A 72,089-nucleotide genomic window follows, 5' to 3' on the forward strand; every position below is an offset into this window, starting at 1 on the left:
GGATATTATATATTTTAATTTAAACTCGGATCGAAATAACTAATTGATTCAAAGGAGATATGAGATCAAATACGAACACAACATATTTTCTAAATCTACTTTCACTATATCAGTTATAATTTTAATTAAATAATAACTAAAATATTAAAGTAATGACTAGAGTTGTAAGTTGTCAAACATGATAATCAAATTGTGGTAATTTTGAAGAAACAACATCATTAAGGTTTTCTATGTACCACCAGTCGAGCTACGAGTAGCATATCCTAACACTTTAAAACATGCAAAGTTTAAGTTACTATTGCAGCAATAGTGCTCTGTCAATTTTGCCCCCACTTCCCAGATATTGCCACGTGCACTCCAAAATCAATCTAATGGAGAGCATTTAGAGCATCCACGTAGGATTTCCACGTCATCACATATAACTAACTAATATTAAAAATAAATAAATAATATTAGTGTTATAAATGTATTGTATTGTGGATGCCCATTATACCCCTAACATCCTTATCCGGTTTTTTCATGAAATGTCCCCGAGGTTTGCAAAAACGCACCAAATACCCTCGTGTCTTTCGAATCACATAATATACCCCTATTTTTGCCTAAGTTTGCACCAAATACCCCTAATCCGACCTTCCGTTAGTCCTCCGTTAAGTCATGTTTATAATTCACAGAATGCCCCTATTTTTAAACTTATTGCACAATATACACCTATTTGTAAACTAAGTTGCACTAAATATCCAAACTGCTTTTTTTTTTCTTTTCTCTCCATCCCTTCCTTCTCTTTTCCTGATCCATCTTCTCCGGTGCACTCCATTGTTCTACAACCGCCAACATAAGAATCAACGTGCAAACAATCAAATTCGAAAAATCAATTACTTCCATTCACACTAATCGCCCACAAATTGGACTGAGATTGGAGAAACAAGAAGGGCGGACCCAGAGAAGAACATACGGGATTGAGCTACTTAAAACACAAAGGCTGCAAGAATTAAACCACTTTATCAAAGATATTCAGATCAACAACACTTACAACAACATTTACAGAGAATTCCTTAACTAAGTGCTTCATACTATCTTAGTAGTAAGTCAGAAACCTTAGAATTAGAATTCGATTCTGGAAATCCACCACCATAAATCCATAATCAATGTCTGCTTCTACATTGACTCCCAATTTTCTTCAAACAGTCTCCACTCAATTTTACTCACTCTCCCAATTCCGAATTCCCAACACCCTCAACTTCTCGAATTTCATTCAATTGCAAATCAAAATACCCAATTTCGTCAAAATCAGCTTCAATTCTAACCCTAAATGCAACACTTTTTGACCCTTTTGTGCTTCAAATTGCAGAAACTTTTGAAGACTCTCTCTCCTCTTCATCTTCTTCAACTCCCTTACCTTTGCAGAAACTAAGGGATTCGTCCTCCGAATCCCTTCTTTCTCTATTGCTCGTTGCACTTGAGTGGGTCAATGAATCGACGGTGCAACCGAGGATGTTGAACCCTGGGCCGAGATCGGCCTCCGCCGGCGACCAGAGAACGGAAATCGGACGCCGTCGGCTATCAGAGAGCAGGAGGAAGAACAACTTCGTTTTTTGCACCGCCGCGAAACTTCCGCACCACCGGAGAATCGACAACCTTCCCAATGCGGCCACCGGAGAACGACCACCCTCCGCGAAGCCAAGTCGACCACCATCAACATCTGATTTAAGTGATCCTCCGGATCACTGTCGGCGACCAGAGATCGGCCTCCGCCGGCGACCAGAGAGCGGAGATCGGACGTCGCCGGCGACCAGAGAGCAGGAGGATCTACCCAGAATTACTGGGTTTCGAGTAGGTTGAAGCTTGAAGAACAGGGGAGAGGAGAGAGAAATAGAAGAATATGAGATTTTTTTTTTGAGTTTCTGTCAAAGGGAAGGTAAGTAAATGGGGTCATAACACAATTAAGGGCAAAATAGTAAAACTCCACTAACGGTAAACTAACGCCGTTAACTGTTAGGTGCATCTCATGAACAATACGGATAAATAGGGGTATATTATGTTAATCGAAACACGCGAGGGTATTTGGTGCGTTTTTGTAAACCTCGGGGGTATTTCATGAAAAAACCGCATCCTTATCCTATATATGTATATGTACATATTATATTGATGGGAATAAGATAATAACCGCCTGTTTCTCTCTTCCTCTTATAAATTTCCATAAAGTTGCAAATCCATCTTACCATTCTTTGGATGCATATTCATATACGACATCATAATAGTTTTGAAACATGTAATATGAAATTATAATTGGATAATTCTAAATCATACCATGATAAAATATTAAACAAATTAAATGTATGATGAATGATGCATTTACCTATTAACTACACATGTATATGAATGCAAGACTCAGATGCAAAACACTACACATTGTGGATATTTCAAATCCATAACTTGTTGGACTTCAGGTCCATGAGCTCATTTGATCATTATAATGAAGTCTACATCAAAATAGACATAGATTTACAATCCCCTATTTAATCCATTATTTCTCGCATATGCATTATATTTCGGTTCCATCATCTACCGGTATCATCAAAATTCCTCAACATATATTGTGCATGCTATTCATTAATGATATCTGAATACTTATTCAATAGGTACCATTCATCTTTTCTCATGGGCCATCTATTGTAGTTCAGATATCTATACCACTTCAAGGGTATTTCATACACTATATAATATTATTTTCTTTCTTTTCAATAATATCATCAACTGCATTGTCTTGCCCTTCATATAAATAAATCTATAATTCATCATTATGTTGGAATTGTATATATAATCTACACTTCAGGTGCAGAGATTTAAATAAATATTGGCAAGATCATTATGGTAACATCGAGCACTATGACCATTATACACATTTATGCATCTAAACATGTAACAATTTAACATAATCAAGTCATAGATATTTATGTCCAAACATACTTAGAGGACATACAGTTGGCATTTACACTTACTCATATGGGGATCAATATATTATCTTTCAGTTTTGTCAACTTATTCTAGCTCGTCTCCCCCTAAGTTGGGAAAATATTTTCAATATATTATGGGGCATACAATCTTTAACCAACTAATAATACAATTTTCAACGTGTATTTTAATAAATGTTTCATACTTTCGTTCTCTTCTGGAGATTAACATTGATCATGGGGAGTAGATACACTGTACAGTTGTATTTTTTTCCATATTTTCTCATTTCGTGCTGACGTATGATTGCCCCAATCAAGAGATTTATGATACTTAAATCAATTACAAAACACTTGTAAACTTCTTGGTGATCTTCAAGTCACCTACTATCATTATGGTGAACTTCGGGTCACTTACTATCATTATGAACTTCAAGTCACCTATCATATCATTTTACAAGTTTTCAAAGTAATTAATATCTCTTGTATTTATTTTCTCAATCTTCATTATAAATATTTGATTGAAATACAACTCAACCTCATCATTATGTCTTGCCTTTGAATATATATACAACATATGAGGAAATGTCAGCACATAAATTTTTATTTGACAAGAATTTTCAAATTCTCATGACGGGTTTTCCTAAACCCGGATGGCCTGAATTATCACATCGTACGTATATAATATCATATTCAAATATTTCATTCGATAACTACTGGTTATCTTCCCAAAGTGATCACTGGAATTATAAAATACTATAATTTGGACATATTGTGATGTGATATAATGACACAAACTGGTGTCTCATTTGTAATGGCAAGACAATTTAACAAAACTTATGGAGAGATAGCGTATACTCTTCTTGAGTATGCATTGTAATTTTGGTACATAGCAATTTCAATAAACATGCTCACCATTGTTCATCTTCAGGATGATACTTTATATAATATCATAAACTCATACTTTTGTTCATAATTTATGAATAAAAACCTGTACCACATTAACCATCCATGTATCATTTTAATCCATATACCAATATTTTGTAAAGTTAAAAGCTATCTTCCCCTGATTTTTGCATGTATTCCATTCTTAACTATTGTGGGAGCAATTTTGCCTACCCACAAAACGTATCTCTTCATAATCTATTATCATTGATAACCAGTTATTAGAGTTTAATAACCAGTTATTTCCTTCAGGAGTGGTGATCAAGAAATCAACCATGATAAAATGGTTGTCCAAAATCAATTTCTCCAAAATTATAAACCACCCAAAATAATACAATGTCTAAATTATATAAAAACATAAATCACAATACAACCATAAGATTCACAACATAAAACACAATTAGCGTAGGTAAACTATTATTTGTCCTATATTGTCATGAAAGTATGACTAGAGAAATTTTGATCAACATTAATGATTACAACTACTTATGACCTCCAGAAGAAGGTTTATATATGTCGAATATTTAAGGATACGTTTTGTAATATTATGTACAAGAAAATATATTTATTTCAGGTATTATTGTCAAAAGTCTGGTGATATAAATACTCACTTAGTGCATACAAGTGAACGTTTGAAAATTCAACTCAAATTGTGGAGAATCAACTTCCAAGGAGCTTCATGTTGCTACATTTGAAAGTTATCAACGGTATTAGCTTCATTGAACTAGAAGATCTCAAGTGATGTATTCATCAGGGGGAGAAAATACGCGTTGCACTCTTTTTCCCTTAACCATAGTTTTGTCCCATTGGGTTTTCCTGGTAAGGTTTTTAACGAGGCAACATCCCAAGCGTATTATGATGAATGTTGTACTCTTTTTTCCTTCACTAAGTTTTTATCCCACATGGTTTTCTTAGAAAGGTTTTTAATGAAGCATCATCTCATGTACATGTTAGTGTCATTGTATTATTTTAGATAATGGACATCCAAGGGGGAGTGTTATAAATGTATTGTATTGTGGATGCCCATTATACCTCTGACATCCTTATCCTATATAATGCATGTATATGTACATATTATATTGATGGAAATAAGATAATAACCGCATGTTTCTCTCTTCCTCTCTCTCCCTTTCTCCCTAATTTTATAACAATTAGAGCCTTGTCATGATTAAATTGTAGATAATATGATAAAGATAAATTTCAACAAAAATTTATCCTACTTCTCTTATACTTTTTTATATATATACATATAACCTTTAAGTTCCTTTTTCAATTGACCCACGCTCACCAAGCACATATACGTAGTATACGACTTACATACGCTCAAAGTTTATTCATACCTCTTCTGTAGTATTCTTTAAATTCGATGGTGGAGTACTACACTTGCATACAAGAAAAAGTGAAGCACAAACTTTAATTCAATAAGGACGATTGTTGTAACATATTAAACCCATTCAGAATGCAAGGAGTGGTGATAATGGCGGGTCGGTTGAGTTTAGTCACCCCTGTTTTGTAATATATGGATGCCCGAGGCTTATATAGATGATACCAGACTAATGGAGCCAGTGTTATGTCATGGAACGAAGGATGTTAGTTTATAATTTATGCAAAATGAAGCTCGGTTAGTTTTTGTGCTCTTCCATACAATTATTGTCCAAGAGAGAGAGAGTGTATGCCTATTTGCGCGAAAATACGTGAAACATATTTTGGAAAAACATACCAAAACAACGAAAAGGTGAAACAGATCCATAACTTGGTAGTTGGTACTCCATAATAATTTGTGGGTTTCAACGAAGTGAAGATGTGAGAAATCTAAGATTACAAAGTTTTTAAGAGTCCAAAAAACATACATGGGTAACTTTTTTATTAGATGACGTATTTTTCTAGGTAGATGTTATTAGATTTTTTTTAAGCAAGCCCATTGTAGTTATTGATAATCAATGGTGATTGTAATTTCAATTATCTTAATAATAAGGATTTCATTCACTATTTATTCCCTCTCTTTTGTTATACATTGGAACTTAATCCCGAATAAGTGTCGTTCATAAATTAAGTATAAGCTTTGCCTTTGTGGTCTTCTTTATTTTCTCCATTTATTTGTTTGTTGCCTTCGTCTCAGCTTTCTTTATTGTTACTATTATATAATACATGTTTTTGGACTTTACGTCAAGTATATATTCATAGTAAAAGATAATAACAGAAAAATATACAATTATCCCCTTTAATAAATCCTCTGTCAAATGCAAAATACACTTCGTATTGACAAACCCGTGCATCGCACGGGCTTCAAACCTAGTATAGTACAAACACACAACCAAATAACATTTCTTTGCTCACGTCAGTCACGTGCTTGAATCAAGGGAGCACATGCCCTCTACCTGAAAAATATAGCATTGCTTATATTTTATAAGGTACAATGTATAGTACGATAGAAAAATTCAAGTATAGTTATTTTGTTTTTTTACAAGGTACAACATGTGGTACGAATTACAAAGTACTCCCTTCGTTCCTATTTAAGTGTTCACTTTGGACATTTACGCGGTTTTTAATAAAACTGAACTGTGTGTAAAAGATAATGATTTGGAGTGTTTTTTTTGGGAAATGAAAAAGTAAATAATTGTTTAATGTTCAAAGTACAAATAAAAAGGATGTGGGGATTGAAAAGGGAAAATGTTTGGTTGACCCTAATGGTTGGCAACCCCTAAGATACATAAAACATAAAATAATATATAAGCATAATTAATTGGAGAGAGAAAGTGTTGTATGTAAAGTTTCAATGCATTTGTAACCAATCAAAATTCAATATTGAAAGGGTTATCAACCCTTAGGGTCACTCTATCATTGTCCGTATACAACAGTAGAAGGTTGACATTGAGTTCATCGTCAGTATCATTGAAGGTTGACATTAAGAACTATTTTATAAGTTTGTTGTTAGTATCATATAAGTTTACCAGTAGTAACATATAAGTTCACCAGTAGTAACATATAAGTTCACCATTAGGATCATATAAGATTATAAGGTATGCATTCAGAATAATTTTATAGGTTTGCCATTAGTATCATATAAGTTTACCAGTAGTAACATATAAGTTCACCATTAGGATCATATAAGATTATAAGGTATGCATTCAGAATAATTTTATAGGTTTGCCATTAGTATCATATAAGTTTACCATTTGTTTCATACAAGTTAACCGTCAGTATTGTATACTCCAATCACAGATACAAGAAGCACTGGTTGCAGTGATGTAGATGTCCAGGGATTATTAGTTGGTTTCACCAGAAAAACATTTGAAGAGATTTATGATTTATACAAACAACATGCTTCTGTGATTGGGTTTTCAGTGAGAAAGCACACAACAAGATATCTTACTGGAACATTTAATATAATAGAGAAGAATTATTGTTGTTCTGCTGAAGGCAAAACAAATAGTAGTGAGAAAACAAAAAAAGAAACATCGATAGTTCAAATGGTTGATGAGGAAGATGTTGATAAGAAAAAGTGAAAACCAAGGAAAGTAGCAATCACAAGGATAGAATGTAAAGCATGTATTAGAGTGAAATTGAATGAAGAGGGAAACTTTGAAGTAATACAACATGTCCTTCATCACAACCACGAATTGACAAGGAAGTCGTGGCAATATCTTCATAAATCTCAAAGGGAAATCACAGAAGAAAAGGCATAATATATAGAAGCCATGGGGACCTCAGGCCTTAGACCTATGGAGTTGTTTAGATATATGTGTGTAGAAGCAGGAGGTGAAGATTGTGTAGGTCACACTGCCATAGACCATCTTAATTTTTGTTCAAGACTTAGAATGAAACAAATAGAAGCAGGTGATGCTCAAGCTTTAATTGATATCTTGTATCAAGAACAAGCAAATGATCCTGGTTTCTATTTCAGAGTAAAACTAAATGAAGAAGGAAGGGTTTGCAACCTATTTTGGCGAGATTCTATGATGTTAGAGGATTACAAAATTTATGGAGACATATTAGTGTTTGATACTACCTATAGAACAAACAAGTACAATTTGATTTGTGCTCCTTTTGTGGGTATCAACAACCACTGGAAAAACTGCATGTTTGGTTGTTCTTTCATTGGAAATGAGAAGATCGAATCCTTTGTATGGTTACTTGAGACCTTTAAGAAGTCAATGGGAGGTAACTGCCCAATTACAATTTTTACTGATCAAGATCAAGCTATGGCTAATGCGATCGAAAATGTATTTTGTTGTCCCTTTGTATTGGTATATTTAGGTTTGTGTTTCATGAAGAACAATTACTAAGAACCGAGTACATATGTTGGTTGCAGGTATTCCCTGATACAAGGCACAGATTGTATATATGGCATTTGGAGAAAAATGCAATTTCAAGATTTGGAGCTCTAAAAAAAGACACTAAATTTAAGCATGTATTCAACAAGTGCTTGAAAGGGTGTGTTACAGAAATTGAATTTGAGGCAAGGTGGCAGTCAATGATAGAAACATATGGGCTGCAAGAGCATTCTTGGTTCAACAGAATTTATGATCTGAAAGATAAGTGGTGTCCAGCACTGAGTAAAGATTTTTTTTCGGCTGGTATACTTTCGTCTCAACGAAGCGAGAGCACGAATCATGCAATAGGATTCAAAGCAAACAAGTCAACCACACTTACTGAGTTCTATAGAATTTTTAGGGCAACAATTCAACGATGGAGAAGTACAGAGAAACAAGATGAGTTCACATGCAGTAGGGCAGTGCCATCTTCGGCATTTCTAATATCCGGTTTACTAAAGCATGCTTTACAAGTATACACTATGTCTCTCTTCAGAGACTTTGAAGAAGAATTTGGATACTCAATGGCAGCAACATCTTCACTAATTTGGAGCAATGAAGAAACTATGATGTTCCAAGTATCTTTGGAAGAGAAGACATGGTCTGCACAACAAGTTTGTTATATGCCTGCAACCAACAAAGTTTGGTGTACTTGCAAAAATTTTGAAGCTTCTCGGTGGTTATGTTATCATTGCATCAGAGTATTGCACAATTTTTCAATTACAAGGATACCAGATGAATATATTACGACAAGATGGACAAAGTATGCAAAATCTGAAGTTTGGGACAGATTGAAAAACCAAGATCAACTACAGCTCGAGTATACACCATGGCGACAAATAATTGCAAGAAAATACTACAACTTAATCTTAAAGAGCCAAGCAAATGAAGAAACAAGGAAACTTATAGATGAGAGTTATAAGACAAACCTGAAACTTATTGAAGAGATGCTTGTTGCTGCAACTCTAAAAGAAGCTGAAGTTGCTGCTCCTTCTGAAGTTGCTGAAAGTACTGAAAGCACTACTATTGAACCTGATTCATCATCAACCTCAACAGGTGTAAGTGTTCCAAGAGTATTGGATCCTAAACGTGTTGTCACGAAAGGAAGAAAAAAGAGAATAAAAGGCGGATTGAAAAGCAAGAGTTCGAAGAAGAGCATAGCGCCTCAAGCAAATTCGGAGTTTGGATCCAAGACACCTAATGCACATCTGTTTTAGTTATACTTAAATAATATCTTTATTCAAACTTTATTATGTTTCTAAAATTTTATGTTTTAATTTTGACATCAAGAACATTCTAAAGACAGTCAAACATGTCAGTCTAATGTATAAGTGTCTTCATGACCCTTTTAAGCTGGAACATAAATATGACCCTAATGTAGCACCAATGTGACCCTTATATAGCACAATGTGATCCTTATATAGCACAATGTTACTCTTTACATTGTAGCATAAATGTAACCCTAGTGTAGCACAAATGTTACCCTTATGTAGCACAATGTTACCCATGTAAAAGATAATACATACAAGGAGTCTCAACAAATTTACAAAAAACCTCCAGGCGCTAATGCCTAGAAAAAACATTCACTTCAAAACATTAATATTAACCTGGACGTGCAAAAATGTGTCATAGTACAAGTAATAGTGGCACAACACCAATAACCCCTTCTAAAAATTTATCCACAAAGTTACAAAACCAAAATATTACGTCATAGGATGAGTTACCTCTATCAGTCATAAATGTCACCCGTTACAAGCATAATAGTGACTAAACCAAAATTATACTAATATTCATACTACACATAGAATTAGAACTGCACATTCATGTACGACATGCACCTTAAGACCTTAGTTTAGTTAGTCATATGTAAAATGTTCAAATATGACTACTCTTTTGAAGGAGTATACTTCTTCTGTTTTTTCACTACTCGTTTTTCCTTAGTTTCCTTCTGCGCATTGGCTACATTAAGTTGCTTAGTTTTTTCATCTCTCTTCCTTTTCTGCTCAGCCAAAGCTAACTTCCTCTTTCCTTCAACCATCTTCACAAAATCAGAATTTCTGTTGTTCTTGTTGAACTTGATTACTTCATCTACAACATCAGACCTCGACGCATTCATGTCAGACATAACAAGTGTGGCACAAATCTTAGCTCGAAGAAAACGCCTCCAAGAAACCTTGTAAAAATATAACAATGTTAGGTACAAAATATAGATACAAACCAGAAAAATAAACTCGAAGAAAAAGTAAGTTGAGCATTAACTGTCATCAAATCATCGTATTGAAACTGTTCACCACCATACAACTCCATTTCATAGATAACGAACACACCACTATCAATATTATCAGGCTTCTTCTTGCTCCACTGAAGATTTTGAACTTGAAACTTGTAAAAACGTATTTTTTCAGCTTTAGGATAATTTCCTTTTTTAAGAAAATCATCCATTTGATCTGCCTGTACAAATGTGTTTATAAATGTGCATATTAGAAAATATGTGAACAGGAAAAAATGAAAAAGATAAAAGACAAAAAAGGAAAGAATAAATACCACATGAAAGGACAACTTCTCAAAATACTCAAGTGTCTCAGTAGGCCAAATGATATTATCAAGGTAATGTATTTTCTCGTTCAAATGATCAATAACAAACATGAGATAGTGATCCTCAATCAAAAGAGGGACAAAAATCTGTAGACAAAAAAAAAACTATAAGCCTTGGTTCATTTTTTCTGCATTCTACATCTAAAAGAAAGTTGAATGGTAAAAAGAAAAGGTAGTAGAATTTCAGAAGATACCATTTCAGCTCCCAGAACATCACAACCAGAATTTTCGTAATAAGCCCAACGTTCGCAACACGTCTGCAAGTTCTCCACGGCTGCAGAATTATCACTTTCACTTTCCTCTTTGTCCATAACTTCTACCAAAGAAAACTAGAAGAAAAACACAAGTAAATGGTTAATTATAAACAATAATAACACACACAGGAAAAAAAATATCACAAATCATGATAATAACGTCAAGAAATGATACTTACACTTGATTTTACACTAAAAAAAAAATCTTGTAATGCCAACATTAGCCTTTTGCAACTCGTTAAGATACATGGCATAACAATCAACAATGCACCATAATATCTTCCTTGGTGAAATAAGAGAAAGCATATCTTCTCTTTCAACAATGTAATTCAAGCCAAACGTCACCAGGTTCTCACTAAGCATTAAAAACATAAGATTAGATAACAGTTCACTCATCCACAAAGAAAAAAACACATCAAAAATTGAAGTAAAGAAAACATTTTGTTCATCATGTCGTCGTCCAGCAAACAATAGTCAACAACTTCGAGTTGTAACCGTAGCATGCTTACCATAAGACGAGCATTGGTCCTCATAAAAAGACTCACATATAAAACTTTACATTCGGAAGGGCTACAATCCAAAGAACAATCGGCTCGGCAGACATGATTACTAGAAATGCCTGCATCTGCTTTTCTAGATTGACCAGCAGGCTTAAATTGATAACCTTCACTCGCCGTCTTCATTTTTAAACACTCATCAACAATACCATCAATTAACTTATGGTATGCTGGATCAGAGAGAAGTTGTTGTGTTTGAGACACAATGACAGAATCAGAAGCCAACGAAACACCCTCGCCAAATCAAATATTAGACACCAACTCATTCAACTTCCTAAAACCCTCAGCATGCACAGTAGAAAAAATTTCCATGTTCCTTTTCAAGAGGAGGAATGACTCATGAACATCCTACATATAAAAAAAAATTTAACACAAATAAAAAATGAAATAAAGTTAATAAAGCAAAACAAAAATAAAACTTATATTTAAGTTTACAACTTAAGTTCCCCATTAGTATCATATAAGTTTACCATATGTATCATGTAAGTTCAACAATGTATCGTATAAGTTTACCATATGTATCATATAAGTTAGACATGTACAGGATGGTCCAGGGATCATAAGTTGGTTTAACCAGAAAAATAAAAATTAAATACACTTAATAAAAGCTAAACAAAAATATAACTTACATCAATCGCAATATCTTTTATCTCAGAATCAGTTAGAATTCCTTCTGGAACCTCAAAACGAACGAACCTTCCTATACCAGCATCTCCATGGGCTCCAACACTCACATTGAAAGCACCACCACCATTGGGGAATGGGGATACCAGATTCCAACACACGAGCTGTAGGGTTAGGTGATGGTCCACCAGTTGCAATATCGGTTTCTCCCTCGTCAGCATTATTAGATGGTGGTCCATCATTGGCTTCATCTTCATCACATGTTTCAACTTGAGCTTCTTGATTTAGGTGCAACATATCAGACACCGGATAAGTCACCTTATCCAAGAGACCTTTACCAAACCCACCCGCTTTCAACTCAAGTGAAATTCTCTCTTTCACTTTCAAATCTGTCCAGTGTTGGATCAAAGGAAGACCGGAATTCTCTACATGACCTTGAAATTTCAAACGATGGAAATACAAAATCTGCAACAACAACAAACATCCAGAGACATGCTTTTGCGTAGTCATCTTCTTATATTCAACAACAACCTTTTTCAACCTTTTCAGCACGTAAGAACACCAGTCATATTTCCTAATTCGATTAACATCTTCAACGGCCTTAAGCAATTTCAAATTGACGGTCCTATTCGAAGTTGGAACAAGAAGACTACTCAATGCATGAATCACAAAACACCTTTTAAATTCATCACCTCCATCTGCCAATTGTTTCATCCTAGCTTCTAGTTTACACAGAGAAATTCCTTGATTATCAGGAACATCAAATCTCCTCCTCCATTCAGCCTTAAGAGCTTCATCTTCTTGTGGACACAAACGATTAACCTTCAATTCAGGTATTTCAACTCCCCCACCCATAGGCAAACAAAAGACATCATGCACATCAAACTTAGTGACCACAAATTCTTTCCCTTTAGAAATAGAAAACATACAACTGACCCCATTAAAACTGTTGACTAGCCAAGGAAGTATGCTCCTGACCATACGCTTCATTTGTAAACCCAAGAGTCCCCCAAATCCAACCTCAACAACATCTAGCTGCTGCAACTGAGTAAGACCACTAACAACCTTTTCCAGAGTGCAAGGTCTACAGCGGGTGACAATAGGCCTGACAACACTGACAAAACATAACATTAACAAAAGATGAGAACATAGGAAAACATGCCTAAAGAAACTAAGGTCACTGTGTTTTCCCTAATGTCCCATTCCAGATCGCAATTACACCACTAAATGCATGAATTGCAAACACCTTTTAAATTAGGTAACATATATCATCCAGAACGGTAACCCGTATAATAAACAAGGAGAACTTATCACAAAAAATAACAATGTTACGTAATTGAAAGTAATTCATTATAAACAAGGTCACTTATAATTTCAATAAACTAACCTAATAATATATATATATATATATATATAAGGGTAACAAAAAGACTAGAGGCATCTCATTGAGATTAATTCATTCAAAAAAACAAGGTAACTTGTGACTACAACTAAGAAAACTAATATATTAGTAAGGGTAACAAAAGACTAAAACAGAGACATACGATGATGGGGATTTAACATCAGCAGAAAGATTTGAAGCCCTCTTCCTCTTCTTTTTTTCCCGATCATCTCTAGAATCTTCATCATCTTGAGCTAAAATTGTGAAACACATATGCACCAAATTATGAGATATGTAGGAGACAATAGCTCAAGTATAATGTACCATACTTAATGCAAAAAATATCTTAGAAACCACATGCAAATCGTATAATACTAAATAGAAAGGTTTGGGACAATTAGTTTTCATGGCAACAACCTGTATAGGAGAAATAATCATACCAAAAACTTAGAAGCCCCATAAAAATCATATAATTGGACCACTTGAACTAACATAAATTATATTAGTGATCAAAGGTACAACATAAAGAAACCACAAAATTTGGTTGAGTGGCAGGGTTGAACATAAAATTAGTACCAACCATTGAATCAATGGCTGTTTTGGCTTACGGCATTCTTGTTTTTATTTGTTAGGCAGCGAGCACGAAAGACCAAGCACATTTTAATTTATATTAAAAACTTAGAGATTATCATAAAAACAAGTACGATGTAATCACAAATGGCCACCGGAATGGTCCTAACCGTTGCTCCATATAAGTACCTATGAACCATAATCTGCAAGATATTCTAACCTATACACACCTAATTTCTGATCCCTAATTGTTTAATTTAGTTAACTTGAATCAAATTGTAGTACTAGCTAGTGTCAAATCACACCAAAACTCAAAGCAAAAACCCTAGAAATCAACAATTAAGAACAAAAGTCGACAGCAATTGCATAATTAACTTGCAAAAACCTAAAAATTAACAAATCACAACAACAATGTCGACCTCCATTATATAACCCTAGAGAAACCCTAAAAATCGCAAAAATATCCGAAAAAAATCGAAAATATCGAAGTTACCTCCAGCAGATTTGTGAAGAGTTTTAGCTCGCTTGTTCTTCGATCTCGCCATGTCTAAAGAATTGAAGATTCAGCAAAGAAAAAAAAACTGAAAGAACAGAGGAGAGAGAAAAAGAGAGCAACAGAGGATAGAGAGGACAGAGGAGAGAGAAAGGGCTTTTGAAAAAATGAGTAAGGAAAGTTTGCCAGGAAAGAAAGGAAATAGCTCCACACGTGTGAGCCCATGGTCCGAATTTGGTTGGACGGATTAAGCTTCCTAATTTGGGCCGCCATACAATAAATACCGTAGATCGGCCTTATTGAAAAGTTTGTGTAATGATTTATGGAAAAGTGGGAAAAGTGTGTGAAAAAGTGGAAAAAGTGTATAAAAAATTGGAAAAAGTGTATGTTCAAAAATGGAAACTGGACACTTATAAAAAACGCTATTTATGGAAACTAGACACTTAAATAGGAACAGAGGGAGTAGTATTTTTTTTGTGCAAGGTAAAAGTACACATTCCGGCGTATTTGTAATTTGTAAATGATCCGAGTTTGGGCCAATAACTAATTTTATTTGATTTTGAAGCCCATATCCCATCAACCTTACCTTTGCAGGCCTTCATCCAATCACCCCCCCCAAATTCCAATCTCTTTCCACCAACATTCAACACCAGACAACCAAGTAACTTTGCCACTCCACTCCTTCATCAGCTTCCGAACCGAATATGTTAATCTCCACTCACCGACGGAAAACCAAAAAGAGTGATTCCTCCATTGCAGAAGGTTAGTCCAAGTATCTTATACAGAACTTTAAATTTGAATTCATTCATTCAAAGTTCAAACACAATCATTAAATTGTCCCCTTGTAATCCACTTAATTAAGTAGTGGGTCTTTGAATACGGATTGTTGTTTATATATACGAAACCGTTGTTTTTCTGTTTTTGTTTTAAATTGTGCCCTTGTAATCCATTTATTTGGGAGGAACCGGATATTGTTTTTCGCTACTCTTTCGGGCATTTTAACGAACACTTGAACTGTGCAATCAAATTTGGACTACTCTTTAAACCCATGAAATCCTGGAATTGGAATTGAAATTGGAATTGGAATGTTCCATAACCAGATAATTTTTGTGGATAAGGGTGCACAGTGCACTATTATCATTTTGCACCAAATGAACGCAAGGGCTTGTGTAAAAGATCGTGATATTAAACACAGACTCATTCTCTATCACCCACCACTACATATACCCTGCGCCACCCTTCGCTAGCCCTGAAACTACAATTCATTGGTATTTACTCCCGCGAGGCAGCCACGAACACCAAGGCACTTGCCAGTGGTTGCACGTAGATGATGTTCATCGTCAATTTTTGCGAATTGAGCTTCAACTTTTAGTTCATTGGTTTTTATTTTTCTCAATTTAGGAAAGTTTTGGGAGAATTCTAACCCTAAGGGCATGCTTGGATTGGGTGTAATGGATTATGGGGGTAATAAAAGTCAAACCACCATAATAAAAGGACAATGAAGGTGAATTGAGGTGGTTGCAAGGAGGGTGGTGTGGTGGTATTGTGATGAGAAGTTGTGGTAGTGGTGGTGTTGTGAGGAGAAGGGAGGAAGGGGGCAAGTATTACCCCCCAAATGAGGGTAATAATCACCCTAGTGGGATGGTGGGTAACTATTAACCCCATGATGAGGGTATTTGTTCCCCCTTCCCTTTTATTTTCTTCTTGCCAACACTAGCTTGTTCCCTTTGCCACCACTTCATCCCCTCATCATCACCTTTAATTACCTTAGTTTAACTTTTATTACCCCTTTAATACATTACCCTCAATCCAAGCATGCCCTAAGAGTTCAATAATTATTCACGGATGTTATTTTTTTAATTAATTGCTTAAGAATTTACTCACTTTCCAAACAACATAATCAATTTGAAATGATGGCTTAAGAATTTTTAGTTTTTGCCAAATTTATAATTTACTCCCTCCGTCCCTTAATACTTGTACCGGTTTGACCGGTGCGGAATTTAAGACATTTGAATTGACTTATTAATTTAATGGATGTTAGTTGATAGTGGGGTGTTTTTTTAATATTGTTAGTGGGAAATGTGTAAGGGGTGGGGAGTGGTGAGTGGGAGGTGTAGATTTTTAAATGACTTTTTGTAGGGAGTAGGGGTATAGGTGGGGTAATAGGTAAGTGTGAGAAATGATATAATATTGGTAAAGATTTTCATTTATAGAAGCGGTGCAAGTATTAAGGGACGACCCGAAAAGGAAAGCGGTGTGAGTATTAAGGGACGGAGGGAGTAGCATTGGAAGTCAGGAATTGAATTTCCAGATTTCTAAATTCAGGACTTGAAATTAAGTGATTAAATCCTCTACCTGATATGTTGTTATTGTCTATGTTTTTTGTTACTGTTTTGTTGCTTAATGCTATACTACTTTCAGATTAAAACATTCAATTCAAAGATTTCAAGACGAGGGAACTAAAAGTGTTGGATGGTTGTACTTGTTATGAGAGTATAAAGGATGATGATTAGTTGTAGCAGAAATCTATTTCTCGTTGGTGTTCCTTACGATTCTCGAAACCAGGTTTTGATACCTTGAATTGATCTTTATATTTTTTGCACAGTGTTTGTTTTTAAGTACTGAAGTTCTTGCATTGTGGACATTTGGTATCGACTTATTAGGTGAAGGTATCGATGATATACTTCCAGACCCAAATTTCTGCTGGAAGGGTGTTGCTTTTACGAAAACCTGCATTTTTTGTTGTCAATGGTATCCAGGCAAGAAATCTGAAAGCATTTGCCTTTTGTTGGTCGTCTAAAGTCTGCTAAAAAAGTTGTTTCAATGCTGTATTGTGATATACATTTTCCATTCTATGTTCAGTGCTCTTCTAAACCCATTGTTCGGCAGTCTTCTTCTACTAATGCCATTGAGAAGTAAGCTTTTCATTTAAATCAAAGCTATTCATTCCTTGTGTCTTGACTTCTTTGATACGTTGTTCTACTTCATTGGGTTTCAGTTGGTGTCTCTTAAAATTCTTTATATATTGTTATTGTCTGCGACTGCGACATTTATGAACTGAGGCCACCAAGATACTTATTGTTAGCTTATTATGTTTTCTAAGGAAGTAAATCATCAGTATTTCTTATTAGCACTGCCTGCTTGGCAATAATAACTGGCACTTACATTTTGATACTTTTTGTGAAGATCTGGAAAAAGTTTTAAGAAGCCACGGAAGAGAGAACACCACCTGTGGAAACGTAAAGAATCTACTGGTTCTGGTCAGAAAGCAATGAATCTAGTTCGAATTGTAAGTTTTCGTTATTATCTTGTTTGCTTGCTAAATCTAATGAACTTTTGGCTGTTATTGTCAGTTGTCAGTTTGTCACTCCTCCAAGCACGCCCTTACAAGACATTGAAATCAACATATCCAACATGATTCCAACATTATTTCTTTGCATAGTTGGTTTATTTTTTTGGCAAGCAAGTGGGAAGTTGTATTTCTTTTAACAAAAAGTTACAAACTAAACAAGCACTAAGGATAGGCAAACCATCTAGGATGGACCCCCTATGTCAAAGAGCTTGAGAAAAATAACAGAGGTTAACAAAGCCTCCTAATTACACCAATTTAACACAAAAATAATCCTGTTTACAAGAAATCTAACCAAATTTTATCCACACCTTTTGCTTTGTTCCCACACAAAAAGGAAGCCCTATTCTTCACAAAGAATTGTATATGCTGTACTGTTTTATTAATAAGTGGCACTTTCTGTTCCCAGTGAGCTTCACTCCTAGCTTTCCATATCATGTATACAGTAGCAGCCATGATTACAAAAACAACTTTCCTCCTCTGAAGCTTGCTCCAAGTCTGTAATAGCATAGCTGATAACAAGCCAGCTTTTTATTTGCTGTAAACACCTAGTACTGTAAGGGAAACCAAAAAATAGCTGCTTGTGATTCTCTATATTAGAACCACAAATACAACACTTCGCCTATTCTATTTCCATCACTTATTGTAAATGGGGAGTTTAGGGAAACTTTATCATGATTTGATATGTTTAAGGAAATGTGACTTCCAAAATTAATTGAGTGATTTCTAGTTGCGGAAAAGAGCGTACTATTTGCAGGAAGTTTGACAATTGTAGCTTTTTTTTCTTGGTAGAAAAGGGCAGATAATTTTTTTGGCACATGATAGTTTCAGAAACCAAAGATAAAAGTACGACATAAACCAAGTTACAGTTCCTTGATTAATACAACACCTATGACGTTCATCATCATAAATTTGTAAACAACAACTGCATGGCTCTGGTACAGAACGCTGCAATTCATAACCATAGACTCTTTCGAGCATTTTTTGCGAGTGTATCTGCCAGTTTGTTCCTTCGCCTACCCTCGAATTGAAGGTGAGTCCCTAAGCTATGTTTCTTTAGTTCCCTGCATTCAAATATTGTCAGTGATTGGCTGATCCTTGGTTGATCCTGTTGGTTGATCAGAAGAAGAGCTTGCTGGCAATCAGATGAGATATGAATATTCGTCCACCCTTGATCCCTAGCTAATATCAAAGCCATTCTCAATGCATACATCTTAGCAGTTAGGATAGAGTTTGCTAGTCGTTTCCGTTGGGCCCCTAGCACCCATGTTCCTGTGTAGTCTCTCGCCACCACAGCTAGACCAACAACCTAAGAGGATCCATCCCATGATGCGTCCACATTAATCTTGATTATCCCTTGGGATGGTGGTATCCTGTAATTTGTACCCTTCTGCCAGTTGTTGGCTGTCATGAGGTTGTTGTGGTTGATTTGAGAGCCACTCCCACGCACCGAACTTAGACAGTTTCAGACAATTAGTAACTATCATGTTTTCCCTTTCAAAAACCCATTGATTTCGTCTCTTCCAAATCTTCCATACAAGAAAGGTGAAGTATGTTTTTCATGGCATGTGATCTGTTATACCCAGTGTTACCAGATTCGCGGGTACCCCTTGCGAATCTCGAACTGGTTCGCGACCAAATCGTTGGTATTGTCATGCCGAATCCGAAACCCTAGTTATAGCTATTGAAGGTCAGGGAAGACGAGAGAAGAAAATATATGTTGGGGCTTTTACTTGGGAAGGAAATAACATGTTATCTGAGTATGAATGTATGAGTATTAAAATAAAATCTTGAATAATTTTGTTTTAAAAATCCTGGAAAAAAAGAGTTTCAAACCCCTCTTGCGAACCTAAAACCAGCAAACCTGCGAATCGCAAACCCGAACTCGTACCCCGTACCGAAGCGAACCACGAATCAGGTAACCCTGGTTATACCATTATTGGAAAGGTTTCCATTCATCACATGGGTTATTATTTTGGACAGTAGGTGCATATGGAACTTTGCACCAAACTTCTTTGGCTATAACACAAGAGGAGGATATGGAGAGACATTTCTGGAGTATTAGGGCAGAAAGGGCATGAAGGAGAAGGCAACATACCCCTATTTTCTAAGGTCAGATTTGATGGTATTCTCCCTCTCCAACACAACCAAATGAAAAACCTGATTTTCGGCAAAGTCTTTGTCTTTCAAACCATGTTCAGCCTTTTGTCAAACACCAAGGGGAGGGGTAGAGATCAGGGTATGCTCTTTTAAAACTGAATTTATTGTTCTGGAGGTACTTGGAGAGTTGGAGATGGCCCATGTCTTTTGTTTCGAGGAGAGGAATCGGGGTGGCCTGAATTTGTTTTTTGATAAGACGAGGGAGCTCGAAACCTAGATTGGGTATGGACCAATTGGAGTCGGAAATGCAGCTGCCTTTGGATGGTGACTAGGTTGGCATTCTCAGGTAGGGGGCCTTGAATTTTTTATCTAAGAGGTTCAAAGTCAAACCAATTATCATTCCAAAAAGTGATGTTTGCCCCTTCCCCAATTACCCATTTGCAATTCTTACCCCTCCCACTCTTCCAGATGTAGGAACCTTTTTTGGAACTATTGGCTAGAGCTCGTCTGTGGATGTATTTAAAGCACATGATTTGGGAAGCCAAGTTGATCGGAAAGGAGACTAGTTTCCAACGCATCTTAAGGGCCATTGTTCGATTTGTATGAGCTAAGTTCCTGATTCCCAACCCCCCGGCCCAAGTAGGTTTGCAAATATCATCCCACGAGACAAGGTGGAGTCCCTTGGATAAAGGAGATGAATTCTAGATTTCCAGAGGAAGTTAGCATGTTAAGAATAGATTTGTGGAGAGGCAGACACGTCATATAGTATGAAGGGATAGCAGATAGGGAGGCTTTAATGAGACAAACCTTTCCTGCTTTCGAAAGATAACCAACCTTCCACTTGCTCAACTTTGCTCTAACTTTGTCAACTATGAATTCCAATTGACCCTTGGAAGGACGTTTGTGCACTAAGGGGAAGCCAAGGTAGGTGCCTAAGTTTTGGGACCTGCAACAGTTGAGCTTGTCTTCAAGGAGAGTTATGATGTTGGGGGAAGTGTTGGGGGAAAATATAAGCTTGTTTTTTTTCAAAATTGATTGTTTGCCTTGAGACATTCCCAAAGAGATCTAGAGTATCCATCATGGACGTGAGAGTTCTCTCATTTGCCTCACCAAAGAGAATTAGGTCATCGGCAAAAAGGAGGTGAAATATGGAGAATGCACCTCTGCCGAGCTTAAACGGGTCCAAAGCCCTTTCTAACATTCTTGATGGATGAGCTTGGACAACTATTCCATACAAAGAATGAAAAGGTAGGGGAAAAGGGGGTTCCCTTGCCGGATTCTTCTAGATGGAAGGAAGGTTTAGGTGGGCTTCCCGTTAACCAAAACCGAGGAGCTAGTAGAGGAGACGCAATCCATAATAAGCTTGATTGATGACTCATCGAAATTCTTGTTTACGAGATAATTCCTAACAAAATCCCATTCAAGTTTATCGTAGGCCTTTTCGAGAGCTATTTTGAAAGCAAATCACCTTTTTTTCTTTTCCTACTCTCCATAGCATGAACAATTTCCGAGACCAGCACCATGTTTGTGCCAGTCCCCCTCCCTTGAATGAAGGCATTTTGGTTTGGGGAGATGAGGAGAGAGAATTTGGTTTTAGCCCGGTGACTATGATCTTTGTGACAACCTTGTAAAGGGTATTACACAAGGATATAGGTCTGAATTTTTTATGAGGTGGGAGATTCAACCTTTGGGATTAGTGAGTTGATGGAATTGTTAAGGCCCTGGGGGATCTTACTCGCAGAAAAAATGTTCGTTATAAAGGGAACAAAATCATCTTTCAGATTATCCCACTGGTCTTTGTAGAAAAGTGAGTGGAAACCACCGGGTCCCGGAGCTTTGAGAGAACCTATAGAGAAAAGGCGTCTTTGACTTCTACAAAGGAGGGGGGAGGGGGGGTGGCTGATCGAGATGAGAGAAGCATTTGGTGGAGGAAGAAGATCTTGGTTTCGACACACTCTTAGCCTATGAAGCAAGGGTACGACAGTTTAGTGAGGTATCTGTACCGGGTACCTCTCGGATACGGGTGCGGTACGGGTACCTCAAGGGTACGTACCCGATCGTATCCAAAAAATGGGTACGGTCAACTATTTAATTGGGCACTGTACCAAGAAACAATCTGTGGTGCTGTTTTTTCTACATAATTTAAGAATCTTAGTATTTTATTACTTTCTCCGTCCCAGATTAGTTGTTGCACTTACATTTGCACAAAGTTTTAGGTGATAAGTAGTTGTTTGGTTATCAATTGTTATTTTATAAAAAGTAGATCTGATAGGAGGTAGTGAGGTATTTTTTAATTGAATGAAAAAGAGAGTGTGGGGACAAAAAAAATTTAGTGGGAAGAGTGAGACAATATAATAATTGTGGGGTCATTCCTAATTTAGAAGTGTAACAACTAATCTGGGACGAAAAATGAAAGTGTAATACTAATGTGGGATGAAGGGAGTACTTAAATTTCTTTTTGTTTTGGATTTTTTTGTCGTATCCTTCAGGTATCTGTTTCTTAAAAATTTGATTTTGCCGTTTCCCGTCTCTATACCCGTCCCGGTATTTGTCCTCGTACCCACGTTTCTGTGCTTCATAGCTCTTAGCTTTGAGGTGGTGAACAAGGAAGAGGAAAAATCAGCTATATGAGCTGAGATATCGGTGCTTGACTCGATTAGGTTCCCTACACAATCCTGGAGTTATAGAATTCTGTTGGTTTTTCTCGTGGAAGAAAGAAGTATATCTATCCGCATCTAAGATCCAGTTAGCCCGAGACCTAACAAGCCAAAAGTATTCTTCCTGTTGAAAGATATGGCCCAATTCGGTTCTAATACTTTCCTCAAGACCAAACGAATAGCTAGCTGGAGGACGGGTTTTCACATAGGGCTTTTTTAACCCCTTCCAATCTGACCGTTAGGTGTTTTTTCTTTCGATGGATGCTACCAAAAGTGTTTTTTGCCCAGTCCGAGATAGGATGTTGGATGTAAGAATTCTATGAAAAAACGGGCCGTGGACAGCAGCCCAAGAGCTTGAAATTAGGTCATTGAAAGAGGGATCCGGGCACCACATTGGTTCGAATTTAAAGGCAGGGGTACGCGACATTGGAATGAGGTTGGAAGTTCTTAGAAGATTTGGGCAATGGTCCGAAAAGAGCCTAGGGAGGTGTTTGAGGGTAGTGTCAGGGAAAGTGGTTAACCATTGAGGGGATACAAAAGCTTTATCAATTCTTTCCATAATAGGGTTAACTCTCCTTCGGTTTGTCCAAGTGAATCGTTGGCCATGGAAACCCACATCAATTAGGTTACAGTCATTAATGCACGAGTTGAAAGGGTTCATTTTATGGCATTTTGGTGCTTTTCCCCCAAACTTTTCCGAAACATGAGCAATTTCATTAAAATCCCCAACAACCAACCAATTTCCATTCACAGTATCAGAGAAACCAGCAAGCTCATTATATAAAAACTTTCGTAATTTAACCCTAGGACTACCATAAACAGCAGAAAAGAAAAGAATTTGAGGAGGGGGAATGTACCTGCACCACCCTATTCATGATTTGTGGGTTGTGGCTAATTCTGTTGAAGGAAAAAATAGTCGAGTTGCATAAAACCATGATACCCCCGACGAAACCCTCAGTTTCAATCATGTCAAAACAATCAAAAGGCAATCCACGCGCAATCCTTTCCGCATTCTTTTGGCCAATGCGAAGCTCTGTGAGTACTACTATTGTAGCTTTCTCATTGTTGCCTGGTGATGGAAAAAAAACAAGTTTTTTTGTGAATATTGAATCTTGTTGTAAAGGGCTCCGTTTTACTCTAAATTACGATGCAGTAATTTGTATTGCAGGTTTCTGGACTTCCTCATGAGAAAGAGGCAGTTTATCGTGCATTAGACGAATGGGTTGCATGGGAGCTGGAATTTCCAATGCTTGCGGCAGCCAAGGCTCTAAAAATTTTAAAAAGTCAGAGGCAGTGGTTGCGAGTAATTCAAGTATGATACATTTCTGAACTTTTTAACTCTCTTGAATTTGTTTATGTTCCTTCCTATGGCAATCTTGTCTGCTCATTGATAAATAATCTCTATAACATATGGATCGTTTTCATTTCTTTTCTCTGTATGGTTTTAGATGTGAAAATACTAAAAGTAGTTATTCTCCAATGCTGATATAGTAAATCAGAAAAGAACAAGATAAGGGAATGTGAAAAACTGGACTATCATTTTTTGTTCTAGAATTATTGATAATATTCTCATCCCCATGAAAAACAACTGTCATCTATTTATTTAATCCTAGGGAACATTTTGCGATTCTTTCTCGTATATTCGACATCATTCAGAAGAAAATGGCAATTACAAGAAACTGACAAGTGTAATTTCATTTCTTTGCTAGTCCATCATATCCCATGTTCATATGTGAACTCAAAATATTACATTAAGGCATTGATGGTATCGAACATTGTAGTTAAAATTATCGTATAGTCTAGTAATCTCTCTAGGGGTCGTGGTATCAGTTAACATAGCAGCATAGTCATCCGACTGCCTTTTGGAATGTCAAAAACTATTGCTTTCTAAATTTTGTTAAAAACTTCATGTAATATTTGTTTCTGATGTAAATAAGATTGCAAATGCTTTCGTTTATGTAAACGCTTTTGACGTAGATGTTGTACGTCAGTAATCCCACTAGAAAGGGGCTAGTAGCATAGTCATCCTCCTGTCATTTGGAATTATCAAAACCATCGCTTTCTAAATTCAGTTGAAAAAGTCATGTTATCTTTGTTTTTGATGTACATGCTGTTCATCTACTGGGTTATGCCTTGTCAACACTCTTACTGGACCTCATCTTTGACTGGTGTAAAGTGAATACTCGTTGGGCATTAGTGTCAAGCGTTTGTGAATACAAATACAAACTTCAGAATCTGTTATTTTGCAGCACTGCTAGTCGGCTAATCTCTTTGAGAATCATATAATTTTCGTCCACACCGTTGTTATACTTCGTATATGCTTCATACTTTTGATAACTTGTTGGATCCAGTTGTTCAGATGGCAGTATGATTTTCCATTTGTGATTGATAACTATTCCAGTTACTGAGTTACCTGCTGAGAAAATTAGTTTGTTGCTTACAAGTATATGCTATGTACAGTAATTATTAAACCTACAGTTGCATGATTCAGTTGGTGTCATTTGTCTTAACATGAGTTTTAGGTTGATTATGCTATCGATAGTGCAGAAATTATATGTTTACTGGCTCTATGATGTATAGGTTGCCAAGTGGATGTTAAGCAAAGGCCAAGGTACAACTATGGCGACATATGATGCAGTCTTATTGGCATTTGACAAGAAGGAGAGAATAGATGAAGCTGGATCTTTGTGGAATATGATTTTGCATACCCACACACGCTCAATTTCAAAGCGGTTGTTTTCTCGGATGATTTCATTATACGATCATCACGATATACAAGAGAAAATAATAGAGGTAGCCTTGAAACTCATTTTTGCTACATGATACCTATGTTGTAGCATTGTTATGTTGCATTAAATCCCTGTCTGTCTTTGTCTTATCAATGTTCTGATATTCTGCTAAACGAATCTTTGATTAGATAGTTTGATAAGTTATAAACTTATAATGAGTAATCATTTACGATGGTCTTCAAGTCAAGCCGCATCTACTGGGGGTGAACTCAGATTGATTGTCAGATTTGCTTTTCCTCCTGAAAAGTCGACCTGCCATTACATATACTCCCTCCGCATTTTAAAAAGAGATACACTTTCCTTAAACGACCGTATTTTAAAAAGAGATACACTTCCCTTTTTTGACATGTTTCGGTCCCCACTTCCCATTATATTAATGTTTCTCTCTTTCTTGTGGTTCCTACACTTACTCACATCATCTTTTTACTATAATAAATAATTCATCCACTGCCCCACTTTTATCTTATTTTAATAAATTCAACTCACTCTCCTAAAAGTATGTGCCGTTTAAAGTGTATCTCTTTTTAAAATACGGAGGGAGTACTAATCAAACTTCATGCAGCTCCTTCTGCATGTGACCCTGTGTGACTTTTTGAATTGGGATACTCTTTTCACTCACGTACAACTCCCCCAACCAAACTATAAAAAAGAAGAAGTAATTATTCTACAATACCTCTTCAACATATTGGTTTCCTTATTGCTTAACTATATAGAGTATTAGACAACATAACTTGTTCCTTTTTCTGTGTTCTTGTTTATGTTGTTTTTTTTTGTATAAACATTCCTCTTCTACCCTGGGATATCCTCGAGTAATTTTGTGCTAAATGGTGATTTTTTTGTTCTATTTTACTCTAACTACTATCCTAATAGAGAGGGCAAAAGCCAACCATTTAAACAAAAATCCATATTTCAAATTGTTTTAATACTTGTATGGTTACTTATTATCAAGTGTTTCTGGTTTTATTTCGGTGCAAAATATAGGTCTTTGCAGATATGGAAGAATTAGGTGTCAAACCCGATGAAGATACAGTCAGGAGGGTAGCGCGAGCCTTTCAGAAACTGGGTCAAGAAGATAAGAAGAATTTGGTCTTAAATAGATATGGATGTAAATGGAAATACATCCATTTTAAAGGCGAAAGAGTCAGAGTTAGGAGAAACACATTGGTTGATGAAAGCTAAATTTTGCTCTAAGCTTCAAACCTGTGACTCAGTGAGCATTGTGTGTTTCTGTTACCTTCAGTGAGCTTGCCTTCTGCTTTAACTTCTTAGTCTTGTGTCGGGAGAAAGAATATTCTGCTTATAGCTAAGCTGGAGACAGAATTCGCAAAAGCAAATGAGAGGCAATATTCTGTAGTATCTGCCTGCTACTTGTAACACTCCCAAGTTTCTGCATATCTGCTGTTGGTTGAATACTCATCTTTCCATAGACTGGTGTTGTTCTAGAGTCTTGTACAAGACTAAAGTTATACAAAGCATCTTCAGAATGACTTGCGTTCAGTGGTTATGTCCGAGCTCCGGACTGAGGTTTCTGGATGTAGATTCTTGAGGCCAGAAATCAGGAATGTGATGAGGGTTCACTTTGACCCATCTTGTCTATATCTATTACGCCGGTACTTGACTACTTCAACAGAAAAAAGTTTTATACAAGTATAAATTTTGCCGTTGGCTTTTAACTTGTATATTTACTTTTACAATTTTATAAATGTTACGAAATTTTGTGAAACACTACCTTTAAGTTTGGCAGCTTTGTGAATTGCTACATTTTCAAAACTTTTTTAAATTTAACTATCTTATAGGTTTGGTTTGTTTCAATAAAACTACCCTTTGACGTTTTTCCGTTAACAACCAAATTTATAAGGTAGTAAAATATAGCAATTCACAAAACCACCAAACTTAAAGATAGTGTTTCACCAAATTTCCTAAATGTTAATATAGAGGCTGATGCAAATGATTTGTGCAACATGCAGTTCATCATAAAGCAAAATTATTGAAACTTGTTTATCAACTTGATCTCAGTGGTGATCGTTGTTTATGCCGAGCAAGTGCAACATGCTCACATAATCAGATTGACAGTATCACTGGCAATTTCAATTAAGAGTATATTTACATCTCTTGCCATCCATTAGCTTGAAGGTAATCAAGTTCTTTAGCCAGTTCAGTATTACTATAGCTTGCGATGAGAAATTGTTTAACTTTTGTCCCCATATATATGTAATCATAATTTTCTCTTGCAACTGTACGTTGTTATACCTTGAATGTTTAAGAAAATTTGTTCGACAAAAAGATGACAGTATCTATGAAATTAAGGAATTAACTTATGATATGATAAGAAATCATGACATTTTAGTAAAAATTGAGATTTGGACTTTTGATAAATACTGTAAGTAAACATTCTACCATACGTACCCTAATCTATTTCATTGTAGCTAGAAATCAGTTTAGAAAACAAGGAAAATATAACCTCCTGAAACCTAAAAAAGTGGATTATACAGAAGAGACAGCCATAGGACTCCTGACAGTATGAATGCCATCATACCAAGTGAGCCACCCGAATTGGTACTCCTGTCCGTTGGCTGCTTGGGTATTAGAAATTACATCTCTCTCCTTTTCAACTGTGATACTGAAGGTTTTCTTCTGTCCTTTATGCTTGAAAACCAATATATTTGGTGAGATGTTAACTTTGTATCCCATTGGTGGCTTGACAGAAGCAAAGTAATAACTCTTTCCTTTAGCAACATTTGTTACTGTCCTTGTGACTGTCATAGTTCCATTGAGTTTGGGAATTGCAAGGGAAGGCTGGTTTAAGTCATTTGTCTTGGGTAGTTTTTGTGGACATTTGAATGATGTATCAAAACCTGGCATTCCTAAACTGCAAAGGTAAGTCAAGTAGTCAGTGTAAGATGCATCATATACAAGACCAGGGTCTGCTGCTTTTGTGGGTCGGAAATGACCCGCTCCGTATTGAAAAGCGTCTGCTTGGTTGCCCATAGAATCAGTTATTAGAGATTCATTGTTGTTCTTCAGACCAGCTGCAAGGTGTAAACATCCAAGTTAATTGATTATGAAAATAATTTATTAGACTAGATGTGCTGCAAAATGTGGGGGGTAAGGTTATATTAACCTGTGGTAATGAGAGCAGATCGAATGGCAGCAGAACTCCAAGTAGGATGGATAGCTTTAAGGAGCGCAGCAGCAGCAGATACATGAGGACATGACATTGACGTTCCTGAGTAAATATTCCACTGCACTCTCCTGTCATCTGCAGCCAACTTAGTTGGTGCATCTGCCTCACTCCATGCTGCCAATATGTTCAAACCGGGGGCCGTAATATCAGGCTTGAGAATAGTAGGATCAAGAACACTGGGTCCCCTACTAGTGAAAGAGGCCATGAAAGGTGCTGGTGATGTGCCTACTTGTGTATTTGCTGGGTAGATCTTGGCAGCTGGATATCTGGTGGATTTGATATACTTGAGAATTTGCATTGCTCCATATTCACCCAAAGCAGTTGCAGGAAGAACATGGGGATCAGCAACAATCTCTTCTCCTTGTCCTTTAGCATTACCCAATATGTAGCCAATCCCCCCTGCCCTTAAAACCTCCAACCCTTTACCAACTCTTGTTCCATTTCCTCTTATGCAAAATACTATTTTACCATTAGCCTTTTCTGATGACAGACTATTTGGAAGGCATTGCCCAGCTAATTCTTGAGTGACATTAGGTACAGTTATATCTCCGGCATAAACGAGTGGATATGTAACATTGTCCAACCGATAAGTGGTAGTTGTTTGACCCTCAAGGATGAATCCATTGCCAAGTACAACAGGAGCATTAAACTTCCTATCCACACTACTAGCCCCAACAGTGATAATCCATGGTGCAGTGTTTGCCACAGTCCCAGGATGAGGTCCAGAATTACCAGCACTACAAGACACAACAATACCCTTGTTAACTGCATGCAAAGCTCCAATTGCAATGCCGTCTTGCGCGTACCCTGTTGGCTGCGACGTCCCAATTGAAATACTCAAGACATGTACACCGTCGTTGATTGCATCGTCCATGGCAGCCAACATGTCTGCTTCAAAACACGTATTCCCATCAACCTTGTCTTGCCCAGGAATAGCCCAACATACCTTGTAGATAGCTAGGTGAACCAATGGGGCACCCCCAGAAGCTGTTCCCTCTGCTAAGTCTCCCATGAAGGCAGCATCAGGGACTGCTCGACCTCCGACTGTTGAACTGGTGTGTGTTCCGTGGCCATCTTTATCACGTGGAGATAGGTAGTCCAACGTTCGGTTTAATGGGCCATACACGCTCTCGTACCCCTTCACGTAGTACCGGCCTCCTATTACTTTCCTGTCATGGAATCGAATCGAATTATTAAACTTCAACAATTACTACTTCTAGGCGTGTCATCTTCTTTTTTACTTCTAGCCAAAAAAGGAATTGATGATAATATTAACAATATTTTTTTGTATAGGTGATCAATGATCATCATCATAAACTGGTTAATTTAATTTGCACATGCTCTATTCCGGATTTAAGAGTCATTTCTAACTAACTTAATTGGTTCATGTCAAAAGACCAACTCAACCAAAAGTTTAAGCTTATGGATTAGTTTTATACTCTATGTAGTTAGGATTTAAGAGTTGAACATGACAACTTTGATTAACGATTATGTCGGTAAGATCTCTATGTCTTCTATAACAAGTTACTCGTAACAACTAGTCGAATCCTGGTAGTGAAGGTAAGCTTAATTTTGTTGGGGGAGCTGTTTGATGTAAAACTTTGTCTGTAAGCAAACTAACAAAAGACTTTGTCAATAGTTATGCACGTAGTACTGAAAGTAACAGCCCCAGCCCAGCCAGCCTCACATGAAATATTATCAATATAAATGTATTCTGTATTGTATTATTCATGGGAAATTACAATACCATTATTAACTTATTTAGCGTATCAATTTACTCACCCAAAACAGATCCCAACAGTCAGTTCAAGGGAGGGATGGGTCATTTTGTAGGCATATAACTACAATTTTGTGTCACGGGATTTCTATCTTTATCAAACTTGTTCAAAACTTCTCTATGCTACGGAATGCTCTACATTTTTACTATTTTTATTGCAATAATTTGACCTTTCACATTTCCCATTTTAACCACCAATGACTTTTTACGCCAATTATTTGTTCACAAAGTAAGTAATAATACTCTGTTTAATTCATTGTAAAAGTCTTTAAACTTATAACAAAAATTAAGAACAACTTGTTACTGCTCCGTACTCCATCAAGCATTACTTACTTCTCTCTTCTATTTTAGTTACAACTTTTACTATTTATCAAATTTTTGTAATGTGAGTGGATAAGTAGTCATGCCCCTATTTTTAGAAATAGCAAGGGGCAAATGTGAGAAATAGCAAGATAGTCTGATAAAGTTATTAAAAATAAAAAGGTTGTAACTAAAAAGTAAATGACCAAAAATAAAAACGTTGTAAATAAAAGAAAACAGAATAAGTAGGTAAAATAAAAACATGATTCTACATTTAATCTAATTACTAGCATTATAGAAGTAGAAAATAAAATAAGCCAAATATTAATTAATAAATTTAAAACTGACCTATTACAATGAGAGGAGGTGAAAGCATCCCCAGTTTGGCAGATACCCTTCCATGATTTAGGGATTGGTCCCATGCCTTCGTCGCTATAGCTCTTTGATTCAGGCCAAAATCCTTAATCACAAATCAATTATTCAGTCAACTTGTATTCCCTCTAATCTTAAACAGCAGTGATTACAATTTAATTATAGTTATAATATCATATCAAAAATTGATACGTAATGGGTATTATTCGTCCCACACTTCCACATCCAAATTTTAATCTATGACTCTGTATAATTTCACAAATTCTTATTTACAATGGGTGCACAATAAATATTGTACACCGGAGTAAAAGTTGACTCAAAATGCTTAAAAGTTACATTTATATATGTAAAAGTTATCTATTTTTTAATGATAAATTTTTTCATTTGAATAAAAATTATTTCTTCAAAATCACTAATAATGTATAAATTAATCGTTTGACCCTTTAAAATGTTTATCTAACTTTATAATATAAAAGTTACAGAAAAATAGGTTAAAGTTACGAAAATTTGCATAAAAGTTATCTTGGTGTACAATAAATTTATTGTACACCTTGTGCGCGCAAGACCTTTTGGTATAATTTTGTAGACCAAACGTCACTATATTAGTTCAAACATCCAATATACTTTAAAGTTTAAAATAAAAAGTGGAGCGCTAAAAGCCGCCCCACATTACTCAAAACCGCCTCACTATTTTACTTTAATATCCTTATATAATGAAACTTTTCTCCCAAATTAATTACCCCATCTATTTTGAAGAGAGAAAGTATCTTCATCCAAACCACCACCATACACCCATAAAAAATTTATTTAAACCAAGCAATTTTATTTGTCAATAAGTACATTAATCAATAAATTAAAAAAATACTAATTTAATTTTGATTCCACAAACTTATGCATTTTAAGTTTACACCATGGTAGAGACTTATGCATTTTAAGCTCACACCATGGCATAGACTTATGCATTTTAAGCTCACACCATGGCATAGACTTATGCATTTTAAGCTCCTGCCATGGTACGAGCTTAAAATTCATAAGTCTGTACCATGGTACAAGCTTAAGATGCATAAGTCTCTTAATCTTTTCTCCGAAACAAATTATATCAAATTCAACAACAAATCAAAACATTAAATAGTATAGACTTATGAGTTTTGAGCTCCGACCATGGTATACACTTATGAAGTTTAAGCTCCTTCCATGGTACGAGCTTAAACTACATAAGTCTATACCATGGTCGGAGCTCAAAACTCATAAGTCTGTACCATGGTACAGGCTTAAACTTCAATTCATAAGTCTGTACCATGGTACAAACTAGAAATGCATAAGGATCTGAATATTTTTTTCCGAAAAAAAGTCCTCTTGTGAATTTGATGTTCCACCGGTAGTCTCGACCATGTAAAAATTATTTCACATTATGTTTAGGGTGGGCGGTAAAAAGGGAAAAGGTAAAGGATAATAGTAAATGCTAAAATGAGGGGGTAAATAAAGGGGGTATATGGGTAAAATATTAGGGCGATTTTGAGTAAATAAAAAAACATAATCGATAATCATTACAATTGAAGAACTAAAAGGATATGGAAGAAAAGTCGGCTACTACGGAGTACATGATTAGCTAACGTCATCTTTCTTACTCCGTATAATACAAATTTTATAAAAAAGTGGAATAATATTAAATTAAATTAAGACTTTTATTTTATTTTATTTTTTAACGTAAATTGACGAAATATATATATATATATATTAATTAGGGATAGAAACCCTAATATTAATTAAGACTTTTATTTTATTTTGCCATTCGTTATTTATATACTCATGGAATATGGTGTATTTTACGATTTTTACGTTCAACTGTTACGTTTTAAGAGCTTTTGTTAAATATCATAATATTAGTGCGATAATATGAAGATGTTAGCATAAAATCTTCCTCGATGTCACATAATATTAGTGAATACTCATATACCGTACATTATCAGAAGGCAATTTGTAATATTTGGTTTGTTTTTATCTAGACATTTCTATTATATAAGCCAATTCCGTGAGCTTTGTAAGCACCATTATTTCTTTTTTCTTTATTTAATCGATAAAGTGACGAGTATACTATACGAAATTACCTTATCTTTTTGGAGAGATAACTGCCTTAATTGGAAACAACGAATTAAGTTGATTATATTTAAAATATAAGATGACGGAAATGGTTGGGAATCAGCGTACTACAGTCGTACTTGATTGATGGCTACAAAAAGGGATGATATTATGATTAAACAAATGATTAGGAACCCATAACACTAGATTTTGCTGAATTTGCACACAGAATATTCTATTTAAACTCATTTTTTGTGATCATTATTTACGGAGTATGATTTTATACTAGTGAGTCATGACTCTTATGAGACATTAAAATTACATAAGCATTATTCTTTGAAAAAAATCTTTACAGTAATCAATTATTGTGACATTGTCTTATACAAAATCTTCCATTCTTAGCAAAACCTTCACTTAGTGTAAGAGATAAATTAACGTTAAGAAAATTGACGAACCTTTTCTGTTTTTTTTTGTGGAGGGCAAGCCCAAATGCAATTAACTTTAATTCATACTAAACTTTGAAATTAAAAGCGGAACATTGTTTGTATTTGTTAGATACGGGCCTTAAAACCTTTTTTTAAGATAGCAAGTAAATAATAATAATAATAATTATTATTATTATTATTTAGAGTAGAAGAAAATAAAAAGTAGTAATATTTTAGATAATTCATATTTTTGTAAAAAAGATATTTTAGAATTTTAGTTTATAATCCCGAATTAGATGCTCTAAAAAAAACCGAATCATGGTCCATTAGATCTTTTGGCTTGGGTGAAAAGCAAAAAGAATTTAATTTTTTATTTAGATAGTCATCCAAAAAAATGAAATAACTTTAAAAAGATATGGCCATAATTTATTGGATAGAATTATTCTCCCCATTTGAACTTAAAATTTTGATTCTCTGCATTTGAGCAAATTGACAGCCGGTCTCGACTTGTGATTCTTTTTCAGTATTGTTCAATCATTTATACTATGTACGGCCGTTTAAGGCGTTTTAAGTTAAATTTAATTACGGCGTTAGTAGTTATTTAGATAAAACAAGAAGATAGAAATTTACCACTATCTAAGACCCCGACGATGACATTGTGTCCATACTTTGCTTTTGACAGTAAACCTTGAGTCATCCCCGCTGTATGAGAGTGCATCTGTGTTGTTTTGATTCCTTCCTCCAACCCTACGAATTCCCATGACCTTGTTGTATGCATTTCGTGCTTCATTGGATGGCTTCGAAACACCGATATCACTTCCTCCAATTCTATTCAAATTACAATACAAATTCATTTCATTAAATTAAATTAAATTAAATTAAATTAAATTAAATATAAAAGTAGATTTGGCTCGGGGGCACTTGGTCTTTACTCTTTAGGCTTAGGGCAAAATTTTAACAAACCTTTAACCTTTTGCCATAGTCAAATATCAACATGGTATAATTTGATATCAGTAAAATTCAATGTAACAATAGTATAAATCATTAAAAGCCATTAGCATAAACATTAATTTTTAGATTTAAGTGACATGTTACCGATTCAAATTACACAATCAACGTGACTGTGACTGTTAATAAAGAGGAAATGTTTTAAATCTCAAGTAAAAAAGGAGTAAAGAAAAGCGGAAGAATTGAAGGGAAGACGAATGGAATACCAGATAGTTTAGAGGCTTGATCGGGAGTAAGAGTAGCAGCAAAGCCATTAATACTATGTTTGTAACTGTAAAGCATAGATGCTCTAGCCTCTTGCTCTGTTTCCTTAACAGAGGCTAAGTAAGAGTGATGAAATTGTTCTATCTCATGTACTTCTTTATCTCCCTTATGCCCTCCCAAGTATACTATATAAACCTGCCATTATATATATATATAACATCTTATCATACACAAACAATACATAATTATAACGTTACCATAAATTTGTAAATTGTAATTAACATACTACTTCATTCGTATTCGTATTCGTATTCGTATTCGTATTAAGCACACTAATTGCATACCTGATTTTCCGAGGAGGCAGCTAGAATTGGGAGGAGGAAAAAGAAGAGAAATAAGATTTTTGAGATTATCTCCATTGATCAAGGTTTTTTTTTTATCACTTTGGTTTTGTTTTTGGGATAAAAGAAGATGTAGAACTATGAGTGGTATTTGTACTAGTAGAATCTCATAGAATATTGGGGGTTATCTTTTCAAGATTTTGGATTTTTATTTTTACTTAACAGTTGAAATACAATTATTAAACAGGTTGCAACCAATGGAAGCAAATGCTTTTTCTCAACATGATTCAACTGAATGAAAGAATCCAAAATTTGTAGTATGCCAGTTGTGGAGGGTCTGTTTTGGTGTTTTGGACTGTATTGGGCCATCGGCTACATATACGCCTATATCATTCGGCAAAATTAAAATAATTAAAAGATATGGAAAAGTATAAATTCAAAGTTGTGTAAAAAAAATATTCAAATGAACTAAATTTGCATATTACTATACAAAGTTAAAATTTATATTCGTTTACTTGTATGTAGAACGATCTAACAACGTTAACCAAACCCGAATGAATCAAGACTAATTTTCGAAAAGACCCGAGCATAACCGAGTGAGTCAAATACAACATATTTTGAATTGTATAAAATCTTGATAAATAAACTTATATGTTAGTCTACTTACCATGCATTATTATTTTAATTAACATTCTTACTAACCAGTTACCATGTATTATATTATTAATAGTACACTAACATTAGAAATTCATTTATCAATATTTTTATATTTCTTATCAGATTAAAAACTTATAATAATACATAAATAAAATTATATCATAAAGGAAAAAATAATATTGATTTCGCTTTCCTCCAATAATATATTATGCAGTACACATCTATGGTAATTAAAATATACTTTATCTTAGTTTCTTAGTAAAACGTAATGTAATTTATTTATTTTAAAGTAAAAAAAAAACATTTTGGCCAGAAAAAATCGCACTAGAAAAATCGCACCAGGAAATGACACGTGTCATTCCTGGTGTCTCTTTTAGTATACAAAAATATAGTAATAGATAATAGATAATAGATAGATTTGGTGTGGTTAATGAAATCGTGATGGTAAGATTTGAGATTTAGCCAAACGTAATTATACGAGATTAGGACGAATGCAACTCTTCTATGACGATAAGTGAGCCATGAAATCTAATATCTAATATACATATATGAAGGAGGCATATTTGCTGAACTATTAGATCGCCACCTATGATTACTAATGGTTTCAGCCAATGAAAAGTAAGATTTCTAATTTATTTTTGAATTAAAAAAATCGAGTGCCACGTAGATAATTAATTAGGTGCCACGTAGATATTTAAATTAATTAATTAATTACTAATATATACAATTCCATCCAAAACCAAACGCTCTAATAATTAAAAAATAAATCTAAAATAAAATTCATCCAAAATCAAACATTAATCTAAAATAAAATTCAATCCAAAATCAAACATTAATCCAATATTAGAGCGCCACGTAGGAAATCTAATGGTTTCAGCCAATGAAAAATAAGAATTCAAAAGTCGAATGCCACGTAGATAAATAGGTAGGTGCCACGTAAATATTTTTATTAAATAATTATTAATATTTCTTATAAAAGTCGAATGAAATAATTAACACATAATATAATATATAAAATATAGCAGTTGATATATGTAGGAGTTTTATTTTAACGTAACAATTTAATAGAAACCGTGCATCGCACGGACTAAAGTCTAGTTACATATAAGAGGGTCGGTTATATTCATCCACGATATAATCGACCTATATACTTATATTTACGTATAAAATATACCCTAATACACCCTTCAATCTAAATGAGGTTGCATAAACTGAGGCACCATATGAATAGTACCATAACCAAATATTTTTTCTTATTTTTTATTTCCTAATTACTTATACTATCACCAATTTATTTAGAACCTACCAACAACCGATCATAGTACATAGATGTAGTCACGAGTATACTTGATTATTGAAAAGGGTTACCCAATGTCCAATGAGTATAGGATTAGAGTCATGTTAACAAGACTTTTATTTGATATATATGACTCTTAATACACAGAGTCAATACATAAAGGGTCAAACTTATAACCCAATAATTTTTGAAAATAAAAATAGTTAAGATGTAAAAAGTTATTTTTATAATTTCGTACTTGCCTTTGTATCTGTGCAATTTTTATTTTTCCTGACTCGTTTATCGGTCGGGCTACTATAAACCCGCTATTAACACCAGGTGTGAGCAAAAAAATCCAAATAAATAGATATCCATACATCCGATCCGGTTGAAATATCCGAATTTTTGGATATCAGATCCGATAAAATCGGATTGGATAACCGATTCGAATTTTTGAGGAAAAACCGGATTATCAAAAGATATTTAACTATAATAATTGTTTAGTATGATACAAATGAAGAATAGATACATCTTATGCGAAACAAGGATTATCAAAAGATAAAACTACAAACAATATAACAGTATATATATAAGACAAACAAGAAAAAAAATAGAGTAAAAAAAATAAATTAAACTAATGAAAGACAAAGGTCCCCGGCAAAAAAAAATCATATGTTCAATTTAAGCATGCACATTAAAACGAGTAAACCTGATATCATGCATGCATGATTTCTAAAGAACTCAATGGACCAATCAGGAAATAAGTTCCATTGAAAGTCCAATTAAACAGCAAAGAACAACCACCGCTACCCCAAACGTTAATATTTGTAACGTTTTACAAAAGCTAATCAAACGCTACTTCTACCACTACCCGCTACTCACACCGCTACCTTACCAAACACTCCTTATTTTATCCGCTACTCTTTTGACTTAGTCAAACCACTACCCTCTACTCCAAACGCTACCGCCGAACAGGGCCTATATGTACTTATAAGTAATTATAGAACTATAGGTTTGATGTTAATTATAAAATATATAAATTCGTTTACAAAGTATTTGAAGTATGATTATTCTTGCATGGACCTCGTCTACAGTAATGTTAGGGTGGACCCAAAATTATTAAATTTCTCCAACACCCTTTTTATGTACATAGGGACCTTTATTGTTCATATAGTGACTATACACCAAATTTCTTAGATATAGTAAGTTAGTAACCATTTTTTAAATTATAGTAACCCTATGTTTTAAAAGTGAATTTGTGACTTAAAATGCCATCACTCAAGCACAACATGTATCAACAACACCAGTTTGATATTTGTTTCCCGTAATAATCCTAATAAACAGACCAAAATAAATTAGGAACAAGTTGTTGATCTTCTTTAAAGAAATGGTCCACAATAAATTTAGTGTGGACCAAGTCCGTTTAAGAACTGATGTTTGAGGTAAAGATTAATAGATTAGGAGTACAAAGTATACAATTCCACTTGCATGGACCCGGTCCACCATAAGATTACTATGGACCAGGGTAATTAGGTAATTTTAACAGTGAGTAAATTATAGAAACTGTAGGTTCTGTAAAGTAACTATATCTCCAGAATAATAACTATTAACATAATAATGATAAGAATAACTATTCTATCCAAAGAGTAACTATATTATATAGAAAAGTAATTTTAACTGTAAAACATTTACTACTATATATTCATTCTTGCAGACAAAAAGAGTAAATTATAGAAACTATAGGTTCTGTAAAGTAACTATATTTTCAGAATAGTAACTATGAAATAAATAATAATAATAATATAGTAATTTCGATGAGAACAATTATTCTATCCAAAGATTAACTATATTATATAGAAAAATAACTTTAGCTGTAAAACAATTACTATATTATAAAAATAAACAATATGATATAGATGGTTTAGAGGTCATATAATAATTTTTTCTATTATATATCACATAATTACTGAAATATAAAAGAGTAACTATATCAAAAGTAACAGTAATTATAACTCTTGAACAATAATAAAGAAAACCTTAACTACTTGGTTAGTTGTTTTAGCTACGACATTCTAATTCTTTGCATCTATTAAATAAACCATGTTAAACTCAAATATTTTTTGAACTAAAAATACTAATCGACACGTCCACGTGGACCACGTCTCTTTTTTCCACCAACACATCATGTCCTTCCTCTACCACGTTCTTGGTTTCCATTGTTCTCAGGATTTTCTTCTTCTCCTCCTGCTTTTGTTTTCCTTGCAGAATTTATTCTTTGCACGATTTCAATTCTGGGTGCATGATCTTTGTATTTCTGAATCAATAATATTTAAACTAAGTTAATAATTTAACATTTAAATATGAAAAAATAACATAGTAACTATGTAAAACGTGTAGTTTCTATTATGCATCATATAGTAACTCTTACAATTAACGATGGTAAAATACTTGCAGAATTGCATATATAGTTATTGTTATTGTTATAGTCATATAGTTACTGTCAAAATAATATAGTCACTTTTATTAATAATAACATGGAGTACAAAGAAAGATGATAAAAAGAACATAATGATAAGATAATAACTATTAAAAATATATAGTTACTATTATACATGATATAGTAACTCTTAATATTAATGATAGTCATACACGAGTAAGGTTGTAGATATAGTTATTGTTATGATCATATAGTTGTTGTGATCCTAACATAGTAACTCTTATTACTAATAACATAGAAGACAACAAAGAACATGAAAAGAACATTATAATATACATAAAAAACTATACCAAACATATAGTTACTATAATACAAGATATAATACCTATAAATATTATTGATGGTCATTTAGTCACAGAGTTGCAGACATAATTGATGTGATAATAATATAGTAACTCTATTCATAATACAGTAACTATATCATTAAAAATATAGAATAACATGAAAACATGCACATAACATAATAAACTAACATAGTACCTATTTCAAAAATATAGTAACTATATAAAACATACAATAACTATTAAAGAAAATAAACATATGGTAACAAGTCATGATAAAATAAACATAATATCTATTTCAAACATATAGTAACTATATAAATAATATAGTAACTATTGAAGAAAATAAACATATGGTAACACATCATGATAAAATAAATATAGTACCTATTTCAAACATATAGTAATTAATATAATAATATAGTAACTATTGTACACATATAGTAACCATTATAATCACACAACAACTAGCTTAACACATAGTGACTATTATTATAATATAGTAACTATTGTACAAATATAGTAACCATTATAATCATATAGTCACTATCTTATACTCTAAATAACATAGTACATAATGTAATCGTATAACAACTATTATTTATCAAAAAGTCACTATAAAATGTTCATAACATAATAACTATCTTAAACACATAGTTACTGTTTTAAACTTATAATAACTTTCTAAAAAATATAGTGACTATTTTAAACACATAGTTACTGTTTTAAAGTTATAGTAACTTTAAAAAAAAGTATAGTTACTCTAAAAACTACTACTAACATAAACACAACGAACATTCCAGTGACTATTAAAAACACTAATTCGCAACATAAATTAAAGGTGACTATATAATTTATATACTAACTATGTGAAACACTAACCCTAATTTCAACAAAACAACAAACATTTCGAATCACTCAACAAAATAATAATTATTGTACACATATAGTAACTGTTGTATACATATAGTAACCATTAAAATAATATAGTAACTATTGTACACATATAGTAACCATTAAAATTACATAGTACCTCTTTAAACCATATAGTTACTGTATTACTCATATAGTTACTATTTAAAATCGTGAAGTCACTGATCGAATTCGCGAAGTGAAAACGATACTTCGGTAAAACACAAACATTAATTTCTTCAAAACAACAAATATTTTCAATTTTAAATAAAAATAGACTTAAAATTCTTTAAAAAACAACAAACCGAGATGTGATCTCTAAAAATTCTTGCGAAGATTTGTAGGCGAGCGCAAATTCTTCGATTCGATTTCGGCAACGATGAACCTCCTTCTTGATCTACTACTTCCTCCAATTTTTCCTCATCAAATAGATCCAATCATAAGAATTATAAGATAATTACGAAAAAAGCCGAACAAAACCTAGAAATTTGGGCTAAATTTTGAAAAGCATAGAGAGAAAATGAAGAGAGAGAAAATGAAAGAGAATGAACATAATGTAGATCTGAAATTTTAAAAAATAAAAAAGTTTAAAACGTATATAAAGTGGGCTAGACACAAATCGCATTAAAACTCTTCAAAACACATAGTAACTCTTTCAAACACATAGTTACTGTAATACGCATATAGTTACTATTTAAAATTACAAAATAACTGTCACGTGACAGTTACATTATTACCCATAAAAATTACTCCGTTGCCCCGATCCACGCTAAGTTAGCATGGACCAGGTTTATATTAGTGTAAATACAAAGCATATGCACGCCGGGACGAAAGAGTCCTAACTCTTTTATACCAATATGGCTAATCAACTTAATTAAACTTAAACCCCAACGTTCCACTTGTTGGGGTAATTTCTATACTTAAGATTTTATTTTCTCTCTTGTTTTATTTTTTGCATATATAGGTCGGTCTACCAAGTAAGGTTTGGCCTAGTGGTAAAAGTTTGGCCTCATAACCCCACTAGAAGCTATTTGGAGGAGATGTTTTCCCCCTATAATCTCACTGTGAAGTATGGTCCATCATCTTACCTTCTAAAAAAATATAATTCATCTGTTTCGAAAATATCGCACCATGGTTTACTTTTAGTTCTTTAAGCATTACTTTGGACTCTTAATATATCAAATTGTGTGTAAGTAAAAATTATAAAAAGTTAATATTTAGAAAATATATATCGATACGAATCTAACATGACCCCACATGACCAAAATTTCCTTACGTACGAATCACAAAAAATTGCCAAAGTCATAGTGTGAATAATGTAAAAAACAATGGTGCGATATTTCTGGAACGGATGAAGTATATATATATATATATATATATATATATATATATATATATATATATATATATATATATATATATATATATATATATATATATATATATATATATATATATATATATATATATATATATATATATATATATATATATATCGGTCCATATCCATCTATCTCTTTTCCTATCTCATATATTGACGTAAAACTAAGATGAAATTAATCTCAAGCATACATTATATTGACTTAGTTCAATGTTTTACACTTTAATTTTAAGAATATAGCTTTACACCATTATACATGACTGGTCCATCTTATTAGGTTTTCGTTTTAGGGTTTACTTACGTTAGGAAATCTATGGATTTAGCAACCACCATTCATTGCTTATCTTGAACGCAATTTGTATTCGTTTTACTTTTGAACATTCATTTTCCACTCCATATGTGAAGATCATTCTTTTAAACTACGTAAGGTTCCGTTCGATATAACTGTCAATTTGTAGTCCTTTTAATATAAAACATTAACATAAATAATAATAATAATAATAATAAATAAAAAAAATTATACGAAGTATGCTCTTCTACAAGTAATTCAAATTTCCCATCTGTTTTAATTAAGAACATTATTATTATTAATGAGCATCAATTTAATCGTACGTAGGAGAGATTTTAGGTTAAAATATATAACGAACCTCTCCTCCCCCGCCGCAAGTACAAATTTGGATTTTTACAAGAATTTTAGTTTGGAAGCACAACCTATTAACCTAACAACATAACATTACTCTAGTAAAAATATCATTTGTTGGAAATTGTTAAAGATGGATAGTTGTTTTATAAAGATTGAATTTTGAAAAAACTTTTTGGTATGACGAAATAAAATAATTTCTCTACATTCTTGTTTTCTTAATTTGAAGGCTCTCTTCTAGTTTTTGAATAAAAAAAAAAATAAAAACAAACCCAATTATTTCTCCGCATGCTTATGATCCGAACTACTTTTATCTCGTTATCCATTGGTCAATTAGTTGATAAAAATGCTTCTTCTACTTCCTAGCAAAACGCTAATTTAGCACCTAAAATAGATACAAATTAAAAAGATCTTCATATACCTTATGGTCCAGTTGCTACTTGCTAGTATTGTTTGAAGCCCATGACTCTACGTATAGGGTTCGGGTTCCATAGAGGAAAATCTAGAAAGTAGAAAAATACGGAGTAGTATTCTGTATTCTTTCTAACGTCCTATCAAGCTAGTGTTTATGGACACTTGTTAGGTTTTACCTATTCTATTTAGAAATTCAAATACCTTTCAACAATTATTTTATGAGGAATTTCCCACAAATGGTTTCACAGTTTGGAAACTTTGGCCTCGATAAAAACTTGTGATGTTGTAAAACAAATATCAACGCATGCACTATGAAAGTCAACTTTTAATTATTGTTTAAAATTAAAATAATGGTCTTCATTTTCTTTTATAGTTCCAACCGTTAGCTACTTTGTTAAACACTCATACTATCAACTATTTTACGTAGTAACGAGTATCCACTGTTCAGACAACTAATTTTATCAGTAAGTTCTTAAATGTACCTGATTCACACTAAATTTATTGTGGACTATAAAAAAAGTGAACAACTTGTTTCTAATTTATTTTGGCATGTATTTTAGGGTTATTATGAAAAAATTATCAAATTGATGTCGTTAGAACAACTTGTACTTGAATAATGTGATTTTAAGTCAAGACTTTTAAAAAGAAGAACAAGGTTATTTTGATTCAAAAACTGGCTACTATATCTAAGATAATGGGCGTTTAGTTTATTATAGTCATTATGTTTTTTTTTTTTTTTTTGGTGTTACCACCCGGTTCACCCTTAGGGTCAATCCGGATTGGGACGAGTTATGGGTGGATAGGTTCTAGTCCCCTCCCAATTGTTGTTGCGGGAGATCGAACACGAGCGGTCCTCCCTATCAAGTTCAGCCCCAATCACCATTGAACCAACACGCAATTAGTTATTATAGTCACTATATATGTGAACAATAAAGTTTATTGTATATGTTTTTTTTTGGTGCAGAAGTTTATTGTATATGTAAAAGGCTCTAAAAGGATATTGTTGTTTTAGATCTACACTAATATTAATGTAAAATAGGCCCACACAAGAATAACCCGTAAAATTTTTTTTTTTTTTGAGGGAAAGAATAACTCGTCAATCTTATACTTATTTAACTAGTTTAGGGCCCGTGCATCGCACGACTACTACTAAAATAATTTATTATTTTAATAATAACTACTCCCTCCGTTCCTAAATGATGTATCCGTTTCCATTTTAAGCGTTCCTTTTTGTTGTATCCGTTTCTATTTTTGGACATACATTTTATCCTAAAATACCCTTACATTTCTATCTAATTACCAAAATACCTAAAAATTCCCCACCTAAATTTCCCCACCCATATTATTTAAATCTTTTCCCTTCCCCATATACCCACTCTCTCACCCTAACAAAAAAAACTCTCAAAATGCTCTCAAAACAAGCCCTAGGAAAATCGCAATCGCATCATCCCTCCATTGAAGAACTAGACCAAATTGCTAGGTCAAGCAAGAAATCTTGATCTTTGATGGGGCCCATCCACAACCTGATCAGCCAAACACTGATACGGAAATGATGGAAGAGACCTCTGCTAATCAAGAACCAAGCAGAATGAGTACTCAATACCTTCAGAAAACCTCATTCAGAGACATCTTGAGGGGAGAAAACAGCAACGCCAACAATGAGACCTTGCTCGAGATTGATGGGGAGGAGGATGATGGAGAAATTTCTGATGATGACATAGCACCAGAGGAAGTCATGAATGATGAACGATGCCCAGTGATTCTTTTATCTAAAGAAGAGAAAAAACAACTCAGGAAACCATGGAAACACACATTAATCATCAAGATGTTCGATGGGAACGTTGGTTACATGGGCCTCATGAGGAAACTCAAAAAGAAATGGAACCTTCGGGGAGAGCTAGCCCTAACTGACATAGGGCATAAATTTTTCATCGCTAGATTCACTAATGCAGCAGATTATACCTATGTGCTCACACAAGGTCCTTGGATGATTGATGATAATTATCTAACAATTCGAAAGTGGGTGCCTAATTTTATTCCTGATGAATCCCCGATTAAAATACTTACGGCTTGGGTTCGTATCCCTAATCTTTCGGTGGAATACTTTGACGTCAATTTCCTACATAAAGTTGGCGCTAAAATAGGGAAAGTCCTAAGAATCGACAAGAACACTGCTCAAGCCCAACGAGGTCAGTTCACCAGATTAAGTGTAGAGATCGATCTTTCAAAACCCCTCCTGTCCAAGTTTTGGCTCAAAGGTAGAGTATGGCGTATACAATACGAGGGATTTCGAATGGTCTGTTTCAAGTGTGGTAAGATGGGGCACAATGAAGAGGACTGCCCTACGCTATTGGCGAATGCTGATGAGCAAGCCCTCATAAACACTGATACCATTCTTGACACCTCGAGTGGGGTTGGTCGACAGAAACCAGTCACAGACGTCCACAAACCAGAAGAACTAGCAGACTTCGGATCATGGATGCTAGTAAAAAAACCAAGTCGAAAGAGAACTCCTCGACCGGAGAAATTAGCTGGCCCAACGGAAGGAATTCCGGCTAAACCCATGATCTTTGGTGGAACGGGTCAAACAAAGTCACAACAAACTGGGGCGCAAATCAAGGAGGGTAATAAGTCATTAGGGTCAAGATTTTCGATATTGGAGAATCTAAATATGCCAACAAATAATCTTCAGAAGGAGGTGATTGCTGGCAAGGAGGATTCTTTGCCATCTAATTCGGAGACTAGGGATTCTACTTTATTCCCCACAGTGAATTTAGGAGACTTTCCTACTGAAATACAGCCTATTTCCAATTTCAATATTGGTAGGAAATCAACATCCCTCCAAAATAATCGGCAGAATAAAACAGCTTCAAAATCTTTGCAACCCAACGATAAAAGCCCAAAACTGACTCAGCCCAAAGCTCTACTGCCAATCAACCCTAATGCTCCTTCACCACTAGTCCAACAAAATCTCAAACCACAAGCAACAGGAAAAGAAAACGAAAGTCAATCACCTCTATTCCCAACACAATCCCTGCACCATGTCACTCCAAGATCAACCAACCATGAACAATCTCCTCCACCACTCCATTGCTCACTTGACACCGAACGTGGTCTCATTGAAAGTTCCAACAGAGAAGACGATCTTTGTAGGGAAGCCAACGGGGGATGCATACCTCATCAAAGCAAACCACCTGACTCACATATTGGAGGTACGGATGCAAACATGGATAGAACCAAGCCCGGAGACACCGGAATTGGCAGTGAATTTATTACTACCCAATGAAGTCAGTCGAATTTTAAGACTGTTAAGCCAAGCGTATATGTCGAGCCTACCTACCATACCTGTATCTATGGAAGATAGAATACCACAATTAGCTTCTGATCAAATCCCAATCACCTGCATGGTTTGGAACGTCCAAGGTGCGGGAAGCAAGTCCTTTATGGTTTCCCTCAAGGAAATTATCCGTACTCATAACCCAGTTGTCCTGGTGCTCGTCGAAACGCATATGGGAGGTGAACAAGCAGTAAAAATTGCATCAATGTTGAGATACTCAGGGCATACCCGTGTGGATGCCCAAGGCTTTAGTGGTCGCATTTGGGTATATTGGAAGGCTGAAACTGTCATAGTCGAACCAATTCTGAAACATAACCAACATATCACCATGAACATCACTAGGGTGGGTGAGCAACCGTGGTACTTCACTGCGGTATATGCGAGCCCGGATCCCATGAAGAGGCGTGAACTATGGGAGAATCTCAAAGAGTTTACAACAACCCACAACAAACCGTGGCTAATTGCAGGAGACTTTAACGATACAAGATACGATTGGGAACGAAGCAGTGCATGCTCAGAAACCAACCGTCGATCAGCTCGTTTTAATAACTGGGTGGAAGACATGGAACTGCTAGAGGTCGAATTTTCTGGTGCATCCCACACCTGGGCTCGTGGCCTAACACCCGAAACTCGTCGCTCTGCTCGTCTCGACAGAACGCTGTGTAATGGTAACTGGGGGTTGAGATATTCAGCATCGAAGGTGAAACATTTGCCGTCGATAGCCTCTGATCATTGCCCCCTTCTAATATCTCCCAATGGCTTTGCCCCTCTACAAAAAGTTAATCGGCCCTTTCGTTTCCAAGCTGCCTGGATGACACATGAAAAGTTCCAGGAATTTATCCACTCTAAATGGAATCAATCCACACCTCTCACTACCTCCCTTATGTCTCTTTCAGTAGACTTGCAAAATTGGAGTAAGGAGGTCTTTCACAACATCTTTCGTGAAAAAAGACACTTAATGGCACGACTGGCTGGCATTCAAAAGCTCCTCCCTCAAAACCCACATCGAGGCCTGCTTAAACTTGAGTCTCGACTGCGGTTGGAGTTGGATGATGTGTTAATGCAAGAGGAGCTTCTCTGGTATCAGAAATCTCGTGTAGAGTGGTTAAAAAACGGTGATCGAAATACCACATTCTTTCATCTAAGCACGATAGCTCGCCAATAGAGGAACAAAATTGTGACTATTAAAGGGGAAGATGGAGAGTGGGTTCACAATAAGGAACGAGTCAAGGGGATCATCGTGGCATACTTCTCAAATCTATTCATGGATGATGGAGTAGATGGACTATATAATGTCCCTATTGATGTCTTTCCAGAACTTCCTAACCGAGATTGGCAAACTCTTTCACGTCCGTTCACAAGGCTAGAGATTGAGGATGTGGTGAAAAGTTTGAAATCCCTCAAAGCTCCGGGACCAGACGGGTTTCAAGCCCTTTTTTATCAGAAAAATTGGGAGCTTGTAAAGGAGAACGTCTTCTAAACAGTTTTGTCGGTCCTCGAGGGCAAAGGTATGCCTGCAAATCTCAACGACACTCATATTGTGTTAATTCCTAAAGTGGATCACCCCGAAGTGGCTTCTCAATTTCGGCCCATTGGGCTCTGTAACTTCGCTTATAAAATCGTTACAAAAACCATTGTTAACCGAATAAAACCACTCCTGCCATCGCTTATTTCGAACACTCAAGGAAGCTTCGTCCCAGGAAGACAAATAACCGATAATATTGTCATTGTTCAGGAAGTTATTCATACCATGAGACGCAAACAAGGCTCGAAAGGTCTCATGGCCATTAAAATTGATTTTGAAAAGGCCTATGATAGGCTTAAGTGGTCCTTCATCCGTGATACACTTCTCCAACTGAACTTGCCCATTCTCCTCATCAATGTCATCATGGAATGTGTAACTACGGCCTCGCTTAAGGTCCTTTGGAACGGAGAGCCGTCCAATAGCTTTACTCCAAGCCGTGGAGTACGCCAAGGAGACCCTCTCTCTCCATATTTATTTGTCATGTGCATGGAAAGACTATATCAAACAATTGAAGAGGCTATTGTTTTGAATCGTTGGAAGCCAATCCGAGCGAGTAGAGATGGCCCTTTACTTTCAAATCTCTTCTTTGCGGATGATATCATCCTTTTTGCGGAGGCAAGTGTGGACCAAGCTACGGTTATGCAAGATTGCCTACAACTATTTTGCCAAGCCTCGGGTCAGAAAATAAGTTTATCAAAGTCCTGCATTTATTTCTCAAAAAATATGCACTCTTCGGATAAAAATGAGATTAGTCAAGTGCTTGGAATGACTGAAACTAATGATTTGGGCATGTATTTAGGAATGCCATCTCTCACTAGCCGTGTCACACGCTCCACTTTCAGTCACCTCTGTGAAAAAATCGATCGTAGACTCTCGGGTTGGAAATCGAAATATCTATCACTGGCAGGAAAAATTACCTTGGCTAATTCTACAATTGCTTCTATGGGGTTCTATTCGATGCAAACGGCTAAAATCCCTCGTACTGTGTGTGATGACATGGACAGGAAAGTTCGGAGGTTTATCTGGGGAGGCAATGAGGATACCCGCAAAATCCATTTGATCTCATGGGAGACACTGCAACGTCCTAAATGTCAAGGAGGTATTGGGGTTCGCTCAGCTCGACAGGCAAACTCTGCCTTTCTATCAAAACTCGGATGGAGATTGCTAACTGAGCCCAATACCTTGTGGGCTCGTGTGCTTCGTACAAAGTATTGTAAGGGGCGATGTGATGTGGATATGTTCGAACCCAAAGTTGGAATGTCCAATGTGTGGAGTGGCATCACGGAAAATGCACGCGTGTTATGTGAAGGGATGCGGACTACAGTTGGAGATGGCGCTCGAACACTTTTCTGGGATCACAAGTGGGCAACTTCTTGTGCCCTTAGTGATCTGATTACCCAACCAGTACCTACTGACCTTCAAGGGGCGACAGTAGGTGAGATGTGGGATGAGGGAATTGGGTGGAAATGGGCAACATTTTCCCCCTACTTGTCTACTGATACACTTAAACTCATTCAAGCGCACGAACTTAAAGTTACTGAAGAGATAGGTGATCTGGTTTACTGGCAGAATGGTCCCAAAGGCCGGTTCACCATCAAATCGGCCTTACAGATTATAAGAAGAGAGAGTAACGAGTTTGAGGAGGAAATCTGGAAGGTAATCTGGCAAGCTCCAACTCAGCAAAGAACTCGGGCGTTTCTTTGGCTAGCAAGTCACGATAGGCTACTTGGAAATGTTAACAGATACAAGAGGCATCTCACAGGAGATCCTAATTGCTACATCTGCAATGAAGAAGAGGAATCGACACTACATATGCTGCGCGACTGCCCTGCAGCTAAAAGCATTTGGCGAAAAGTGGGAAGCAAAGCCAGCTCACCTGCTTTCTTCCAGGGTGAACTAAAAGCATGGATACTGTCGAACATTCAGAAAGCCAATGAAGCAGAAAATGAGGACTGGGCTATACAATTTTGTACCGCTGTATGGTGGATTTGGCGATGGAGAAATTGTTATGTGTTTGGTCGAAGAAATGATATTCCAGTAGACATAGGTGGTTTCTTAAAAGTCCGCATTGAGGAAACAAAGCGTAGCCTATTGAATTTAGATGATTGCTGTCAATCTGCTTCTATAAGGAGAACCGAATCATATATATCATGGCAAGCACCACCAATTGGTTGGTACGCTATGAACACTGATGGCACAGCAAAGGGGTGTCCAGGCCCTGCTGGGGGAGGTGCTATAATACGCAACCAACACGGAGCATTTGTTTCAGCTTTCATGGGAAACTTTGGACACTGTACTGCCTTTAGAGCAGAAATCACAGCTCTGGTCAGTGGCCTAGATTTGGCTCGTGACCTTCAGATTCGCAGGTTGGTCATACAACTTGATAATTTGGCTTGTGTTCAAGCACTCAAGAGTAAAGATCTAAGTAGTGGCGAATGTGCTCACTTGATTGAATACTGTAGGAGAGTTATCAACAAGGAAGATTGGGAAGTTTGCGTAATGCATGTCTATCGAGAGAGTAACCGAGCCGCAGATTGGCTTGCCAACCACGGGGTGGCTCAACCTTTAAGAACTATCATCTTAGAGGATATTCCTTTGGCTCTTATTCGTATTCTAGATGAGGATATTAAAGGGGTGGCACTCCCACGCCTTATTCCTCCTTAGTTAGGTGTCTGCTTTCTTTCTCGTTACTGTTAGCTTAATTTTCGTTTCCTGTACTCCTTTTTCTTTCTTTATTGGAATCCCAATTCGTTTGCATCAAAAAAAAAAAAAACTCTCTCACCTCCTTTATCACCCATCATTATCACTCCTCTCTCTTACCTTATTTCTTTATTATATTTTATTTATTTATTATAATCTCTTACATACAATCATTTTTCTTACACCAAATCATTACACTTATACCAATACAAATTAAGATTCCAATTTTCTTAAAAACACCACCCTTTTCCAAATGGATACATCATTTAGGAACGGAGGGAGTAAATGACTTGTGATATTAGGAAAACATGAAAGTAAAAAGGATATATGAAAAAGTATAAATTCAAAGTTGTGAAAAATATTCAAATGAACTAAATTTGCATATTACTATACAAAGTTAAAAATTATAGTCGTTTACTTCTATGTAGAACGATCTAACAACGTTAACCAAACCCGAATGACTCAAGACTAATTTTCGAAAAGACCCGAGCATAACCGAGCTAGTCAAATACAACATATTTTGAATTGAGTAAAATCTTGATATTTAAACTTATATGTTATTCTACATACCATGTATTATTATTTTAATTAACATTCTTACTTACCAGTTACCATATATTATATTATTGATAGTAGACTAACATTAGAAGTTCATTTATCAATATTTTTTATATTACTTATCAGATTAAAAAGTTATAATAATACATACATAAAATTATATCATAAAGGAAAAAATAATATTGATTCAGCTTTCCTCCAATAATATATTATGCAGTACACATCTCTGGTAGTTAAAATATATTTTTATCTTAGTTTCCTAAAAAAACGTAATGTAATATATTTATTTAAAAGTAAAAAAATAAAAAAAACATTTTGGCGGGAAAAATCGCACCAGGAAATGAGGTGTCATTCATGTGTCTCTTTTAATATATAGTACTCCCTCCGTATTTTTTTAAGAGATACACTTGGCCGGGCACGGGTATTAAGAAGAATAATTGAATGAAATAAAATAATAAAGCAAGTGGGGTTGGATAGATATTTTAATAATTAAATATGTGGGGACCATGTCATTTTGGTGGGTGGAAGGTGGGGTGAGTTTATGAAAATATTTGTTTAATAGGATGGTGGGTGATAGGGTATATTAGATGTATTATTTAATTAGATGGTGGGGTTGATAAGTTACTAAAAATGGCAAGTGTATCTCTTAAATAAATACGGCCGGAAAAGGCAAGTGTATCCCTTAAAAAAATACGGAGGGAGTAATAGATAATCAAACTGTTACTAATATAATTTCCTATGCGATTTGGATAGGAAATGAAGTGCCAGGTGATCTTGTACACTAATTGTACTCCGTATTATAGTAGTACTATTTATTTATTAATAGTTAAAGATTAAAAAAAGCAAACTTGTGGTGAGATGGGAACTATGGAGAAATGTTGTTAAATAAATATGGTCCAACTAAAAATACAAGGGAAGTGGATGCACAGTAATTGTATTTTTGGGGATATTCGTATTAATTTTATGCCACGCTATTCGACGCCCACTTTTATACATGTCGCCCATTTTTTAATGGTGAAAACCCAAAATTACCCTCATAAAAAATAAAACCCCCCCCACCCCTACCCCAACCCCAACCCCATACATCACTTTCTCTCTCTTTAATTTACCCACCCCTTTTCCAATTTAGGCAGCCACCACCGACACCATCACTCCCACCTAACTTGTTTTTTTCTCCGCCACCCACCACCACCCCCACCTAACTGGTTTGTTTTCCGCCACCCACTGCTGGAGAATTCATCGCCATTCGTCAAAATACCAACCGGCGCATGCACCACCATCAACAAAGCTACTCGTAAAATAATTAATTAAATGTACTCGTGTTACTTAACGATACACATCGTTTAAAAATTTGGTGATAAAAAGTGCTACAATTACTAATTAGTGTGTTTCACCTATTTCATATCGACTCAAAATAAAAAAATAATATTACCACCTAGCTTAAGCGTTAACCAACAAACAAATATTAGTCTTATTCTTGTCAATTATTTAGTTTTCGACTGATAATAACCGTAAACTACCCTAACAAGACAATAAATATTCAAAGAATAAATTTAATTATGTGATTACATGGAATAGGGTTAAGAGCCCAATTCCTATCCTAGGCCGAAATAGGGATGTGAACCCTATTCCCTCCCTAAGCATGAATAGGGGTCTCAACCCTATTCCCTCCCTCCATGTGAAAAAATAGGGAGCTCAGCCCTATTCCCAACCTAGGCAGGAATAGGGATCTCAGCCCCATTCCATGATTTGTTTGTTTATTTTTAAGATTTGTCGGTTTGCTGTTGTTAACATGGAATAGGACTCATACCCCAATTCTTGTCCTAGGACATGATTGGGATCTCAGCCCTATTCCGTGTTTATCATTTTTGTACTATTACAACACGGAATAGGGCTACAACTCCAATTCCCTCCTAGGACAAGATAGGGATCTCAACCCTATCCCGTGTGCTTTTGTCGCCTATACAAACCACAGAATAAGGCTCATATTCCCATTCCCACTCTAGGACAAGATAGGGATTTCAGTCCTATTCCGTATTTTTTCTATTTTGTCTCCATTACAAAACACGGAATAGGGTTCCCAACCCAATTCCAACCCTAGGACAAGATAGGGATCTCAACCCTATTCCATGTCTTTTTTCCCTTTTGTCGCCATTACAATACACGGAATAGGGCTCCCACTCCAATTCTCTCCCTAGGACAAGATATGGATCTCAACCCTATTCCGTGTTTTTTCCTTTTTGTTATTACGCGTTTCCTCAACTAATTCTTCGTCGAATTTATTACATTGTTACTATTATTTAGTTAATATTTTTATTACGTTTTTAATAATGCATTATTAAGGTTTTTTTAGGGTCATTTATTAATTATAATGTCAATAAATAATTTTTTCAAATGAACACAAGTGAACATTTTTTTCCTTAAATAATTATTAACTTAATTGTAGTCAACAAATAAACAAGCAAACTTAATTATAGTCAACAAATAAACAAACATAATAAGAATTCATTTACGTTCTCGGCCAAAATTTCACTTCAATCACGATGATGACGTGGTGGTCGGGCCAATGATGGCGGTGGCTAAGGTGAGGCCGACAAAATAGTGGTTGCCGGAATTTAGTGGTGGGTCTAGTGAGAGAAAGTGGGGTAAGTGAGTGGGGGGAAGTGGGGGTGAGTGAGAGTGGGTGAGGTGGGGTGGGGTGGGGTGAGAGGGACAAGAGGGACATTTCATTAAATAAAGATGGGCGTTTTACGTAAAAGTGGGCGTCGAATAGTAATGCCCTTAATTTTAGGGTGGTTAAATTGGGTTATCATATCGGTTTTGAATCAGTTGTAAATAGTTCGGGTCACGTCGAAATAGGTTAATGTTAGGTCAATATTTCTATATATTCGATTCGATTCGAATCGTTTCGCATAATTTTGGTTCGGGTGAAATCGGGTCATAAATTTTTTCGGATTGAACTAGGTTTCGGTTCGGGCCAATCTCGGGTTCGGTTGGATGGTTCAGGTTTAAAGCGGTTTCGTATCGGTTTGATATGGTTCGGTCGAGTTTCGTTCGGGTGTATGTCGGATTCAGGTACAATTTGAGTGATTTACTTTGGGCGCGGGTCATGTTCTGATCATATAAATCTCGGATTCGGGTCAAGTATGGATCGGTGGATCTCGGATTGGGGTCAAGTATGGATAAGTGAGTATCGGGTTCGGGTCTAGTTCGGGTAAGACCTACCTCGAATTTAAGTCAATTTTTGATTTGCGGTTCAAGTAGACCGGTTTAAGTTTATATTTTTGTGTTCTATTAATCCAGTGACTCTCGAGTTCACGATAAAACTATGATCACTTTATTATTCTAAGAATTCATGCCAAATAAATAATTTTAAGACTTCTATTACTTTGTCTTCAAATTATTTAATGTAAATAGAACACAAAATAAATTTTCGTACATCACGTTGAATTTACATAATTAATAGTTCGTTCAGTTAAGTTAACTTGAGTTAGAATAATGACGAGTAAGTTATATAGGATTTTAGTTAAAATAGGGTATTTTTTTATTAGATAGAATAGGGTTAGATTGACAACAATTTGGTTGAATTCGAATAGACGCAGGCCGGGTTAAATCGGGTATCGGATTTTATCGTGTCAGGTTGATTGCGGTTGTTATAGGGTAAATCGGTTTTCAGATTGCTATCAGATCGGATGCGGGTTCGGTTCGGTTAAATGTTATCGGATGCGAATCGAATTACGGGTCTCATCGAAATTCTAGCGGTTCGATTTCAGGTCGATTTTGATCCCAACATTTCTCGGATATATTCGGTTCGAATGTCAATTGATTTCGATTGGTTTTCGGGCTGGATTATTTTTTACAGCTCTAGTCGTATACCAATTTTGTGGGACTTTTGATTTGGCAAAATATATTATAGAATTTATATGTGACAAATTTATAAGCTATCTATTTTGCCACAACCTAGAACTGCCACTAGACGAAAATGAATTAAGGAATAAAGGACCACAGAGGAAAATAAATGGCGGATATTACTCCCTTAAAGGTTACCCGATTTAACATTTTACGATTAATAAGACATGACTTAAAACGTAAACATTTTTAATTTTATTAGCGTAAATTTCTTTAAAAAAATTTTGGTGAAAGAGATGGGCCAGACCCATAAACAAAACTAAATTACATCGAACTAAACGCAAGGAAAGGAAAAAAAAACAAATACAGTAAACTTAAAGAAAACCAACATTAGAACAACAACATCAAGACTAGCTCGCAGCTCTCGAACTACTCATACCCACCGGGACTAAACGGGATCGTGTCAACCCCCTTAGATCCTTCAATAAAACAGTCTGAAGGTCTACCAGGACTGCCTCCAATAGAATTATCTTTTGGTCGGTATTGACCCCGTAGTTGGCCAATCAATCCACCGCTCAATTAGCCTCTCTGTAACAATGCGTAATTATAATCACTCACTCGTGTCCATGAATGAGTGCCTTACATCTATGTATGTGATGAATATAGGGAGAATGAGGAGGTACCTCTTCTAGTAACATACGAACTACCACATCCGAGTCAACTTTTAACTGGACTTTCCGATGCCCCCCATTACAAGCTATAGCCAATCCACGGAGGACAACAAATAATTCAGCCTTTGTACACGAACAATTACCACAATTTGAGGCAAAAACTTCATGTACCACATATATTCCTACTTCTTAAAAAAACATTAAAAAATTCACCCCACTCCTTTATTTGACATTATTTACCACTAATTATATTAAAAAAAATACCCTTACTATCAACTACCACCTAATAAATTAATAAGTTAATTAAATTGCTTAAACTTTATACCAGTCAAACTTGGGCAGTATTAAGGGAGAGAGGGGGTATATACTCCTCCAGTCCTCAACATAGCATTGGTCAATGCATGTGGAACTCAACTATATCCAGTTCAATCAAGCTAGTGGCATAGTTGGGCTGACCTAAAGCCGAATTATTTTTTGGTCACGAACTTCCATTTCCCGGTCCAAAACCAAAATGGGCCGACTAAAAAATAATACACGTAACAATTTTTTAAGCACCCATATGGTAAGTGACAATTATTCATAGGCAATAATTGCTACTCTGTATAAATATAGAGAATATCATATGTTTTTATTTTATTTCCATGTATGACGATGTTGTTTGCATTCATCTAGCTATATATATAGATGCAAATCATCATGTAAGGAAAGTCATAAAATTATTTTGATTTTGAATTGATTATGAATTAGAGATCAATCATTATCCAAATACTCTAAATTCAATTACTTTTAACAGTAAACACATTATAAATAGAGTTATCTTCTAAAACTACTCTCCACTTCTTCACCCCCTGTCGAAATCTCGAAAAAACGTTCATTTCGCCATTACCAAAATGAATCAATTGTTTAAGCATGCAATGTTATTCTTCTTTCTCATTGCCTTGTTACTAGTAATTTGTCCAAGTGCTGCCGGTTCAGCAGAAGTGAGAGTAACTAATAAGTTGAGTGGAAACTCAGATCTTCAAATTCATTGCAAATCAAAAAATGAAGATCTGGGGGTTCATGTAATTCCGAACCAAGGCCTATATGAGACAAAAATTAAAACCGACTTTTGGGGTAAAACATTGTACTTTTGTGGGTTTGTGTGGAATAACAAATTGCATTGGTTTGACATCTACGATTACCAAAGAGATAAACCAGATTGCGCTTATTTTTGCTGGTGGACGGTCCAAGAAACTGGCCCATGTAAGATTTATGGTATTTATAATACAAACGCAATTTCTAATTCTAAAAATGAAACAATTAAATGTTATCCGTGGAACAATAACCTTGTGTAATAAGATAAGCAATGTATTCTAGTCTTCTTTGTATGAAATATTGTGGTGCAAAAATAATCCAAATGTGAAATTTGGTTCTTGTTTCATTGTTTTTTCTGAAGAAAAAGAGAAGTGATTTATCATTTAATTAAATCTTTATCCTCTAGTATTAGCGTTAATACGCTTTCCGGGCACTATTCCATCCATATTAAGTCCTCCTCGTAAGTGAGGGAGACATTAGCCATGGCGTGAGCCACTTTATTATAAGATATTTTCCTAAAATTGAAGCTACCAAAATCAGAATTTTTTGCAAAATCTATCATATCATTAACAAGTACTTGAATACACGGTCTTTCCGTCGAACTTGAGTTGAGTAGCTCAACCACGACCATGTTGTCTACCTCCTCTTCAAGTCGTCTGAAGCCTGCATCAAACGCGTAACGAAGTCCAAACCATAGAGTTGCAACTTCTGCGTGGAGTGCATACATCTTCGCCTTGTTCTTGCTACCCGCTGTCATCGTAACATCCAGGGGCGAATCTTAGTTAGTAGGGTGGGCCCGCCCCCCTCGGCCGGAAAATTTTGTAGTGTTATTTTTAGTTACAGCCCCCTGAAGTTTGTGTATAATTATATAACTACACAGTATATTTCTTAGTCTTTTTCTACCGGCCTCCCTAGTAAAACTGTTCAAGATCCGCCACTGGAATTATAATCATCTCCCCCACATCTCTAAACACCATAATAAGCCCTACTGTACCCTCCTTAGTAAATGCCGCTTCCGTGTTCAGTTTAACACGCCTCAAAGCAGGGGGTTGTCAATGCAATTCTGTTGTCAAGGGACTTACCGTGTCTGGTGGGGCACCATCCCGTTCCCCTTCAGCTTCGAACTCTCCAAGAAAACTCATTGTTCTCGCACAAGCCAAGAAAGGGTCAGTCCTCCACTTTTTAAACACCCATGAGTTTCGAGCGTTCAAAGATTTCCATATGAACATCAATGTGAGCTCCCATGAGCGCTCAATAACAAAATTTTTAGCATAGCCCTCGCACCACTCCATAAAACTCTGTTGCCACTCTACAATCTCCAAGCGCAATGGTGATAGTCTCAAAAGGAACTTGTTCTCCTTGTTAGGTTATGACAAATATAAAACATATATTTAATGCGGAAAAACCATAAAGTCAGGAATCCAAATTAATTGCCACATAAAAATTAGCATAATTTAGGATGCGTACATTTGTAGCGTGCCTTCCCTAGCTGCTCCCGAACCAAACAAGAACAAGTTTAGGACTCCAAGTGTAGTTCCTCCGTAGATAGTCCACAGCACGTTCAGATCCGCCATAGATTCAATTAACTAGAATTTAGCCTAAGGTATAATGTTATTCGGTTATAATTTTGTGGCAAATTATTAACTTTAGTTTTTAACTTAAAACTATATGAATACTTGAATTGATTGCGAGGGGGTCGAAAAAGCACGAGGCTAATGCGTGACCTCGTCCCTCGTGGGCGCGATGTTGTCAGATCAAGTGTAATTGGATTTCCTATGAGTTTACACCCAATCGACTAGTAATATAGGAGTCGCCATTCAGTTTTTAACGACAATGAGAAAAAATGACAAAACCCGGTTATCGTGACATAAAGGGAGTGCCATTATGTTCGACCACGACGGCCATAGGTTCCCTTGTGATCCCTGGTGTGGGGATCGCTAAACGTACACCCGCAGGGCAGAGATTGAGAGTTCGGGGGACTGTAACTACCGAGAGGAGTGCTCATCGATAATACTCCAGAGGCAGGTTATCCTTACTAGCTTAGCATAAATAATTGAAGGGACATGCGTTAAACTATTAAACTATTCTGAATTGATTTTAGCAATATGCAACACATAATACTAAGTCGATCGTGATTATCTTATTTAGATTGATTTAAGGTACCTAGCATGATAATTCAATTGTCCAAGGTATTATCTTATTAGGCGTGATAGATCAATCAAATTAATAGTTTGACAATTTTATAAAAGGGTGATGAAAGCGATTAAATCATATGAGGGACACATTACAACGCACCCTTGAGAGGTGCGTTGTGGTTCTCAGAAAACTAACCACTTGGCTTTGCTATTTCTCCTTTTATTTAACGAATCTCGGGTTTCCAAGCAATGTTCCAGTATTTAAGCTTAATTCATCAAGCTAAAAGGGGCAGGATGCGTTCTGTTCGACTTTTGGGTCGATTGCGATAGAACGCCGGATCAATTTCGCAGCGTAAGGCTTACGCTTAAGCCTAGAGTCAATACTCAGATTATGGAATTGTGTCTGTTTTCACGTCGGTTTTAGGCTGTATTTATAGGAAAAGAGTGTGTGGAAAGATATATTTAAGATACGAATCCAAAAAGAATCCGGAGATAAAACGGCCCCAGGCACTTTCAGTGCCCAAGGCTGGGCGCCGAAGATTTCGGCGCCCAGATCCAGGCGTTGAAAATGGGATCTGGGCCGAGTTCTTTGTCTGATTTGGATTCTTAGAACACGGAGCTTTTGAGATTTATCCGAGTCTTTTAGTGCGTATTAACTTATGACGGAATGCGTCTCGTTAGGAATTTAATTAATACGTAACTCTTATTTTCGAATTATACCAGGAATGCAAATTCTATCTCTTTTAGGATTTATGTTGGAGTGCAACACCTAATTCTGACAGGTTTCTATCTTTTATGATTTTGCCACTTTAAACAACTACCTCTTACAGCAGTTACTATTTTTAGCAGGTTTCTATAAATAGCAGCTTTGGCTGAAATGAAAAGGGTGATTGAGATCCGTTATTTTATAGGAGATGCGTTGCCAAGTGGAGATTTATGTTCTCATCATCGAACCTTCCCTTTCGGGAATGGGGACAAAAGTAGGTGTCTACAGTTAGCCCCCACTTTGACTGAGTCTCGAGATGAGACGATGGTCAAAGTACTAGACGGAGTGCGTCATACAAGCCATGGCGTATGTGACCTGTTTTGCGAGGGTCTCACGAGCCCCCGAGTGATATCATTTGACTTAAGGGTCATCACTTGAAGTGTTAACACATTCCTCACGCGTCATTGGAATTTGTTAACTGATAGTATAGAAACTCCCTCACTTTGTCATTGGAAGTGGCTAAAGATGTTTTCGAAATCAAAGCTATAAAGTGTAACTAGGCCTGGCCAAGCCCAATCACGAGGTAAAACGTTTTAAAGATTCTCATTTTCAGGGTTAGCTAAACGAGAAAACCCCCTTGTTTTTATAGGACGTAAAACGAAGGAAAATCCAGAACATCGCTCTTTTTTGGAAAAACGGAAAACCGATCCTTTGATTTTTGGAAAAGGGAAACCATCCTTTGATTTTTGGAAAAGGGAAACCATCCTTTGATTTTTGGAAAAGGGAAACCATCCTTTGATTTTTGGAAAAGGGAAACCAGGAAAAGTTATCGCTGCAGCGACTAAGGACCTGCGCGGTTAGTGGCGCAGACCCCGCCCGCTGAAGGTGGGCGAGCCTGTCCGCTGAGGGTGGACGCCCCGTCCGATAGAAGTGGACGAATCTGTTTTGATGTTTTAAAAATAAGGACCTACGCGGTTTGTGACGTAGACCCCGCCGGCTAAAGATAACGAGCCTATTTTTGTTTTTGAAGATTTTATTTTCTTTTCATTTTCGAAAACTGAGGACCTGCGCGGTTAGTGACGCAGACCCCGCCCGCTGAAGGTGGGCGGACCTGAATTCGTCTTTTCGATTTGGGGCTCGCATGGTTCGTGGCGCGATCTTGCCCGATCGATGTGGGCCAGTCCCTACTTTATTTGTTCTTGGGATTTCTTTTGAGAATTTCTTTTTTATTCATTCCTGTAAGAGCGAATTCTTTCGAGGGATGCTCGGATTTAGCTGCAACCTGAATGTGGGTTGGCAACGTGTCTAAACGGACCATCGTTTCGTGGTCGTCTGCCTTTCGTGGTTTTGAATGAGTCTTTACGGCTCATAGGATGTATGTCACCATTTAGAATTGGCCTAGTTATGCCATTACTTGGGTCCTTGTGAAATGACCGGTGGGACCATATCTGAATGTTAATGGAGACCTTTTGCTTTGAGGTCGAGTTCATTTTTGAATTTGTCCAAGTACGGGATGTAGCTTGGAAACGTTGTTTCAACTTGCATCCCTTTGCATATTTTCTTTCTTTCGAGCCCCCAAGAATTTGTACTTGGTGGTCGTTCTTTGCCAAGAGAAGTGCGTATTTTATAACGTCCTTAATCGTGTTTGGGATCGTGCTCGTATGTGCGAGCGATCTTTGTAGTGGTATGCTACTTTGATGAAGTCGTGGAGTGCGACTTCATTTTCCGGGCGACAAAGTTTTGCTTCATTTTTCAATAATTAATACATCGAGCTTACTTCGGCCTGGATTGACCTTTTTGACAAATAAACGCTTTTTAATTTGAGAAACCAACGACTTGATTTTTTAATTTTTTTTTCTTTTTTGTTTCGAAGAATGACCTTGATTATTATTTTTCCTATATTGCTTTGAAAAATGTACACATATTTTTTCTTGAGACGAGTCTAAGTTTCGACAAGCTTTAACATTTGTTTTCACTATTCGGGCTCTAAAGGTGCTTTGGGCTTGATCTTGATTACAGCAGGGCCTCGTGTCTACTAACACGGTTTTAAGTCCTTTCCTGCTCCGCGTTTTGAAGGACCCGGGCCTCGGGCTACATTTCCGGCGCCCCTGGCCAGGCGTTAAAGATTTGGGCGCCCAGCCTTGGGCGCTGGAAATGCTATTTTGGCAGTTTTTTTTGTTCTGGATTTCTTACCGCGTTTCCGAATGGGATTAGGATGTCACTTGATGCTTTCGTGTATATATAGGGGTTAAGTACGTCTTTCTTTTTCATCACTCTCAATCTTCCTCTCTTTTGCAATTTCTTAGCTTTTATTCTTCCCTGCTCTTGCCATGTCGATTCCTCCCTTCTCCCTCCAACGAGTTGTTAGGCGCTGGCTAAGAGCCCTTAATCCCACAGAAAAGGCTTTGTTGAAAGGATACCACTTAGAGGCATTCTTAGGCTTACAACAAATTAATATTGATTATAATTATCTGTATGCGGCCCTGAACTTTTGGGATTCTGATCACCATGTTTTTGTCTTTTGGGGCAATGAAGTATGCCCTTTGCCAGATGAATTTGGCCCGATCCTTGGTTATCCTACCAATGCTACTCCTGCTACCCCTGGCACTGTTGAAGAGGGTAAAACAACTATAGGGGCTTTCCTAGGACTAGATGCTAACATGCTCGCTGAGATCATTGTGGGTGATAAGGTTAATTTGGCAAAGCTTGTAAAACATCACTTTAGACCTAGTAAAAATATGACTGAACAGAAATTGAATATTCGAGCACTTGTATTCTGCTTGTTGAACCACTATTTACTATCGAATAACAATGGCGAGTTCGGTGACATAAGGTTGATCCCCTTGATCAGCCAGATGGAGAGTTGCTATTCCATTATGTAAGGTTATGATTCATATGACAAAACATAAATCATGCGGAAAAACCATAAAGCCAGGAAAGCATATTATTTACACATAATCATTTAGCATAGTTTAGATGCATACACTTTGTTGCGTGCCCTCCCTAGCTGCGCCCGAACCGAACAAGAACAAGTCTTTAGGACTCCAAGTGTCGTCCCTCCGTAGATAGTCCACAGTACGTCCGGATCCGCCTCAAGATTGACCAACTAGAATCGCCCTTAAGGTACTAGGATTTTCGGCTAGGTTAGTGCAAGTGTATGGCTGAATTTTTCTTTCAAAAACTTACCTTTTGAATACTTCAATTTTCTGTAAATAATGACCCTAGGCACTTATTTATAGAGGTATGGAAAAGGAACTGGAATCCTATTAGGATACTAATTAATTAAACTAGAATCCTAGTAGGACTCTGACTTAATTAATTTATCCTTTTAGGATTAGGAATTTAATCATATATCAAATCCTAATAGCTTTAGGATTCGTGTACGAATACAAACACACACACGCACGGCAGCCCACGAGGGGCGCCTATGCGCGCGCGGCCTGTGAGCTCGCAGCCCACGCCACGAGGCCCACACGCTGTCGTGGCCTTGGCGCGCGTTGGGCCTGCCTTGCGGTGGGCTTGGGCGCTGCCTTGGCTTGGTGCGTTTGTGGCGCGCTGGCTTGCTGGGCGATAGCCCGGCTTCGTGCTGGGCCTTCGTCCGGCAGGCCTCGTCCGATGCTTATTCGTACGATGCGCTTCCGATTAAATTTCCGGTTCCGGAATTCATTTCCGATACGAACAATATTTAATATTTCCGTTTCGAACAAATATTTAATATTTCAGTTTCCGGAATTATTTTCCTACTCCGCTAATATTTCCGATTCTGACAATATTTCCGTTTCCGGCAATATTTCCGATTCCGGCAATATTTCCATTTCCATTAATATTTTCCGATACGTACCATGTTTCCGTTTCCGGCAACATCTACGACTTGGATAATATTTATATTTCCGATACGATCCATATTTCCGTTTCCGGCAGTATCATCGTTTCCGGAGTATTCATTTCTTGCTTGTGACGATCTCAGCTCCCACTGAAACCAAGATCCGTCGATTCCAAATATCCACAGATGGAGTATTTAATGCCATTAAATACTTGATCCGTTTACGTACTATTTGTGTGACCCTACGGGTTCAGTCAAGAGTAAGTTGTGGATTAATATCATTAATTCCACTTGAACTGAAGCGGCCTCTAGCTAGGCATTCAACTCACTTGATCTCACTGAATTATTAATTTGTTAATTAATACTGAACCGCATTTATTAGACTTAACATTGAATGCATACTTGGACCAAGGGAACTATTTCCTTCAGTCTCCCACTTGAGGACAAGTGTGCATTACCTAATTCCTTTGTCGCTCGATGCTTGCTCTTGAACATAAGGTAAGAGTTGTCATCCTTATTATGTCCAGAGGTGTTTCTCGGTTTCAGAGTTCAACTGATCAAATAAACAGATAATCATAGCCTATGATTCATCCGAGCACGGCCATGCATTTTACAGTTTCTAGCTCTCCGAGTGGCCTTGTACAACTTTTAAGCATCTCATCCCGATTTATGGGAGGACAATCCCAATCTTGCGATCTTGAGATTAGACTTCGTTTGATAGGTGATTACCTGAGCGTTGCCTTTATAGCCTCCTTTTACGGTGCGACGGTTGGTCAACGTCACAGCAACCAGTTCTCAAACAAGTAATCTCAAATCACTCAGGTATTGAGGATTTAGTGTCTAATAATTTTAATGAAATTTACTTATGACAGATTTTCATCTCTTACAGTAAAGTTTCATAGGTCTATCCGATACTAGTCTTCCCAAAGTAAGTATCTATGCAAATGATTTTGACATTGCCATGTCCACATAGTTCAAGAAACAGAACTACTAGTCATCATGCATTCTAGTCGTCTAACGTTTTCTATGCGTCCAATTTTATAGAAAACTCAGACCAGGGACCATTTTCAACCTTTGACATTCAAGTTCACTTGATAGACATTTCTTAGTCACAGGACTGGTCCTGACAGTCTATCTTGAATATATCGTCAAATTGAAGGGACTCATCATTTAATTAACCATTAATGTTTTACAAAGAATTAAACTCTAAAACTTTAAAACATTAAATAAGGATATCAAAGCCATTCTCCAATATGCTTGATTCCCATAGCTGCAGTGTGCGAGTTGTGTTTCGCCTGCGGCAGAGGTTTAGTCAATGGATCTGATATATTGTCATCAGTTCCAATCTTGCTTATCTCGACTTCTTTTCTTTCAACGAGCTCTCGTAGAAGGTGAAATCTACGAAGTACATGCTTGACTCTTTGGTGGTGTCTAGGCTCCTTTGCCTGTGCAATAGCTCCGTTATTATCACAATACATGGCTATTGGTCCTTTAATGGAGGGGACTACACCAAGTTCACCTATGAACTTCCTTAGCCATATAGCTTCCTTTGCTGCTTCATGTGCAGCAATGTACTCCGCTTCAGTTGTAGAATCCTCAATGGTGCTTTGCTTAGCACTTTTCCAGGTTACTGCACCTCCGTTGAGGCAGAAGACAAACCCAGACTGTGATCTGAAATCATCTTTGTCGGTTTGGAAACTTGCGTCCGTATAGCCTTTAACAATTAATTCATCATCTCCGCCATAGACCAGGAAGTCATCTTTGTGCCTTTTCAGGTACTTCAGAATATTCTTGGCAGCAGTCCAATGTGCCTCTCCTGGGTCTGACTGGTATCTGCTCGTAGCACTGAGTGCGTACGCAACATCCGGGCGTGTACATATCATAGCATACATTATTGAACCAATCAATGATGCATATGGAATCCCATTCATTCGTCTACGCTCATCAAGTGTTTTTGGGCACTGAGTCTTGCTTAGAGTTATTCCATGAGACATGGGTAGGTAGCCTTGCTTGGAGTTTGCCATCTTGAACCTATCAAGCACCTTATTGATATAAGTGCTTTGACTAAGTCCAATCATCTTTTTAGATCTATCTCTGTAAATCTTGATGCCCAATATGTATTGTGCTTCTCCTAGATCCTTCATCGAAAAACATTTCCCAAGCCAAATCTTGACAGAGTTCAACATAGGAATGTCATTTCCGATAAGTAATATGTTGTCGACATATAATACTAGGAAAGCAATTTTGCTCCCACTGACCTTCTTGTATACACAAGATTCGTCTGTGTTCTTGATGAAACCAAAGTCACTGACTGCTTCATCAAAACGTATATTCCAGCTCCTGGATGCCTACTTCAATCCGTAGATTTATTTCTTTAGCTTGCATACCTTTTTAGCATTCTTTGGATCCTCAAAACCTTCAGGCTGTGTCATAAACACAGTTTCTGTTAAAACGCCGTTTAAGAAAGCGGTTTTGACATCCATCTGCCATATTTCGTAATCGTAATATGCAGCGATTGCTAACATTATCCGAATAGACTTTAGCATTGCAACTGGTGAAAAGGTTTCATCGTAATCCACACCGTGGACTTGCCTGTAACCTTTTGCAACCAATCTAGCTTTGAAAACTTCAAGTTTCCCATCCTTGTCCTTTTTCAGTTTGAAAACCGATTTGCTTCCAATGGCTTGGTAGCCATCTGGCAAATCGACCAAATCCCATACTTGGTTTTCTGACATGGAGTCTAATTCAGATTGCATGGCTTCTTGCCATTGCTTGGAGCTAGGGCTCGTCATAGCTTGTTTGTAAGTCGCAGGTTCATCACTTTCAAGTAATAGAACGTTATAGCTCTCGTTCGTCAAAATACCTAAGTACCTTTCCGGTTGAGATCTATATCTCTGCGATCTACGCGGGGTTACATCTCTAGATTGACCATGATCCTCACCAGATACTTCTAAAGATCTCCGAGTTTCATCCTGAATGTCATCTTGAGCATTCTCTAGAGTTTGTTGTTCGACTCGAATTTCTTCGAGGTCTACTTTTCTCCTACTTGTCATTTTGGAAATGCGATCCTTCTCCAAAAAGACACCATCTCGAGCAACAAACACCTTGTTCTCAGATGTATTGTAGAAGTAATACCCCTTTGTTTCCTTTGGATAGCCCACAAGGATACATTTGTCAGATTTTGGATGAAGTTTGTCTGAAATTAATCGTTTGACGTATACTTCACATCCCCAAATCTTAAGAAAATACACTTTTGGAGGCTATCCAAACCATAACTCATATGGAGTCTTTTCGACAGCTTTAGACGGAGCTCTATTTATAGTGAGTGCAACTGTATTTAGTGCATGTCCCCAAAATTCTATTGGAAGTTCGGCCTGACCCATCATTGACCTAACCATGTCTAGCAAGGTTCTGTTCCTCCGTTCCGACACACCGTTCCATTGTGGTGTTCCAGGAGGGGTTAATTCTGATAGAATTCCACATTCTTTCAGATGGTCATCAAATTCATAGCTCAGATATTCACCGCCTCTATCAGACCGCAGTGCCTTAATCTTCTTGCTTAATTGATTCTCTACTTCACTCTGAAATTCCTTGAATTTATCAAAGGATTCAGAATTATGCTTCATTAGGTAGACATAACCATATCTACTGAAGTCATCAGTGAAAGTGATAAAGTAGCTGAAACCACCTCTAGCATTTGTACTCATTGGTCCACATACATCTGTATGGATTAAACCCAATAGTTCAGTTGCTCTTTCCCCAACTTTAGAGAAAGGTTGCTTTGTCATTTTTCCAAGTAAACATGATTCGCACTTACCATAATCCTCTAAGTCAAATGGTTCTAGAATTCCTTCCTTTTGAAGTCTTTCCATGCGTTTCAAGTTAATATGGCCTAATCGACAATGCCACAGATAGGTGAGATCTGAATCATCCTTTTTGGCCTTTTTGGTATTTATGTTATAAACTTGTTTGTCGTGATCTAATAAATAAAGTCCATTGACTAATCTAGCAGATCCATAAAATATCTCTTTAAAATAAAACGAACAACTATTGTCTTTTATGAAAAAGGAAAATCCCTTAGCATCTAAGCAAGAAACAGAAATGATGTTTTTAGTAAGACTTGGAACATGGAAACACTCTTCCAGTTCCAAAACTAGCCCAGAGGGAAACGACAAATAATAAGTTCCTACAGCTAATGCAGCAATCCTTGCTCCATTTCCCACTCGTAGGTCGACTTCACCCTTGCTTAACTTTCTACTTCTTCTTAGTCCCTGTGAATTGGAACATAAGTGTGAGCCACAACCAGTATCTAATACCCAAGAAGTTGAATTAACAAGTGTACAGTCTATAACAAAAATACCTGAAGATGGAACGACTGTGCCGTTCTTCTGATCTTCCTTTAGCTTTGGACACTCTCTTTTGTAATGGCCTATTCCATCACAATAAAGACAGCTTGATGTGGACTTGTCCTGCTTTGATTTAGCATTGCCCTTGGACTTTCCACTTTTCTTGAACGGTCTCCCTTTAGCCTTGAGTAAATCTTTGGCTTCACAGTCCAGTATTATCTCAGCCTTTCTGACAAGGTGAACAAATTCTGCAACTGTTTCTTCTCTTGGTTCACTTAGGTATAGTTGCTTGAAGCGACCAAACCCACTGTGCAGTGAATTGAGTAAGATAGAGACTGCCATCCTTTCGCTTATTGGTGTTCCTAGCAGACTTAGGCGATCGAAATATGAAAGCATAAGATCCACATGGAACCTCAGTGGGACGCCTACCCATTGTTTAGTGCGAAGGAGCTGAACATGTGTTTCTTGGACTTCCATCCTATAACACCTGTTGGTAGAACTAACCTTTAGACCAGACATTGATTCAATCAACTCATGGACGTTCAGGTCCCTGTCCTCTGTGCTTCCACGACAGATATCCCTCAGATTCTTGATGAGCGTAAAAGGTTCATAAGATACAAACCTTCTAGCCCATTCATCAGGGATATTGTTCAGCATGAGACTCATAACCTTTTTGAGATCCGCATCCCAGGCGGAAAATCTTTCAGGGGTCATATCTCTGGCATAGTAGCTTGGCATGGGATGTAACAGTACATACTCAAGTCCATTGAGTCTGACTATTTCAACTAGCTTAGCTTCCCATTCAAGAAAATTTGTTAGGTTCAGCTTGACCATAAGCTTAGAACCCATGATGATGTTTTGATTATTGTTTGCCATAGTTAAAACTACAATTGAAAAGAATAAACAAATAAATAACCATTCACAGTTTCTCTTAATAAACTTAAATTCTAGCATACATGCATAATTCAATGTTCATTAAGCATTTCATTCAAATTATGTGTTCCGGCAGGTGTGAATAAAATGATTCCAAGATCCTAAAACCATTGAAGAATTAAGCACATAATGTATTTAGACTTAATTCTAAAATCTTTTAGGTAAGCAAAAGCCTTTTGCTAATAGTCTAGAAACTATTCTTGGTTGATAGGCACGTCTAAGAACTTATTAGGTAAACCTATCGATTTTGCCATGACATAAAAGGACTCCTTACTTATATCGTTGAGTTTCACCAAAACTAACATGTACTCACAATTATTTGTGTACCTTACCCCTTTAGTATCGATAAGTAACACCTCGCTATGGCGGAAAACTATTACTAAGATCGATGAAGAAAGGATATCCAAGTAAGTGTTATTTTGGCATGGCACCTTTTAACTCAATTTTTAAGTTTGGAACTTAAGGCTCTTACTATGTTGGTTAGATTTTAAGTGAACTAAAATCCTTAATCATGCAACATAATCAAGCTTTGATCTCATGCATATTTAAGACATATTTAAAAGGAATAAATAACTTAAAACATGCATAAGATAAATATGATCTAGTATGGCCCGACTTCATCTTGAAGCTTCAACTTCAAAGTCCGTCTTGAAAATCTCCGTGGGAGGCGCCATTTTCTTCAAATAGGATAAGCTATAATTGAACTAATTACAACTATTTGATGGTACTTGAATTGAAAAACAATTTTGGTACTTTAGACCAATTACATTCAAATTAATGGTACGCACACCATATTTTCTATCCTATTTGGGCCATACTAGTCACTTCATAACCTGCAAAACAGTACATATACAATATATACCATTCACCCATTCATTATCATGAATGGCCCACATAGCTGGTTAGTAAAACACGTTATGCATCACATAAATATTTGCAGCAATTAATCAAGGGCACCAATAATCTACCAATTATTCAGTCCTTATTAATTCTAATCAAGTTGTTTAACCTTAAGGGATTTGTAGACCTAATCAAGAGTTTATGACTAAAATGCTCCCACTTAAACCAATAAATTCATATGCTTTACTAATTTTAAACATAAAAATGTATTTCTAGTCTAACCGGAAACATACAAATTTAATTAAAATTTAAAGCTCATATAAATTTATAATCGAATCCATTAATTTAATTTATTTCAGTTGAATTAAACGAATTTAAATTAATTCAAGATTTAATTTTAGTAAAATAATTAGTATAAATAAAATTTATAATAATTATAATATTCAAAATTAAAATCCAAGAAAACAATTTAAATTTCGAATTTTAAAATTAATTAAAATCGTTTCCGAACTGAAAATTAAAATTAAAATCAAAACGTACCAATCGTTGCAAGACGAGGCACTTTGGGCTTGCGCCCAAGCCCCATCAAGCTACGAGGCAGCGTGCCCCGCTCGATTGATCGTAGCACAAAGCACACACAGCCACACGCCACAGCTGGCCGCGCTGCGCGCAGCCTTGTGCTGTGTCGCGTGTTGTTGCGCAGGCTAGCGCGCGCCGAGCGAGGGATCGCTCCCTGCTCGCGCGTTCTGCTTGCTGGCTGGGCGAGCCAGGCGCGCTGTGGCGCGGCAGCATCACTGCCCAAACGCGTCTTGCTCGTCGCTCGAGCCTTGCATCGTCGCCCTCGCCCATCGTATAGCACATACGGCACACACGCACAGGCTCCCTAGCCTCGTGCGCGCGCCATGCGCTATGTTGCTCGCTGCATTCGTACCGCACGGGCGACGAGCTCCCTTGCTCGTCGTCGCGTGCCCGCACTATACAACACCCCTTAAGGGTAACACGTAGCTTCCATTGCTTTGTGCGTGCAACATTAATGAGCGTTTTCATAAAAATTTAAAATTTTTAATTCAAAATTAATGACAAATTAATAAAACATATTAATTTCATAATTTTAGGGCGAAAAATCGAAAATTTATTAATCAATTAATTTCCGATTAACATGGATTCAAATCTAGGTCATAAAAATAAAAAATTTAACATAAATTAACAATTTTTATGGTGGATTTTAATCATAGATATCTAATTAAACTATTAATTAATTATGAAAATCAAATTAATTCTAAATTATTCGAATTTCAACAAATTAATCATAATTACAAATTAGGTTGTATAATTAACAAGGCTAGGCATTTAAAAATGTTAAACATATACTGTAGGTCAATCAAAAAATCAAGATTTATCAACAAGAATCGCAAATATTTAATTTAACATCTTAAATTTACAAACTTTTGTGTTCGAAAAACTAAAACCTCCGAAAAGTCATAGTTAGGCTTCGAATTTGGGAATTCTGGGTTCGGCCAAAAAAGGGTTGTTTTGTCAAAATTTTAGAATGCCTTTCACACACGGAATTGACACAAAAATCACTCGATTTGGATTAGTAACGAAGAAACTGCCGAAAAACTGCGTACATATAATTAAATAAACGCAATTTGCAATTAATTAACAATTACGAAAATTAATCACCCCTTTTAATTCCTTGCAAATTTGTGAAATTTAACCATGTTATGCAATTTAGATTATGAAAATAATAAGAGGCTCTGATACCACTGTAAGGTTATGATTCATATGACAAAACATAAATCATGCGGAAAAACCATAAAGCCAGGAAAGCATATTATTTACACATAATCATTTAGCATAGTTTAGATGCATACACTTGGTTGCGTGCCCTCCCTAGCTGAGCCCGAACCGAACAAGAACAAGTCTTTAGGACTCTAAGTGTCGTCCCTCCGTAGATAGTCCACAGTACGTCCGGATCCGCCTCAAGATTGACCAACTAGAATCGCCCTTAAGGTACTAGGATTTTCGGCTAGGTTAGTGCAAGTGTATGGCTGAATTTTTCTTTCAAAAACTTACCTTTTGAATACTTCAATTCTCTGTAAATAATGACCCTATGCACTTATTTATAGAGGTATGGAAAAGGAACTGGAATCCTATTAGGATACTAATTAATTAAACTAGAATCCTAGTAGGACTCTGACTTAATTAATTTATCCTTTTAGGATTAGGAATTTAATCATATATCAAATCCTAATAGCTTTAGGATTCG

The 72,089-nt window shown here is 36.1% G+C and overlaps 5 protein-coding genes across 9 annotated transcripts; 2 read left to right on the top strand and 3 right to left on the bottom strand.

Annotated features, from left to right (window-relative positions):
* Positions 1-7,591: 7,591 nt before the first annotated feature.
* On the top strand, positions 7,592-9,423 carry LOC110792062 (protein FAR1-RELATED SEQUENCE 5-like). The gene is made up of 2 exons (XM_021996861.2): positions 7,592-8,116; positions 8,206-9,423. The coding sequence occupies exons 1-2, from the start codon at positions 7,592-7,594 to the stop codon at positions 9,421-9,423; spliced, it is 1,743 nt and encodes a 580-aa protein (XP_021852553.2).
* Positions 9,424-9,788: 365 nt separating this feature from the next.
* LOC110792070 (uncharacterized) lies at positions 9,789-11,741 on the bottom strand. The gene is made up of 6 exons (XM_056830298.1): positions 11,601-11,741; positions 11,235-11,410; positions 10,996-11,130; positions 10,751-10,888; positions 10,466-10,657; positions 9,789-10,379 (listed from the first exon to the last, which is right to left on the bottom strand). The coding sequence occupies exons 2-6, from the start codon at positions 11,307-11,309 to the stop codon at positions 10,092-10,094; spliced, it is 828 nt and encodes a 275-aa protein (XP_056686276.1). The 5' UTR covers positions 11,310-11,410; positions 11,601-11,741; the 3' UTR covers positions 9,789-10,091.
* LOC130459091 (uncharacterized) lies at positions 11,468-14,861 on the bottom strand. 2 transcript variants are annotated; one of them, XM_056830296.1, is made up of 4 exons: positions 14,681-14,861; positions 13,781-13,871; positions 12,242-13,350; positions 11,468-11,960 (listed from the first exon to the last, which is right to left on the bottom strand). In XM_056830296.1, exons 1-3 carry the CDS (start codon positions 14,730-14,732, stop codon positions 12,294-12,296), a joined length of 1,200 nt encoding a protein of 399 aa, XP_056686274.1. In that variant the 5' UTR covers positions 14,733-14,861; the 3' UTR covers positions 11,468-11,960; positions 12,242-12,293. The 2 variants fall into 2 exon arrangements, with proteins under 2 accessions (XP_056686274.1, XP_056686275.1); XM_056830297.1 differs by having other exon boundaries at positions 12,242-13,341; positions 14,681-14,860.
* A 365-nt stretch (positions 14,862-15,226) lies between these two features.
* Positions 15,227-27,898, top strand: LOC110792069 (pentatricopeptide repeat-containing protein At4g18975, chloroplastic). Of its 4 annotated transcripts, none has more exons than XR_008922050.1 (9): positions 15,280-15,442; positions 17,102-17,245; positions 17,344-17,439; positions 17,543-17,595; positions 17,867-17,969; positions 23,955-24,098; positions 25,367-25,579; positions 26,557-27,222; positions 27,543-27,898. XR_008922050.1 is itself a non-coding variant. In XM_021996874.2 (8 exons), the coding sequence occupies exons 2-8, from the start codon at positions 17,183-17,185 to the stop codon at positions 26,752-26,754; spliced, it is 870 nt and encodes a 289-aa protein (XP_021852566.1). In that variant the 5' UTR covers positions 15,227-15,442; positions 17,102-17,182; the 3' UTR covers positions 26,755-27,336. The 4 variants fall into 4 exon arrangements, 2 of the variants coding, with proteins under 2 accessions (XP_021852566.1, XP_021852567.1); XR_008922049.1 differs by having other exon boundaries at positions 26,557-27,185; XM_021996874.2 differs by lacking the exon at positions 27,543-27,898 and having other exon boundaries at positions 15,227-15,442; positions 26,557-27,336.
* Positions 27,869-35,611, bottom strand: LOC110792068 (subtilisin-like protease SBT5.6). The gene is made up of 6 exons (XM_021996872.2): positions 35,269-35,611; positions 34,927-35,119; positions 34,343-34,540; positions 31,185-31,296; positions 28,697-29,928; positions 27,869-28,604 (listed from the first exon to the last, which is right to left on the bottom strand). The coding sequence occupies exons 1-6, from the start codon at positions 35,341-35,343 to the stop codon at positions 28,060-28,062; spliced, it is 2,355 nt and encodes a 784-aa protein (XP_021852564.1). The 5' UTR covers positions 35,344-35,611; the 3' UTR covers positions 27,869-28,059.
* Between the last annotated feature and the right edge of the window lie 36,478 nt (positions 35,612-72,089).

The sequence above is a fragment of the Spinacia oleracea genome, chromosome 5 (assembly GCF_020520425.1).
Source record: "Spinacia oleracea cultivar Varoflay chromosome 5, BTI_SOV_V1, whole genome shotgun sequence".
NCBI lineage: Eukaryota > Viridiplantae > Streptophyta > Magnoliopsida > Caryophyllales > Amaranthaceae > Spinacia > Spinacia oleracea.

Coding starts and splice junctions, on each gene's coding strand:
- LOC110792062 (XM_021996861.2), top strand. CDS start 7,592: ATGGGGACCTCAGGCCTTAGACCTATGGAGTTGTTTAGATATATGTGT. Junction 8,117..8,205: donor TGGCTAATGCGATCGAAAAT/GTATTTTGTTGT, acceptor TGTTGGTTGCAG/GTATTCCCTGATACAAGGCA.
- LOC110792070 (XM_056830298.1), bottom strand. CDS start 11,309: ATGCCATGTATCTTAACGAGTTGCAAAAGGCTAATGTTGGCATTACAA. Junction 10,889..10,995: donor ATGTTCTGGGAGCTGAAATG/GTATCTTCTGAA, acceptor TTTTGTCTACAG/ATTTTTGTCCCTCTTTTGAT. Junction 10,658..10,750: donor AGAAGTTGTCCTTTCATGTG/GTATTTATTCTT, acceptor ACATTTGTACAG/GCAGATCAAATGGATGATTT.
- LOC130459091 (XM_056830296.1), bottom strand. CDS start 14,732: ATGGCGAGATCGAAGAACAAGCGAGCTAAAACTCTTCACAAATCTGCT. Junction 13,872..14,680: donor TCTTCACAAATCTGCTGGAG/GTAACTTCGATA, acceptor TCACAATTTTAG/CTCAAGATGATGAAGATTCT. Junction 13,351..13,780: donor GATGTTAAATCCCCATCATC/GTATGTCTCTGT, acceptor ATGTTTTGTCAG/TGTTGTCAGGCCTATTGTCA.
- LOC110792069 (XM_021996874.2), top strand. CDS start 17,183: ATGATGATTAGTTGTAGCAGAAATCTATTTCTCGTTGGTGTTCCTTAC. Junction 17,596..17,866: donor TCTACTAATGCCATTGAGAA/GTAAGCTTTTCA, acceptor CTTTTTGTGAAG/ATCTGGAAAAAGTTTTAAGA. Junction 25,580..26,556: donor TACAAGAGAAAATAATAGAG/GTAGCCTTGAAA, acceptor TGCAAAATATAG/GTCTTTGCAGATATGGAAGA.
- LOC110792068 (XM_021996872.2), bottom strand. CDS start 35,343: ATGGAGATAATCTCAAAAATCTTATTTCTCTTCTTTTTCCTCCTCCCA. Junction 34,541..34,926: donor TCAAGCCTCTAAACTATCTG/GTATTCCATTCG, acceptor TAATTTGAATAG/AATTGGAGGAAGTGATATCG. Junction 29,929..31,184: donor ACCTCCTCTCATTGTAATAG/GTCAGTTTTAAA, acceptor ATTCCATGACAG/GAAAGTAATAGGAGGCCGGT.